This window comes from Morus notabilis, unplaced genomic scaffold, assembly GCF_000414095.1.
Source record: "Morus notabilis unplaced genomic scaffold, ASM41409v2 Scaffold1245, whole genome shotgun sequence".
NCBI classification, from domain to species: domain Eukaryota; kingdom Viridiplantae; phylum Streptophyta; class Magnoliopsida; order Rosales; family Moraceae; genus Morus; species Morus notabilis.
The window spans coordinates 98947-166957 of NW_010362534.1; the positions used below are offsets into that span (position 1 = coordinate 98947).

The window sequence follows — 68011 nt, forward strand, 5'->3', positions numbered from 1 at the left end:
TTTACTGCTGAAAGTTTTACTGCTGGAATGGTTTTTTGAAGTTGAGCTTCTTTTTTATTTCCTTAATTCTTAACTTTGTGTGTTTTTCGTTTATGTGGTGCTTTTATTTACTTACGTTGTCGTAGGAGATTATATTATAAGGAAGATAAGAGTTCTTTCTAGTGTTTAGTTTGTAAGGTGGATATTATCAGTATCCCTTAGTTGAATTTGGCCTCTTGGTATCAAGTATCTATCAACAATTCGAATAGAAGATGGAAAGGGAAAAGAGAGAGAGTTTTTTTTTTAGTTTGCTATATTTTTTAAATTTAATTTGTTAAAATTATAATCACTTAATTAAATAAATAGTTTAAAATTATTTAAAATGTTTAATTTTATAACAAAAATTACATTACATTACTGTGCACAACTAAATACAGTAATGTAATATTCTTGAGAATTTGAGAAAGATTCTTGTATGGAACCAAACACAATAATGTATTATTTCTATGAATTATATTACCCCCATCACTTTCTCAGGAATATAATTTCTACTGATTATTGCAAACCAAACGCCCCCTTAAAGCTTTGCAAGTGATGCGGAGTTGAGCGGAGTTGTTTCTCTCTAGGGCCAAATATCATTTCAGATTAATAATATATTTGTCATAGGCTTTCTTGATGACTAATTAATTTTAAGTTCAATAATTGTCCGCATGCCAATTTATTTTCTTTTCTTTAAGACATATATAGAACTTCGTTCATGCATCTTAGTAAGACTAGTATGGGGCACATGCCTTAGGCACATCTTACCAGAAGGGTACATACATGGCGCCATGGCACCAATGCTCAGTGCCTTAGCGCTACTGAAATTGTACCCGTAATGTCGCGGCACCAAAAATGGCCACCGTGGCATTAGCGAGCACATCATATGCGATTTGAAGTAGCGTTATGATACCGAGAAGGTAGCGCCGCAACACTGGTCACAAGTAGGTGATCTCAAGGCCGATTTTAGGTGATTTTTTAGGGCTTTTTTACTCTTTACTTGTACTCTTTAAATACCTAATGTTATGGAGACTTAGTATGATGAATTTTCAGAGAGAAAAATTAGAGTGTGAGGTTAGGAAACATCTTTTAAGTGTGAGATAAATATAGAGAGAGATTGACTGCTTTTCTCTGTAAAGAATCTATTCAACTGATTAATGAAATCTTCAGCAGCAAAAATAGGACGTAGCCAAATTGGCGAACCTCTATATATTAAATTCTTTGTGTGAATTTTACTTAAATTTCTCGTTCGTTATTTTTCGTTCTCTGTTATTTGCTTAGGTTTTAGGCAAATTTTCCCAACATTCTACAATGCTCAAAACAAAAGTTAAATGCGAGGCACAAAATCTTGGATATCGTTCCATGAAAACAAATACGCAAATACGTTCTTACAATAATATTAATTTAGTTGCAAATAGACATTTTCCCCTTTCTAATAAGAATAATTTTAATATTTGTATAACACTTGTATTCAAGCTTCTCGTTAAGAAAAATACTAAAAGAAAGTAATAAATGGATCTAATCAATATATAGCATGAACTGCATCCTTGATAATACGCAAAAACTTTTACAAGCTGTTGACTATTTTCAAGATGAATATATATCTGATTCTTAGAAAGGTTACTAATACGTTCTTAGCTCCTAAATAAAGACAATGTATAAATTTAGTCCTGAACTTTTTATTTCGTTAAATTAGTTCCTGAACTTTAATTCTTTTACTATTTTCATTTATTGACATAAAACTGACGAAAGATTTTAAAAATTATACAGAGAAAATCAAGTCCTAGCCGTATAGTTTTATTAAATGCAAAATATATACTAGATTGTTTGTTAAAAGCCCTTAAAACTGTAACATTTTGATAGTGGACAATCATGAAAACGCGGCATCAGTGAAGAACAAGGGTCACCTCATGTCGGTCCTACAGCAAGCACCTAATCATTCTTTGAATACGCGATACCGCGGGTACTTTCCTCCATTTGAACTACATCCGCGGCCACTGATACAAGAACCTCTGCCAACAGATTAGGAGCCTTAAGCAGAAAGATTAGTTACCCTTCGCCACTGCTTATTTCATGTATGGATGTTTAAACTAAACACTGAAGTTTTGCAATATACTATTTTTATGTCTTTCTAGTATGAATCAGACGACGCATATATACTATTATTATTTGTTATTACATTGTTGGGTGATAGGAATCAGGAGATACACAGGAAATCCAACTAGATTCGCACCCCTATAACAAACCCTCATCATTTACCCACTTTCCAATTACAAATTAGGCATATATTGCTAATTACGTGATTTAGTTCGGTAAATTTTGGCCTTATTCATTTCATGACTTAAGTCATATTATTACAGTGTTTTCTCTTAGAAAAATTTAAATTTAACTTTTTTGCTACATTGTTGCATTTTTTTCCTCTCATATACACAACTCAAGTCATGACTTGAGTTGTGTAAATGAACATACTCTTAAATTTATTATTTTTTTATGAAAGTTATAAATTTTATTATTGATTTCAAATTAATTGTATTGAAAACAATTGGAAAACAATTAATTAGTTTTTGTTAAAGTAAATTGTTAATTACCAGTTTACCATACTGCTATATGTGGCGGCAAGAATATGCTGATATTTTTATATATGTACATGAACACAATACTAAGAAGTTATAAACTTAATTAAGTAGAAAAGAAAGAAACCCTAAAGGATAAAGGGTGAGGATAAAGTACAATAAATTAAACCAAAAAAAAAGGAAAAACGACAAAGAAATTTTAAGGCTACAGCCTACAAAGGACGAAGGAGGTAGTACTTGTCTTAACGGCCTGTGAAAAATGATGAATCAGTTATGGTGGCCGCACTAGTAGAGGAATGAAGTATTTCAGAGTCAGGTACATGATAGTTGGGAACAGGCATGTTTCTTGGAAGATCTGGCAATGGCGCTTCAAAACTGAGAACTTGTATGACATCCTTTATGGACGGTCTTAGATTATGATCCGGATGAACGCACCACAATCCAACGGTCAGCAAACACTCCATCTGTCGCACGTCAAATTCCAAGCATAGTCTCTCATCAACCACATCAAGAAGCCTTCCACTTCCGTAAAAGTCCCAAACCCAAGAAACAAGAGAAACCCTATCCTCCTCCTCGGAATCATGTTCTATCGATTTTCTTCCGCATGCTATTTCTAACGCCACCACCCCGAAGCTGAACACGTCAGAGGCCTTGCTCGCTTTGCTCGTGTTTATGTACTCCGGTGCCATGTAGCCCAATGTTCCTGCCAACGCTGTTGTCCGCGAACCAGTGGCTTCATCCACTAGCCTTGCTAAGCCGAAATCGCCGAGCTTGGCATTGAAATCTGAATCCAACATTATGTTACTCGATTTGATATCACGGTGAAGAACACATTGTTCCGATTCTTCATGCAAGTAGAGAAGTGCAGACGCAAGACCAAGGACTATTTTATGCCTCACTTTCCATGAAAGAATGCTTCTTTCTCTTCCAAACAAGTGAGAATCAAGGCTACCATTTGAGAGGAACTCATAGATAAGAAGGAACTCTTTGTTATCATGACACCAACCAATTAGTTGCACCAAGTTTTTGTGTCTGAGTCTACTAATTATTTTGACCTCGGACATATACTCTTTTCTTCCTTGTTTGGACCGTTTAGAAACTCTTTTAACTGCCACAGTTAGATTCAAGTGCCTCAAGTAGCCTTTGTAAACTTCCCCAAATCCTCCTCCACCAAGTATACCTTGTTCCGCAAACTTATTTGTGGCCTTAACCAATTCCTTATAAGAGAACTTCTTAGGCCCTATATCATGCTCAAATTCACGATCCATATTCGACACATCATCCAAAGCTGTAGTACTCTCCGTCTCTCCATTTCTCTTCTGAAAGACATTACAGATAAAAGCATTGCCGTCTCTACGACGGAAGGCATAGAACAAAGCAACACCAATAAATACTAGAAAAGTCAGCCCACCTAGTATACAAGCCACCACTTGATTTCTATCGAGTCCAGCACCATCTTCCGCGATTAATGAGAAGCCTGTTGAGTTAAACTCCCACGAAAGGATACGGTGAATCGAGATGGAGTGACCAGTCGACGCTGAGAAGCCGAAACTTCTTTTAGGCAAAACTTTCGATAGATCTAGAGGATGATGAGATAGCTTGTAAGTTTGATTATGGTAATCAACCATAACAGAGAGGGTTTTGGCCCGAGAAGTATACCAAATCCTCGCGAAACCTCTGGAGACAGGAGTCCATTCACGCGTCAACGTCACGGTCTTCACCGATATAATTGAGTTTACGTTTATTCCGATATGGCAGGAGGTTCTATCGAAATCGTTTTGGAAAGAGTCGAACTCCACGGCAACAAGGCCACTTGTCGCTGTATCCTCACAATTGGAAATCAACCCTAAACAGCCACCCCAAGAACTCGGCGGTACACGAGAACCGGTGTTCGCTAGAAAGAAGGCAAACCCGTCTCCACGAAGATAAGAGTCATTTGACAATGTAGTGATGGTGAAAGAGAAGCTAGTGTCGAAGTCTTCCACCGGACCATTTCCGGTTTTAAGGTTCGCGGGGGAACCTGTCTCTTTAGCGAATACCGCTCTGCCGGCGCTCTTGATTTTATCCAAGTTAAGCGTGAGGCCAACTCCATCTGGATTTGCACTGGCATCACCGTCGAACATGATGTCGGGCCAATTTCTGAAGTCGGTGCGTTTAAAGGAAATTGCATCTGCGTGGAGATCAATATCAATTAAGAGGAGGAGAATAATTATTTGGAGTGAAAAGAAATGGTTGTTGTAGTAGATACGGTTATGAAAGTTTTGAATAATAAGATTGCTGGTGTTGTAATCCATATTTTGATGATGAGAAAGTGGTTAATTAGATTGATTAGCCGGGAAACCATTGTCTCCAAGGACTCGTTAAATAAGATTTCTTAGTGCTTGTGTGCGTTCCAATAAATTTCCTGCATATTAATGATGTTTCCTTATTTTATTAATTCGTTAAAGATACTTTCGGTGCCAAGAAGTCTTTCTCCAATTTGGAAATTAATCCATGTTGTGCTAACGATCTAGTTTATGTTCAGATTTGGAGTCTTGTCTAAATTTCTAATCTCCAGTCATGTATATCTGGTGGCATTTTATTGGCAAGCTTGTATTAAAATTATTTTAATTTTTTATTGCCAGATTTTCATATTTGCTGCCATATTATTTAACCCGATCTAGTTTATGTTCAGACTTGGAGTCTCATCCAAATCTATATCTACTTACTAAGAGAGAATAGGTTTTTTCCACATTGTTTAAAAACGCTTCGTTGCAAAAAGTTACGCACCAAATCAAATTGTGCCGGGGAAAGAGGAGATAAATTTAATATGTGATTTTACGTGAGAGCTTTTTACTATAGCAAAAAAGTTAGATGTGACTGTTTCTGAGAACTTTTTACTGTAGCAAAACTCAAATTCTAAACTCAAATCGGTAAAGTGAACGGGGGTACTAGTGTTTTATTCTTCACTGAAATCGCCTGATATCCATTTTCTATTGGGACGATTTTTTTTGGAATCCACGTGGCGTCACGTGATTGGATAGCCTTAATACGTGGATACGTGTCAAAGTCTTACCTCGTCAATTGGTCGCAAGAAGAATAGTCTCCATAAACAAAACTAGCTACCTTTTTATTTTACCGCACCTTGTTTTGTTTCTAATTTCCATTCCACATTTTCCACCCTCTTTCCTTTTGCTCAACAAAATTCAAATCTTTTGTTGTCCTTGGTTGACCTATTTCACAACGAAATTACCTTAATACCCTCATGACAAATGCCATTTTTTCCAATGAAAGGGAAAGAAGTTGGAATTTATGGGCACCAATAAAAACTTAATATTGATTTGAGATATTTAAGGTCCTACAAAGCACGCTGTGAAAGCTCAGATTTAATACATAGGAAAATTGTATTGTATAGCATTTATTTAAGGGATTGTCTCTCAGCGTCGTGGGACCGTGGGTAGGCCGAGTAAGGTAACAATTTTTATTGACCGGTTGGTGTGCGTTGTATGAATAATAATGGACGCAACCACACAAGTTCGTTTGGTTGTAGTGACGGAATGATAATAAGAATGGTAATAAAATAGAATTTAAATGTGCTGAAATCATAAATTGATTCTTTAGTTTAGTTAGAGTTATGGAATTAATACCTGAATGAGAATTATAATGTTTGGTTGACAACAGAATGGAATGAAAGTAAACTATATTTTGACAAAAATACCCTTCTTAATAATCTTAAATAAATCAATATATAATTAATTAAAATAGTAAAAAAAATAAATTAATTATTGAAAAAACTTTTTATTTGAAGGATAAAATTTAAAAACTATATTTCAATGGTAAAAAAATAATATTTTATATTTTTATGTAATAATAAATTATTACTTTTAGCATCTACCATGATATGTATCGAGTAAAATAATCACTTTGACCCTTGTCAATAATAAAAATGACACGATATATCATTCAACTATATATATAATCCCAAAATATAGTCATACACCAAAACTAGTAGATTCACCTATATATAGCATCTATCATCTATCAAGTCAAGTAAGTTCCTAGTTTATACAATTTAACAAAGTGAAACATAATCCTAATTAGTTATTATATCAAAAGGAAAATGCGTGGCACATACTTTATGATATCAAAAGATAATTTGGCTATATTTTTCCGCTGAAACTAAACAAACACTCTTAAATATCACCAATAACAAACACTCCAACTTGGCCTGCATCTTCTGAAGTCTCAGGGCCAAGGCTTTCTCCACAGCAATAGAAATTTCCCTTTCATTTTCTTCTTTGACATCTTCCAGTGAAGATTCAAAATACTGCAATCAATACAGAGGTCATCGTTCCACCTCCATGTTTTTTGGGTTAAAAAAAGATATCATTATATTGGAAGCTTACAAAATGCACTCAATGAATCAACAAAAATTGAACTTCATGTCTATGATCTATCAACTAATCACCATCGACAAGTAATAGAAGTCTCATAACATGTGACGGTGAAATAAGGTCAAGTGACTTCAGACAGAAAATTAAAATTTCTCAATGAAAATTGAAGAAATAACTTACTAGATGTTCGGGAGGCTTATATGTTCACCACAATTTATGGATATATTAGCTCTAGACAAAAATAGCACTTGATACACTCCCACCACGTTACCAAAAAAGAAAATTCCGAAATTCTAAACCAAAAATGGAAAACATACGGAGACAAACTGGACAAGTGGGCTGCTCCGCAGAGCTTGCGGGGGATGCCTGTGTGTGTTCAATTGAACCAGTGTATTTCACATCTACCGTGAAAAGCACACAACACACTTCCGCCTATATTCACATACATGACAGCCAAAACAGATGATAAGTAAGCTGTTCCTGTTAGTGCAGAACACAAAAGGAACGAATTTACCAAACAAAATCTTGGGTTGAGTCGCGGACTAAGTCGCTTTCTTTAAGACGTTTCGCGGCTCTGCCCAAGGTAGTACAAGCAGTATACCAGCCTCGTCGTCCCCAGGATAAAACAGCCCAGAATCACCTCTGTCTCGGACCTCCTCTGCACTGAAGAAAGCCGGAATACAAACACCCAAATATTGCTCGGAAAACAGAAAGCAAGAAGAAAGTTTTTTCTTTTGATTACCAGAGAGAGCATCTAAAAACTTTATATCTCAATCTATCCTCTCTGCCTCTATTTAAAGAAAATTGTATACAATGACGATGAGGAAAGTTAGGAACAAACCATGAGAGAGTGGAGAGGATCGTGGAGGAAATCATGGACCAAGTCATTCTTGTTCAGAGACTAAGTCTTCCCCTTTTTTTTTCGTTCAAAATAGCAACTTTATTTGTTAATAGATAATCTCTTTAGATATAACCACTTTTATTTTTAATTAAAAAAAAAATTCACACTGCTCCAACAATCCCCCACTTGAATTTTTAACATTTCCATCGAGCAATGTTATATAGGATCATGCATAAGCAAAGGTGTCTATCGACTTGAACCCTTACATAGTGAAGATGATTTAGATTATACTAGAGTAACTCGTAGTTTTGAACTCTATCTCTAACAACATCACACACACAACCCTATCAGGGTGAAGTCCAAAAGCCTGTGCTTTACGGCCATGCACGTATATCCCAGTCTAGTGAATGCTCTAGAGAATTTGCCCAAAATTCCATAGGAAGCGGCCACACTTCCACATTCACTTAGGTGAGTCTATCAAGAGTATTCCTATAGCTAAATACTCCACTCCACACAGAGATATAGAACCCATTAAGAGTTTAGAAATAACTCAACCTTCCATCGCTTCAGGATTTCATGCTTCAAAGTAAGATATTCGGAATATAACAAATATTGTTATATTAGCATGATCCAATTCATATCACTTCATGACTTGTTATTACCCATTGAACATATTTCTTAGGATCTCCAGTCCATAGGTTGGGTTTCCATCACAAGTGACTCATCAATCTACGGGCATAAGTCCCATTCCTTTTGAGGTTTTGCAAACCTTTTCTCTAGCTAATCCTTTCGTTAAAGGGTCAGCCATGTTATCATCAGTACGTATATAATCCACTCTCACAGCTCCAGTGGAGAGATATTCTCTCATAGTACTATGCTTACGACGTATTTGTCACCTTTTTCCATTATAATAACGGTTCTGAATTTTCGCAATAGCTGCAGTACTATCGCAATGGATCAAGATAGCTGGAATCGGTCTCTCCCATAACGGAATATCAGATAGCAGACTTCTTAACCATCCTGCTTCCTCACTAGCTGATGCTAGTGCAATCATCTCAGACTCCATGGTAGATTGAGCCAAGATAGTCTGTTTCTTAGACTTCCAAGAAACAGATCCACCAAATGTGCTAATATGTAGCCGCTAGTTGCCTTGGAGTCATCTGAAAGAGTATTCCAATCAGCATCGCTATATCCTTCTAGGACAACGGGAAACTTTTGATAATGTAATCCAAGGTTCATATTTCTTTTTAGGTACCTCATGGCCCTTTCTATAGCATGCCAATGTTCAATGCTAGGTCTACTAGTAAACCTGCATAGCAGTCCCACAGCGTAGGCTATGTCGGGTCTAGTGCAATCAGCAGCATATCGAAGACTACCAATGATGCTCGCATACTCAGATTGTCTAACACCATCACCGGTGTTCTTGAACAACTTTACACTAGGATCATAAGGAGTACATGCTGGTTTACAGTCAAAGTAATTGTATTTCTTTAAGATCTTCTTAATGTAATGAGATTGATCCAAAGAAATTCCCTTTTTAGACCTAGTTATCTTAATTCCAAGGATCACATTTACTTCTCCGAGATCTTTCATATCAAAGTTAGCACATAGCATAGATTTCACATTATTCACAACATGAATATTAGAACCAAAAATCAGCAAGTCATCCACATAAAGACATATAATAGTGCAAACATCATTTTCAGATTTATAATAAATGCACTTGTCACTTTCATTCACTTTGAAACCATGTGAGATAACAAGATTATCAAACTTTTCATGCCATTGCTTAGGTGCCTGTTTTAGACCATAAAGAGATTTATCTAATTTGCACACTTTGTGTTCTTGACCAGGAATAACAAAACCTTCAGGTTGGTCCATATAAATCTCTTCTTCTAATTCACCATTCAAAAAAGCAGTTTTAACATCCATTTGGTGTACAACAAGATCATGAATAGCAGCAAGAGAAAATAACACTCGAATAGATGTAATTCTAGAAACAGGTGAAAAGGTGTCAAAGAAATCTACATTTTCTCTTTGTCTAAACCCTTTGGCTACAAGACGTGCCTTATATTTATCAACAGTACCATCGGGTTTCAATTTCTTTTTAAGTGTCCATTTACATCCTATTGTTTTACAGGCTGGAGGTAAATCTACTAGGTGTCATGTTTTATTAGACTCAAGAGAGTCCATCTCATCATCAACCGCCTTTTGCCACAAATTAGCATCTACAGAAGATAAGGCCTCTTGGAGGGTGTAAGGATCCTCCTCTAAAGTGAACGCATGAAAGTCAGGACCATAATCCTTAATGGTGCGAATTCGTTTACTTTTCCTAGATTCAAACTCTAATTCCTTATTAGACTCATTAGTTCTAGTTATAGGCATATTACTAGATGTGGAGCCCCCACTATTCTTCAATACAAACGGAAATCTATCTTCATAAAAGTCAGCATCATTTGATTCAATAATCACATGAGCATTTAAGTCAAAAAATCTGACTTTTCCTAGATTCAAACTCTAATTCCTTATTAGACTCATTAGTTCTAGTTATAGGCATATTACTAGATGTGGAGCCCCCACTATTCTTCAATACAAACGGAAATCTATCTTCATAAAAGTCAGCATCATTTGATTCAATAATCACATGAGCATTTAAGTCAAAAAATCTGCAGGCTTTACTATTCACGGCATAGCCAACAAACATACATTGATATGCTCTACTAGCAAGTTTTTTCCTTTTTGGATCAGGAATCCGAACATAAGCCAAACAACCCCAAGTCCTAAAGTAAGACAGGTTAGGTTTCTTATTTTTAAGAACTTCATAAGGGGAAATTTTACTTTTTGATTTGGGAACTCTATTAAGCACATAGCAAACAGTCAACAAAATTTCTCCCCACCAATAAGAAGCAGCACCAGAGTTAAGTAAGATAGCAACTACTGATTCAGTAAAAGTTCTATTTTTTCTTTCAGCCTTGCCATTCATTTCAGGAGAGTAAGGTGCTGTTTTCTCATGAATAATCCCGTGGGATTTATAAAAATCAATAAAAATATCAGAATCATATTCAGTGCCTCTATCACTACGCAATCTCTTTATTTTTCTGTTGCACTGATTTTCAATTTCTGTCACAAATAGTTTGAACATATCAAACGCTTCATTTTTATTTTTCATGAGATAAACAAAAGTATAGTCAGAGCAGTCATCAATGAATGTAATAAAATAGCGTTTTCCATTTCTAGTCAAGATACCATCAAATTCACAAATGTCAGAATGGATTAAATCAAGAGGTTCAGATTCTCTAACAACTGATTTATGTGGGGTTTTGGTAATTTTAGCTTGACTACAGTATTCACATTTTTCAAAATCATTCAAAGACAATTTTGGGATTAGTTCTAAGCTACTCATGTTTTTAATAATGCGTTTGTTAACATGACAAAGTCTAGCATGCCAAGTATTAAAAGAACACAACATGTAAGTAGAAGGTGCAACTTTATTAACATCAACATTCAATTTAAACATTCCATCAGTAGCATACCCTTTCCCAACAAAAATATTATTTTTAGTAATGGTATACAAATCAGCCCCAATGATTTGAGTAAACCCAGCCTTGTTGAGAAGGTATCCCGAAACTAAGTTCTTCCTCATCTCTGGAGTATGCAGAACATCCTTTAGGATGACAGTCTTTCCAGAGGTAAACTTCAATTCCACCTCTCCAGTACCAGCAACAACAGTGGAGTGGGAATCACCCAACAACACTTTCTTGTCTTCAGTTTCAGAATAGGACTTGAACACAGCACGATCATAGCAAACATGGCGAGTAGCACCAGTGTCTACCCACCACCCTTCGGATCCTCCAATAATGTTGATTTCATAAATCATAGCAATAAGTTGCTCTTCGGTAAGGTTCGCCTGCGGAGCAGGACGTCGCATATACCGGCAGTTCCGAGCCATATGGCCTGGCTTCCCACAGTTAAAACATGAAAATTGTCCTGAATCATTCCTTGAAGGGGGTTTATGTCCATTCTGATTCTGTTGAGCATTCTTGTTCTGAATTTTTCGATTCTGGTTGTTGTTGTGGTTGCGATTCTGATTCTTCATGTTTTTCCCTTTGGGTTTCAAAACGGCAGAGGTGGTTTTCTTATTAGTATTGTTGTTTGAAACAACAAGAATTTCATCTTTTTGATCTTGTTTGCGGGCTTCCTCCTCAATACGAAGGCGAGTGATCAAACTTTCTAAAGAAAACTCCTTAGTTTTGTGCCGGAGAAGACTCTTAAAATCTTTCCAACCAGCAGGCAATTTGTCAATCAAGACAGCAACTTGAAATTGTTCATCTAGAGACATACCTTCAGAAATGATTTCATGTGCAATCTTTTGTAGCTCGTGAGATTGAGCCTCCACAGATTTGTCATCGGTCATTTGATATTTTAGGTATCGACTGACTGCATATTTCTTCGTTCCAGCCTCCTCAGTGTCATATTTCTTCTGAAGTGCATCCCATATCTCCTTTGCAAATTTGTTAGAACTATAGTAGTCATACAAATCATCAGACAAACCATTCAGAATAAAATTCTTGCACAGAAAATCATCTTCAACCCAGGACTCATATTCCTTAGTTTGTTTATCAGTTGGCTTTTCAGTTAATATGGGTTTTTCTGAAGTACATACATATGCAACTTTTTTCATGGTTAGGAAAAATAACATCTTCTGTTTCCATCTTTTAAAATTAAGCCCCTCAAAGCGAAAGGGCTTGTTTAAATCACCAGTAGCAGAATCGATTGCGGAAGTCATAGCAGAAGAACGTCTTAAAATTGTTAGTGCAGAACACAAAAGGAACGAATTTACCAAACAAAATCTTGGGTTGAGTCGCGGACTAAGTCGCTTTCTTTAAGACGTTTCGCGGCTCTGCCCAAGGTAGTACAAGCAGTATACCAGCCTCGTCGTCCCCAGGATAAAACAGCCCAGAATCACCTCTGTCTCGGACCTCCTCTGCACTGAAGAAAGCCGGAATACAAACACCCAAATATTGCTCGGAAAACAGAAAGCAAGAAGAAAGTTTTTTCTTTTGATTACCAGAGAGAGCATCTAAAAACTTTATATCTCAATCTATCCTCTCTGCCTCTATTTAAAGAAAATTGTATACAATGACGATGAGGAAAGTTAGGAACAAACCATGAGAGAGTGGAGAGGATCGTGGAGGAAATCATGGACCAAGTCATTCTTGTTCAGAGACTAAGTCTTCCCTTTTTTTTCGTTCAAAATAGTAACTTTATTTGTTAATAGATAATCTCTTTAGATATAACCACTTTTATTTTTAATTAAAAAAAAAAATTCACACTGCTCCAACAATCCCCCACTTGAATTTTTAACATTTCCATCGAGCAATATTATATAGGATCATGCATAAGCAAAGGTGTCTATCGACTTGAACCCTTACATAGTGAAGATGATTTAGATTATACTAGAGTAACTCGTAGTTTTGAACTCTATCTCTAACAACATCACACACACAACCCTATCAGGGTGAAGTCCAAAAGCCTGTGCTTTACGGCCATGCACGTATATCCCAGTCTAGTGAATGCTCTAGAGAATTTGCCCAAAATTCCATAGGAAGCGGCCACACTTCCACATTCACTTAGGTGAGTCTATCAAGAGTATTCCTATAGCTAAATACTCCACTCCACACAGAGATATAGAACCCATTAAGAGTTTAGAAATAACTCAACCTTCCATCGCTTCAGGATTTCATGCTTCAAAGTAAGATATTCGGAATATAACAAATATTGTTATATTAGCATGATCCAATTCATATCACTTCATGACTTGTTATTACCCATTGAACCTATTTCTTAGGATCTCCAGTCCATAGGTTGGGTTTCCATCACAAGTGACTCATCAATCTACGGGCATAAGTCCCATTCCTTTTGAGGTTTTGCAAACCTTTTCTCTAGCTAATCCTTTCGTCAAAGGGTCAGCCATGTTATCATCAGTACGTATATAATCCACTCTCACAGCTCCAGTGGAGAGATATTCTCTAATAGTACTATGCTTACGACGTATTTGTCGCCTTTTTCCATTATAATAACGGTTCTGAATTTTCGCAATAGCTGCAGTACTATCGCAATGGATCAAGATAGCTGGAATCGGTCTCTCCCATAACGGAATATCAGATAGCAGACTTCTTAACCATCCTGCTTCCTCACTAGCTGATGCTAGTGCAATCATCTCAGACTCCATGGTAGATTGAGCCAAGATAGTCTGTTTCTTAGACTTCCAAGAAACAGATCCACCAAATGTGCTAATATGTAGCCGCTAGTTGCCTTGGAGTCATCTGAAAGAGTATTCCAATCAATAAATGCACTTGTCACTTTCATTCACTTTGAAACCATGTGAGATAACAAGATTATCAAACTTTTCATGCCATTGCTTAGGTGCCTGTTTTAGACCATAAAGAGATTTATCTAATTTGCACACTTTGTGTTCTTGACCAGGAATAACAAAACCTTCAGGTTGGTCCATATAAATCTCTTCTTCTAATTCACCATTCAAAAAAGCAGTTTTAACATCCATTTGGTGTACAACAAGATCATGAATAGCAGCAAGAGAAAATAACACTCGAATAGATGTAATTCTAGAAACAGGTGAAAAGGTGTCAAAGAAATCTACATTTTCTCTTTGTCTAAACCCTTTGGCTACAAGACGTGCCTTATATTTATCAACAGTACCATCGGGTTTCAATTTCTTTTTAAGTATCCATTTACATCCTATTGTTTTACAGGCTGGAGGGAAATCTACTAGGTGCCATGTTTTATTAGACTCAAGAGAGTCCATCTCATCATCAACTGCCTCTTGCCACAAATTAGCATCTACAGAAGATAAGGCCTCTTGGAGGGTGTAAGGATCCTCCTCTAAAGTGAACGCATGAAAGTCAGGACCATAATCCTTAATGGTGCGAATTCGTTTACTTTTCCTAGATTCAAACTCTAATTCCTTATTAGACTCATTAGTTCTAGTTATAGGCATATTACTAGATGTGGAGCCCCCACTATTCTTCAATACAAACGGAAATCTATCTTCATAAAAGTCAGCATCATTTGATTCAATAATCACATGAGCATTTAAGTCAAAAAATCTGCAGGCTTTACTATTCACGGCATAGCCAACAAACATACATTGATATGCTCTACTAGCAAGTTTTTTCCTTTTTGGATCAGGAATCCGAACATAAGCCAAACAACCCCAAGTCCTAAAGTAAGACAGGTTAGGTTTCTTATTTTTAAGAACTTCATAAGGGGAAATTTTACTTTTTGATTTGGGAACTCTATTAAGCACATAGCAAACAGTCAACAAAATTTCTCCCCACCAATAAGAAGCAGCACCAGAGTTAAGTAAGATAGCAACTACTGATTCAGTAAAAGTTCTATTTTTTCTTTCAGCCTTGCCATTCATTTCAGGAGAGTAAGGTGCTGTTTTCTCATGAATAATCCCGTGGGATTTATAAAAATCAATAAAAATATCAGAATCATATTCAGTGCCTTTATCACTACGCAATCTCTTTATTTTTCTATTGCACTGATTTTCAATTTCTGTCACAAATAGTTTGAACATATCAAACGCTTCATTTTTATTTTTCATGAGATAAACAAAAGTATAGTCAGAGCAGTCATCAATGAATGTAATAAAATAGCGTTTTCCATTTCTAGTCAAGATACCATCAAATTCACAAATGTCAGAATGGATTAAATCAAGAGGTTCAGATTCTCTAACAACTGATTTATGTGGGGTTTTGGTAATTTTAGCTTGACTACAGTATTCACATTTTTCAAAATCATTCAAAGACAATTTTGGGATTAGTTCTAAGCTACTCATGTTTTTAATAATGCGTTTGTTAACATGACAAAGTCTAGCATGCCAAGTATTAAAAGAACACAACATGTAAGTAGAAGGTGCAACTTTATTAACATCAACATTCAATTTAAACATTCCATCAGTAGCATACCCTTTCCCAACAAAAATATTATTTTTAGTAATGGTATACAAATCAGCCCCAATGATTTGAGTAAACCCAGCCTTGTTGAGAAGGTATCCCGAAACTAAGTTCTTCCTCATCTCTGGAGTATGCAGAACATCCTTTAGGATGACAGTCTTTCCAGAGGTAAACTTCAATTCCACCTCTCCAGTACCAGCAACAACAGTGGAGTGGGAATCACCCAACAACACTTTCTTGTCTTCAGTTTCAGAATAGGACTTGAACACAGCACGATCATAGCAAACATGGCGAGTAGCACCAGTGTCTACCCACCACCCTTCGGATCCTCCAATAATGTTGATTTCAGAAATCATAGCAATAAGTTGCTCTTCGGTAAGGTTCGCCTGCGGAGCAGAACGTCGCATATACCGGCAGTTCCGAGCCATATGGCCTGGCTTCCCACAGTTAAAACATGAAAATTGTCCTGAATCATTCCTTGAAGGGGGTTTATGTCCATTCTGATTCTGTTGAGCATTCTTGTTCTGAATTTTTCGATTCTGGTTGTTGTTGTGGTTGCGATTCTGATTCTTCATGTTTTTCCCTTTGGGTTTCAAAACGGCAGAGGTGGTTTTCTTATTAGTATTGTTGTTTGAAACAACAAGAATTTCATCTTTTTGATCTTGTTTGCGGGCTTCCTCCTCAATACGAAGGCGAGTGATCAAACTTTCTAAAGAAAACTCCTTAGTTTTGTGCCGGAGAAGACTCTTAAAATCTTTCCAACCAGCAGGCAATTTGTCAATCAAGACAGCAACTTGAAATTGTTCATCTAGAGACATACCTTCAGAAATGATTTCATGTGCAATCTTTTGTAGCTCGTGAGATTGAGCCTCCACAGATTTGTCATCGGTCATTTGATATTTTAGGTATCGACTGACTGCATATTTCTTCGTTCCAGCCTCCTCAGTGTCATATTTCTTCTGAAGTGCATCCCATATCTCCTTTGCAAATTTGTTAGAACTATAGTAGTCATACAAATCATCAGACAAACCATTCAGAATAAAATTCTTGCACAGAAAATCATCTTCAACCCAGGACTCATATTCCTTAGTTTGTTTATCAGTTGGCTTTTCAGTTAATATGGGTTTTTCTGAAGTACATACATATGCAACTTTTTTCATGGTTAGGAAAAATAACATCTTCTGTTTCCATCTTTTAAAATTAAGCCCCTCAAAGCGAAAGGGCTTGTTTAAATCACCAGTAGCAGAATCGATTGCGGAAGTCATAGCAGAAGAACGTCTTAAAATTGTTAGTGCAGAACACAAAAGGAACGAATTTACCAAACAAAATCTTGGGTTGAGTCGCGGACTAAGTCGCTTTCTTTAAGACGTTTCGCGGCTCTGCCCAAGGTAGTACAAGCAGTATACCAGCCTCGTCGTCCCCAGGATAAAACAGCCCAGAATCACCTCTGTCTCGGACCTCCTCTGCACTGAAGAAAGCCGGAATACAAACACCCAAATATTGCTCGGAAAACAGAAAGCAAGAAGAAAGTTTTTTCTTTTGATTACCAGAGAGAGCATCTAAAAACTTTATATCTCAATCTATCCTCTCTGCCTCTATTTAAAGAAAATTGTATACAATGACGATGAGGAAAGTTAGGAACAAACCATGAGAGAGTGGAGAGGATCGTGGAGGAAATCATGGACCAAGTCATTCTTGTTCAGAGACTAAGTCTTCCCCTTTTTTTTCGTTCAAAATAGCAACTTTATTTGTTAATAGATAATCTCTTTAGATATAACCACTTTTATTTTTAATTAAAAAAAAAATTCACACTGCTCCAACAATCCCCCACTTGAATTTTTAACACGAAACTACAAACATGCTAGTGTGCAAAAATGAGCGTAATGAAACTGAGGAATACCTCTGGCGATGAGAACTGAGTCCCGTTAAAGTGCTTGTAAAAATTATCGGTAGAGTCTTGACTATCAAACCTAATCAAAATGATATAACAATCTTCCATTCCGTCATTTCTAACAAACATGGGGAAAAAATCAATATATATATATATATATATATCTAGATTAATTATAATCAATACTAAAAACCAGGACATGATCCAAAATTCAATCTGACAATCTGCATCTCCAAAATGTGATGAATAAATGAACCGCAAAAATGGCAGAAATCTGCATACGTCATGTGATTTGGAACTCCAAGAACACAGACGAGAGGCTTTCTTTCAACCTAAGTAAAATGGAAATATACTTGAAAGTTGAAACTCTAATTCACAAAAGCATCACGTAATATTTAGAAGGACAGATGCAGCCGCTTGAGGATGGAGCGCGATTCAATTGCTCGAGAACGTCAAGGGGGCTAGGGCTTCCTCTCTCTCAATCGGGGACAATTTGGATAAAACATTAATCAGGCCTGTATAAGTTTTTCAAATGGATTTGTGGCAAAATGGTCTGGGTTTTTCTAGAATTTTAACTTCAAAATTGATGTCTGATTCTACTGATTTTAGTTTTAATCCAAATATGTGTTCTTTTTTTTTAGAATGGTTTGTTGGTTTTTTGGTGATCAGACGGATCACGGGTCGTAGGATGTCGGATGCTCATGCTTATGCTCATTGCTGTAGAATCTTACAATGTCCGATGATCATGCTTTTCAATGGGACCGATGGCAAGAAGTTTGGCAGTGCTTTGAAACTATTGCAATCCCATAATTCCTATTCCAAGGAATGAAGACATGGCATGATATTTAAATTTGTGTCGTCGGTTGCTATTGCGCCTCTTCCCACTGCGGCATCATCCAAAACACATGTTCTTTCAATCTAGGGAACGAAACAAAATTTGTTGCACCATTTTCTTCATCTCTATGTTCTTTAACTCCCAAAAAATCAAGACCCACCATTTTCACTCTTTTCATGCTTCTTATCGAGAGTGACTCGAGAAATGGAAGTCTTCCTAGAGAAGGTAAACTCTCAAAATTGTGGCAATCAGCAAGTTCCAGACGAAACAGATAACCTGAGGACATCATCCATCTAGGAGAAACAGTGATTCTTAAATGTGTCAAATTTTGAGGCAGTTCAAAGGCTTTAAAGTATTTCATTATCATGTTCAATCCCATACTGCTCTTTAGACCACTTACGCAGGTCTCTATCATTTCTGAATTTGAGCCGCAATTCATTGAGGCCTTTGACCAGTATTCCTAACTTTTTAGTCTCATCAGTACCTGTTAAATTTCCACACCCATTTGTACAATCTCCAAAATCCTAATATGCTCCTTTATCTTTGGGTATAATCAACGCGTCTGTCGGCTGAAGACAATCAAGTGACCGAACTGCTTTTGGCGATCCTTCCAACACATGACACCAGGAATAATCCAAATATCTTAACTTGACCAGTTTCCCAATTCCCTTTGGTAATCGTTGAAGTTTCCAGCATGAACGGACATCCAGACTTTGTAGATTATTCAAATCGCACAACGATTCTCGTAGTTCCTTCAACGAATTATTGCACGATAAATCGAGATATCTCAAATACCGCAATTTGCCAACATGCTCTGGTAGTTTTTCCAAGGAAAGTAAACTCACGTTTAGAGATTCCAAATTACATAACTCGCATAATGTGTCCGGCAATCCACTCAACTCCATGTTCAAACTTTAAGTTAAGAGATGTCAAATTTTGAAATTTACCCACATCATCTGGCAACTTTTTCATCCGGCATTGAGACAAATCTAACCTTTGTAGATTAGAAAGATTGCGTATTGTGTCAGGCAGTCCCTCAAGATCTTCATAACCGGATAAATTGAGATATTCCAAATGGACCAACTTCCTAACATCTTCTGGTAATTTCTTAAGCCCGCATCGAAGCAAGTCTAAATGTTGCAGACTACATAAACCTCCTATCGTCACAGGCAACTCCTCCAATTGATTATCCTTTAACTCTTGATTTAGCGGGCAATTTCTTCAATCCATGACAACTAGACAAAAGCAAAGTCCGCAGATCACATAAATTGCAAAGCTCGTTGGGCAGCTCTGACAGATTCGAATTCTCAGACAAATCGAGATGCCTCAAATGTTTCAATTTACCAACATCGTTTTGTAAAAATGTACAAGGCTGCATTCCGACAAAATTAAGGATTGCAGACTAAATAAACCAAACATTGTATTAGGAGGTTCTTTCAAGTCATTTCCGGATAAATCAAGATATCTCAAATGAATCAATCTACCAACATCACGCGAAAGTTCTTGAAGACCACATGCAGACAGACATAATGTTTGAAGATGTGTCAGGTGCAAGAACTGTGAGCTATCAAAACCATGCATTCTTCTGTAATGTGATAGAATGATAAAACTGCGCAGATTCTTTTCAATTATCCGTGTTGACATTAAAGGTAGAAAATTTTCCTACATGTTCGACCACTAGAGTCAAATGTCTGGTTCTGTCATCCAGCAACTTTGTTACCTCACTAACATTGCCAACTTCCAGAATGACATATTCCTTTTTAGTCGAAAATTGAGCAAAGTCATGCACTATGTCATGCATCTTGTAACTAATAATACTGCCTGTTCCTGTATAATCAAATTGATCAATTTTTTAAAATTATTGAGAAAAGGACGGCCTTGCTAGACTGTTAAAACCATCTTGACATTCTTGCTCTGACTTTTTCATGTTATCATCACCAAAATAACCGTGTGCGATCCACAACTTAAATAAAGTGTTTAGTAGAATCACATGATCTTTGGGAAAGACGGAGCAATATAAGAAACAACGCCTTTCCAAGAGAGGCAAATCATAATAACTTAAAAGGAACGGAGCAAAAATCTCATCATTATTTTTCAATTCCCATAGTTTGTCATTCAAAACGCTCTCCCATTCATTCTTGGTCTCCTCAAATTGCATAAAACCTCCCAAGATCTTTGCAATGAGAGGTAAACCTTTGCACTTGCGAGCAATTGTTTTTTTACCAATTTCTTCCAGTTGTTGGCGCTATACTTCATTTCTTTTTGCAAATGCCTGATGTCTAATATCTCCCAACAATCCGTGTCAGACAAATTCTAAGAGTGACCATGCGAATGGTTGCACTCATCATGATTGCAACGTCCTTCTTTCGTGTCGTGACCAGTATTTTACTCCCACTTGCGCAATATTTTAGCGGTGCAATTATTTTTTCCCGCTTGTTCTTCTCTTCAGTCCACACATCATCTAAGACAATAAGAAACTTCTTTCCTGTTATAGATTCATGAATGCATTGTGATAAGGGTTCCAATTGAACAAGATCTTTATCACCACCCAAGACTTCAACAATCGCCCTAGCAAATTTTTCAACTCATCAAAAGGATCAGAGACAAAAACCCAAATTTTCTTCTCAAAATGAGCAGTGATCCTATCATCATTATACGCTAGTTGGCAAAGAGTGGTTTTTCCTAGCCCCCCCATCCCCACAATAGGGATGATATCAAACCCCTTCCCTTCATGACTACTGTTGGACAACAAATTGGTTACTAGATCATCCTTCTCTACATTAATACGGCCTTGAATTTCAGCTTCATCAAAAACGAAGACCCCCCCACTATTGAGATTATTGTACTTATCTTTTTCATTGGCAATCAAATCCAGCCCTTCATTAAGCTCTTTGATCTTAAGCAAAACGTCACGACGAACACTGAGTTGTTTGACTTTGGTAAAACAAAGCAACAAGTGGGCATGGAAAGCATAGCTTCTTCTTTCCATCAGCAGGAGCAATGCTACTTTCTCCTAATTTCTCAATTTCAGATTTGAGATGGAAGGTGTTCCACTCATCTAACACATCATCCACTTTTCTAGCCAGATCCTCAGAGAGAACGAGTTCGTGAAAGTAAAAAATTCTTGAACAGCCGTCCTCCGCTTCGCGATTTGTTGAAGGAAAACTGAGGGTTAGGGAAGAACTCTGACGATTTTTGAGAGGAGACGTAGACTAGAAGCCAAGTAGTGGTTTGCTGTGATTTTTTGAAGGTGGGTCATAGTTCTTAACTTGTTTGAACTTTTAGTTTGATCATTACCTAAGGAAATAAAAATATGGGTGGTTTTCAGTCGTGCATGATGAGCTTTTATTAAATATATATATTTTTTATTTTTTTGGTTTCTTGTACAGATTGCATTTTTATGGACTTTTATGTTTTGTTTGCTTTGTCATCTGTTTCAGAATATGGTAAGAATTGAGGAGATAGATGACAATGAGGGACCTCATGAAAGACCTCAAGTGGTTAGGGAAAATTTGTTGTGTTTAATGAGTTCTGAATATGATGGTGGTGATAATGATGATAGAGATGATGAGGATGATGTGGATCATGGGGCTGAGTTGGATAATAGAGATGTGATGGGGATGATGTGGATCATGGGGTGAGTTGGATAATAGAGATGTGATGGGGATGATGTGGATCATGGGGTGAGTTGGATAATAGAGATGTGATGGGGATGATGTGGATCATGGGGCTGAGTTGGATGATAGAGATGATGGGGATGATGAAGATGATGTGGATCATGGGGCTGAGTTGGATGATCGAGATGATGGGGATGATGAGGATGATGGGGATGATGAGGATGATGTGGATCATGGGGCTGAGTTGGATGATAGAGATGATGGGGGTGATGAGGATGATGTGAATGACGAGGACGATGGGGAATCATCATCACCAACAGATGATGATGATGATCCGGCATGGCAGCAAGATATAGAGAATGAATCTGCCTCCACAGAAATTTACCAATCCTATGTTGACAAAGAAAATGAGGAAGATGATGAGGATCAATACCATTGGGATAGTAGTCACAGAAGTGGTTAAAAAAATTAAAAAACAAACAAACAAACATAATAGGTAACTAAGATTAAGATCACAAATAACGTCTATAGATTTAAATAAAATCCATGCAAGGCCATGGGTCAGTGTGGTCAAGTGAAAGTAGCAACAGAGATCGATGTCATATCTTCTTTCCAGTCATGTCTCCCTATACAATATAAAGCCGAGCACAAAAGAAACAGTAGTGTCATTTTTCCTACTTGACATATACAAGTTCAAAAATGGAATCAAAACGGTTGTTAATTAGTGCGAATTCTCCTTAAAACAAACCTTACACATGACGTAAGTGAAAAAGTTAAAAACTTTTTTTTTTTTTTTTTTGCGTGGATTAACTTTAACGCATTTAAATAGTAAGTATTAGATAGATAAAAAGGCAAACAAGAAAATGTATAAACAAAGTAATTTCCTCTTCAAAGTGCGTTATCACTTATCACTAAAGTTGTTGCTTCTTAAAAGGAAGAAAAGAGACGGTCCTCTGGAGCAAGAACTCGTTCACCATCACCAGTTAGTCTATGAATCCAATTCCAAATATACCCTTACGACATCGGCAATCGGGGCTCGGCACATTGGACATTTCCCACTATTCCATTAAAGTTCATGTGCACATTTTAAGCATGTGCACATGTGACCACATCTGTAAGAAAATATCAAGACAACCTCACTTCTGAAGCACCAAGAGAATCCAACCCGGTGATAGATCCAAGTATGACCGAGACCATCACAAAAGAAGGTATCTCTAATACCCCTGAAATTCCTGATATTGATATTCCTATAGCTCACAGAAAAAAGCCACGATCATGTACACTTCATCCCATCTCCAAGTTTGTGTCACAAGAAAACTTGACTAATGGTTTCCAAGCCTTTGTCTCTAATCTCAACAATATAGAAATTCTAAAGAATGTGCAGAAGGCATTAGCCATTCCGGAGTGGAGAAATGTTGTCATGGAGGAAATGAGAGCTTTGAAGAAAAATGAGACGTGGGATGTAATGGAGCTGCCGAGAGGGAAGAAAACAATGGGTTGCAAGTGGGTATTTACCCTCAAATACAAAGCGGATGGAACGGTAGAATGATACAAAGCTCAACTTGTTGCTAAGGGTTTCACACAAACTTATGGCATCGACTACACCGAGACATTCGCTCATGTGGCAAAACTAAACACAGTTTGGGTTCTTCTATCCTTGGCATCTAATCTGGATTGGCCCTTTTAGCAACTCGACATCAAGAATGCCGTCTAGAATGAAGAATTAGAAGAATAGGTCTATATGGACATGCCACCGGGATTCAGCAAAGGGCAAGAAGACAAGCGAGTGTGTAAACTTAAGAGATCACTTTATGGCCTTAAGCAGACCTCAAGAGCGTGGTTTGACAGATTTGCATAAGTGATAAAGGATCAAGGATATTTACAGGGTCAAACAGATCATACTGTGTTCTTCAAACAAGCCAAAGATGGGAAGAAGGTGATCCTAATAGTCTATGTGGATGATATAATCCTTACTGGTGATAATATAGCAGAAATGGAGAGATTGAAAAGTATTCTTGCTATGGAGTTTGAAGTGAAAGATTTGGGGCAAATGAGGTATTTTTTGGGAATGGAAGTTGCTAGGTCAAAGAAAGGAATCAATGTCTCCCAGAGGAAATATGTCTTTGATCTTCTCACAGAAACAGGTATGCTTGGATGCAAACCAAGTGACACCCCGGTTGAAGCCGGGAAGAAGATTGTAGACGATGGAAAGTTGGTTGATAAAGACAGATATCAAAGACTAGTAGGCAAGCTAATATACTTGTCCCATACTAGACCTGATATTGCATTTGCAGTTAGTGTGGCTAGCCAACATATGCACTTGCCAAAAGAAGCTCACTTGGAGGCAGTATACAAGATACTTAGGTATCTCAAAGGATCACCTGGCAGGATTATTTTTCAAAAGGACTAGCTGCAGAGGGATAGAAGTCTATACAGATGCAGACTGGGCAGGTTCAATTGAAGATAGAAAATCGACTTCTGGATACTGTATGTTTGTATAGGGAATTTAGTAACCTAGAGGAGCAAGAAACAAAATGTGGTGGCTCGGAGCAGTGCTGAGGCAGAATTTAGAGCGGTTACCCAAGGAATATGTGAAGCACTATGGCTGAGAAAACTACTAGAGGAGCTCCAAATTACAGTAGAATTCCCGGTTAAACTCTACTGTGATAACAAGGCGGCAATTAATATATCACTCAATCCAGTCCAACATGACTGAACCAAGCATGTGGAAGTGGATAGACATTTCATTAAAGAAAAGGTGGAGAAGGGAATCATTTGCATGACCTATGTTCCTACTCAAGATCAAGTTGCAGACATATTCACCAAAGGGCTCGCAAGACAAAAATTCGATGACTTCTTAAGCAAGTTAGAAATGATTAATATATATGATCCAACTTAAGGAAGAGTGTTGAAATCCCGAATTTATTGTTAGGGATATTGTTCCCTATTCAGGATAGATTGTTTCCTGATTTGATTTAATTTAAAATAGATCACTTTCCTGATCTCTAGGCCTAAGTTCTAGGAGATTTGATTTTCATAGTTGTATTATAAATTAGGAACCCTAATGTACCGAATTACTCATTCAATATAGAAAATAGAGAGCAATATTTCAGCTTTCAAAACATAATAGGTAGCTAAGATTAAGATCACAAATAACGTCTATAGATATAAATAAAAGGAAAATAGTAGAAAATAGGCCAATATGAAAAGCTTAAGAAAGTATATAGGCCAATTTTTAGTTATAGAAATTAATAGGCCATAACTTGTCAAGTTATGGTTCATAATCAAATAAGTTATGGACAAATTTGTCAAGTTATGGTTCATAACCAAACAAGTTATAGACAATTATGGACAATAACTTGTCAAGCTATGGTTCATAACTAGACAAGTTATGGACGAAAACATTAATTTGGCCTATTTATTAACTTATGTAAACTATTGGCCTATTAATTTTAATTCATCTCAAATCTTGGCTTATTTTCTTCTTTCTCCCTAAATAAAATCCATGCAAGGCCATGGGCCAGTGTGGTCAAGTGAAAGTAGCAACAGAGATCGATGTCATATCTTCTTTCCAGTCATGTCTCCCTATACAATATAAAGCCGAGCACAAACAGTAGTGTCATTTTTCCACTTGACATATACAAGTTCAAAAATGGAATCAAAACGGTTGTTAATTAGTGCGAATTCTCCTTAAAACAAACCTTACACATGACGTTAGTGAAAAAGTGAAAAACTTTTTTTTTTTTTTTTTTGCGTGGATTAACTTTAACGCATTCAAATAGTAAGTATTAGATAGACAAAAAGGCAAACGCAAAAATGTATAAACAAAGTAATTTCCTCTTCAAAGTGTGTTATCACTGATCACTAAAGTTTTGCTTCTTAAAAGGAAGAAAAGAGACGGTCCTCTGGAGCAAGAACTCGTTCGCCATCACCAATTAGTCTATGAATCCAATTCCAAATATACCCTTACGACATCGGCAATCGGGGCTCGGCACATTGGACATTTCCCACTATTCCATTGAAGTTCATGTGCACATTTTAAGCATGTGCACATGTGACCACATCTGTAAGAAAACAATTTCAACATCACCAAAATGGTTTACACATTCAAGAACCTGTGATGAAACGTTTTGGACTCTATTTTTTAAACAAACATTGGTCGAATTTTTTTCTTCACTAGTTTTGGTCCTCGAATAAATAATTTGATAAAAAAAAATGTACATAAATCAAAAGAAACATTTTTTGAAAGCAAAAGTCCAAAATTTGGGAAATGAAAAGCTCAAATCATTTTAAGGGAAATTCTAAGCTTCAAAAGCAAGGATTACCTGTACAACAGAGAGTCGACCTTCATTTCATAGCAGATACAACAGTTTCCTTTCTTTGGTACTGCCCTGCCAAATGATTTCTTTTCCCCTTCTACTGAAACAATTGTTTCATACATAGTTTCAGTTTTAAGTTTACCAAAAAGTGCAGAAACATTCCTTATTTTTTAACTCGTAATATAGCAAAGTAAAGCAAAGGAAAGGTCAAAAAAAAAAAAAAAAAAAAAAAAAAAAAAAAAAAAAAAAAAAAGAAGAAGAAGAAGGTTTTATTTGGTCCATATTCATTTCAGATTGACCAAGTTTTAAAGGAATAGGTAAAAACCTGAATGAAGGTCCTGCTTCATGGATTGTTGCATTAGTATCATATGCATGTCCATGCAACTCTTTAATGATTTTCTAATCTCAGATATCTCTTGATAAAATTGCTCCATTTGCCCTCTTAGCTCGCATATCATTTCCATTTCCTGACAAGTTTATTGCACAGTTATTTCATTGACAGAATCTTCAGAATACAATATATTGAGATGATTATTTGAAAAATGTAGGAGTACTTACAATTGAAGGATAATTTCTGGAGGAAGTGCATTGCCGAGCAGTATGGTAGTAAGGTTGTGATGGGAAATTTTGGCTTGGAGAGGTCGATGTAGCTAGATTGGAGTCATCACCAACTTCGTCATCTCGAAAACTCCATGATCTTAGTAGAGTTGGTGAAGGAAATTGCATTAGTGATGATGTTGATTGATCAAAATAATTACCGGCTTCGTGATATTGACCACTAGTTAAACTCTCTTCTTCTTCTTCTTCTTCTTCTTCTTCTCCTTCACCTTGTTCTTGTTCTTGCTCTTCTCCTTCTATCTCTTCTTCCCCAATTTCATGTCGTTGTTGTTGCTGCTGTCGTTGACGGTTTTGGAGGAAAGACAAGAATTGGTTTTTCCCTTCAACTTCTTCACCTTGGCTGCCACCAACAGGATGCGCTTGCCTAATTTCTAAGCGAGTCGCCATCAATCTGTCCATTTTCTCTCGGAAATCACTCGCAAGAAAACTTGACACTGTCCCTCTGCATGGATGAATTGGGAATTAGAATTCGCCAAATTTAGGTGTGAAATTGTGAATCGTCATACAAAATTAAAGAGAGCATACAGTTTCTGACTATGAGGATGTGAGGTCATACTTTGATAATTATCTGCACATATATACTCATCCACAAACATTTGATATTTTTTTCAACTTGACATTTATTCATGCATAATATTACCACATAATTTATTTTGAAAATAGGAAAATAAGTAAAGTGCTCACGATCCTTGTCTACAAGCTATGATGGAAATACAAACAATTGATGCTCACAGTATCTGATAGATACTATTCGAATCGCATGCATAGTTATTTATCTAAACTGTGACTCTTCAAGCTCAAGACTAGAAATACAATTAAGAAATCAGTATGGTTGGTACATGTACCTTTCAAGTAGTCGACGAATTTCAGCATTGTCCGAGTTGGAGTTAAGCATTTCACGGTACCATTCTTGCCTGCGGTGTTCCCAGTAGCTCCGAGGGCGAGAAATGTCACTGATCCAATCGTAATTGATTTCAGCATGCTCTTGGTAGTTCTCTTCGAGCTCTTCTGCAACATCATTTCCATCCCAGACACCACAAGACGTGCTCACTTCTTCATTGCCTGCTGTTTCTTGTGAAGCGAGATTTCTATCCTCCGAGCATGTTTCTTGCACGTCAAGATTTCTGTAATCAAAGCCCATTTCTCGCCATGTTATGCTCGAACTTGGACAGGGTTCCTCACGAGTATCTTCGATGCTACGTGCACAAAGATCCTGTATTGGAGTTGTTGTATCTTGTTCTGCAGACAAGGGACTGGGTTCTTGGTGAATATCTTCGATGATATGCATTGTAGGATCCTGTGACAGGGATAATGTATCCTGTATTGGGATTAAGGGACCGGATTCCTCGTGAACATATACGATGTTATGCGCAGCAGTGTCCTGTACTTGGGTTATTGTATCTTGTACTGGGGTTGAGGGACCGGTATCTTTGATGTTATGGGCTAGAGGATCTTGTATTGAGATTGTTGTATCCTGTATTGTGGTTAAGGGACCGAGTTCCTCGTGGATGATATAAGCCGGAGGATCCTGTACTTGGGTTGTTCTATCCTGTCGCTCTATGAAATTAACTTCTGGATTCTGAATATTTCTATCTGGCTTATTTGGGATGGACGAATTTTCCAAATTAGTACTGTTGTTAGTTGTTTCCCTCCCGGGGCTTCCAGGATTAGTAGTTGCATCACTCTGAGATGTTGCAGAATGCTCAAATCCAATGCTGAATCTCTCCCTGGATTGAGAACAGTTTTCATATTAATTACACCATCAAAATTTTGTTACGCTACCAAAAATCTACCAGAGATTACGTCTAAAAGTGTGAAAAAGGATTAGATTTGTGTTTTATATTAGCATTATTTTGAAACACCCCACTTAACTTTCTAAATATCCAAGACAGTCGCTGCATGAAATGACAAAAGAGGACAATCACGTGAAAATTATATTAATGATAATAATACTTAAACGAATACTTATGATAGTTTTGAAACCAAAATAAGCATTCTTAAAATAACTAGTCATTGAGTAACGTTCATATATATATATATATATATATATATGCACATGTATAGAGTCACACACATACGAAATTATGCTTTGTTTACTTCCAAAAACCATGTCATCTAATTTCTAAATATGTACAGGACAACAACTTCAAAACTTTATTACTAGGAGAACATTTACAGCCAAAGACATATTACATTTATAATGTAGTTGATCCTAATATGTAATGTTTCCTGTAAGAAAATGCTCAAGGAAGCTTTAAGGTTTCAACTTAACTAATAATTCATTCATTTTCTTTTTGTGATATCAGTTAATTTAGTAGGCACCCCCTATATCTCATATAGCCTCTTGCCTGACATGGATTAAAACTAGAGAATGGTAGTTGAACAAAGATATTTAGTGGAAATGGGTTAGCTGATCATTTACTAATATTAAATACTCTCCATACTCTTTGATACATTGATCAGTGATTAGTTATCTTCAATGGCATTTTCCTTATTACAAAAATAATAATAAAATCTGCCAGGATATTCACCGACTTATTTACAGTCATTTTTATTGTAAAACATCCTAACTCAACAATTAACTGACTGTGAAATTACAACCAAGTTGCCATCATTGAGTTTAAAAAACAAAAAACAAAAAAATCATCTCAGTAACAACTTCAGAAAACATCAACCTTGAAATATAGTAAGAAGCAAAAATGCAAAGAAAATGATACCAAAAAATGTAATACCCTTTTCTACCATAATATCCCCGAAACCATGCGAAAGCAGTTAATCTTTATTTTGGAACAACACTGTTCCATGTGAAAGAATTTTTTTTTTTTTTTTTTTTTTTTGCTTTTAATTACCTGAGATGCGTAATGGAAGACCCTAGTGGCAGCCTCTCCACTTGTGACGCCGCCGCGAACCGCTGCTGCTGCCGGTCTTGAACCGCAGTGCCACGTTGCAGCAATCTAAGCCTAAGCATTGACTGCAAAAGAAAACAAAACAAAAAAAACCATCAAATTTGTGAAACTGGCCAACCCAGGAAGAGGAATTTAAATTTTTCTTTTTTTTTTTCAAGTAAATGGGGTGCTCTAGTAGCTACAGAAGTTCTTTTTGCAAAAAAACAAAAAACCAAAAAAACCAAAAAAAAAAAAAAAAAAAAAAACCCCAAAAAGAAAACAAAAAAAAAAGTTGCAGACTCTAATGGTAATTTTATGATTTAAACCTGGATTCGGCCTTTTTGAGGGAACCTCGAAACTGCTTTGCGCTCAACCAGCGCGTTGAGCTCTCCCTGCCGCTCCCTCTCCATTTGCATAAGCAAATCGGCAAACGCCCGCCGACCTCTGATCCGCGGCGAGAAAATCCTCTGCTCCGTGTGATCGGAGACGGGGGACAAACAATCACGCGGAGAATTAGACTGTTCGCGCCCGTTGTCATTGCCGCCGGAACTAGAACAGGACAGAGTACTCTGCCCCTGATTTGCAGCCGTCAATCTCTTGATTATATCAGCCACTCTGACTCTCTCGTTTTCACCTGCATCCGAATTCTGGCTCCGGCATGGAGAAGGCATCTCGCTTGGTGCAGTTCTATCGGAATGCCAATCCCCCGATGAATCAAATCTCTCTTCGCAAACAGAGTCCTCTGCTTCTGGCTCTGACTCTCTTGGGGAAGAAGAAGGAGAAGAAGAAGAAGAATTATTCTCATTGCCACTCAATCCCCAGTCGGCTGAAACTGCTGAATTGGAATTGTTTCCATTCTTGGATCGGTTTAGCCTCTTCTCCCATATCCGTACCAGAGAAGCCGCCCCGATATTCGGGCTTTCGGGGCCAAGGCTATCCAACCGAGGCAGAGGTGGAGGCAGAGTCTCTGTTTTTGTTGTTGGCATTTCTTTGGATTTTCTTGAAGGAAAACTGTTCTTCTCTTTGAAATTAGAGTTGGTAGATTTTCCGTGATTGTCGGCGCAGAAACGCTGGTGGTTCGGAAGCCAACATGAATTTTCGTTCTCATTGGAGGCAGAGGAGTCTGGAGGGATTGAAATGCAGGTGGTGTGGAGATTGTGATCTTTGACCAGGAATTTTCTCCAATTGCAGCCGCTCTCTCTGTGGCACCCGTCTCTCCTATTTCGATCCCGTAAGACACAGCCGAACGGCGAAGACGGAGCGATTTCGACTTGAGATGATGCCATTTCTTTATCCACTTTCAACACCTCTCCTCCTTGATCATTTTGATAACAATACAAAAGGAAATAATAGCATTTTTGGAGAGGATTGGGTGAGGAAGATTCATAGGAACAAACCAACCTTACAAATTTTGGTTTTTTCCCTCTATGATCACAAAACGATCTGTTTTGGTTTTTTCCACAATTGGAAAAAAAAATCCCCCAACAAAAAAGAGAAGCTGTTTTTAGGCCTTATTCTGCGTCCGCCACAAGAACAATTAATTCCCGTTTTGCCTTTGCCTATTTTTAGAATCCTCGAGTAACTGAAAACCAAGGCGGAAAAAAAAATGTGTTTTGGTTGAAGGAGGGAGGAGAAGAGGACTGTTTTGGAGCTAATACCGAATGGAAGGAAAAATGTGTCTTTTTTTAGAGGACAAAAACAGAGGGAGAGAGATTAGTGCTAATAAAACAGTGAGAGGAAGTTTGGTGAGGAAAAAGGGGAGAGATTAGAGACGTTGGTTTTTTAGCCGTTGGGAATGTGGGGTCATGGAATGAAATCTTTGGTTAGCGCAGTTTCACAGCTTCGGTCATAAAATAAAATAAATACCTGTTGTGGGGTGTAAAAGAAAACTTTATTAGTAAAGTATGAATCGTTGGATCATGCTAGTATTTAAATTATAATGTAATTTGATGAAAATCTAGCCATTTACAAATGACAGTATTGGTGAGTATTCCTTTTTTGGCCCTATTAAATAATTCTTTTATATGTTTTAATCTATAAAAAATAAAAGATGGGAAACATGAACCTGCCATGGAATGTATTTATTACTATGGTCTTGTTTATTTTACGAATTCAAATTTTTAATTTTAATTTTGTTATAATATGTGCCAGACTCTCAATCTTCTTTTTCTTTATTCTTTGACTTCTACTTACTAAAGACTGATGAATTGCCTTACCATATTCACATTCCAGCGTTAGGTTCTCTTCTATAATCTATCTTTTTTTTTATACTAGAAAAAAATATATTTTTAAATATATTATATTATTTTTGTATTTCATTTTCACCATGTGCCAAAAAACAAAAAAAAACAAAAAAGAACACACACACACACATTACTTACATGCCAAGTAGGGAATTCAACACGAAGATATAGCCATCCAAATCTAATCAGTTAACCCCCAGAATTAGTAGTGATTAAGGCTCTTTATTATATTATTATTATTATTTTCATTATTATACATATATATATAGATATATTTTTTTGGGCCATGACATCGCAGTTGACACTATGCTTAAATTGCAGCATTATTGTAGAGTATCTAACGGCTTCGTTTTTCCTTTTCTTTGGATTCAGTTTTCAACTTTCACTATTATTATACACGTAAATTGGCTTCTACTTAACTTTAACTATTAGGTTTAGTGATCCCTTGTATTTTTTGAGTATTCGCATAACGTAGGCTTTATTAATGTTACGGGAAATATATTCACGTTAAGCCTTCAATCTTTCTTTTAGGGAAAAAAAATGATACAGAAATCTACGAAAGTGGTACATCATCGTGACAATGCGATCTATGTAGCATATATATATATATATATATATATATATTTGGCATTTGTACATAAACAATATTGTATAAAAGAATTGCCGCATGAATAAAATAAATTATTTGATTAACTTAATTATCAAAGAGATTTAACCATTAAAACATCATAAAGAGAAACTGATGGCTTAACAAGAGGGGGTTAAGGCTTAACCTCAAATAGGTTATTTGCATGCTTTTGATTATTTCTTGTGTTTTCTTTATGGAAGGTAAATGGGTCATGGCTTTGACCGTGTGACTGGTTCGATAAAAAAGAAACTTGAACTTTTAGGATATTATCCATGATACCAATAAACAAGAGTTTGGGTGAATAATTGACCTAACCCAAATCATTCATTATGACTGGTGTCTCGTGATAGAACTTCCAAGGTATATATTGAAAAAATGAATGGGGTTTGACCGAGTCAAAAAATAAAAAAATTCACTTTCACATTGGACCTAATTCGCCTATCCTTCAAATCATTTGGCATACGACGCGAGCATAAATTTTTTTTTTTTTTTAACTTGAAGTGGGAGATTTGAATCTTTTATTTTACGGTTTTTATGGTGGAGTCGGATGTAAAATTACTATCAAGTTATGCATGCAACCACATATATTTTCTTTTTAGAAAATAAAATAGAATTTTAGATTGTCTAGTAGAGAGAAAATGATAAATAAAGGAAAATAAAAATTTATGGGGCCCACTAATTTTTAATCCTTATAACTTTAGGAAGAAAAGATGAGAGAAAAAGTTTAACAAACAAATGAGGTGTAAAATAATAATTTTAACGTTCATCATTTATCATATTTTTATTTGTATTAGGATATTATTATAAAATATCTTATATTTAATATTTTCTTTTTACTTTTCTTTCTCTTCTACTAAATAACATGAGAAAAAAACTATTTTACTTTTCTTACCTAGATATTTTATTTCTCCTTCCTTTTTCTTTTCTATCCATCATAACATTAAGAAATCCTTTATAGCATTTTGTTTTCTCTAGAGAGTTAAATTTTAGAGGATTATTTTGGCGTGAATTTGCGTACAGGAGAAACTGTTCTTATATTCTTAAAAATTTCTATATTTAAATTTTTTGATAATTAATTTATTTAGCTTGAGTGGAAGAGTGATTTGTATTCTAGATCTTAATATTAGATGTGTGCACATAAATACTACGGTTAGGCTAAACATGCAGCCTTAAAGATTTTGGAAGCACTTTGTTTTTATTTATTTTGATACAGGAAGCACTTTGTTTCAATGGTAGGTATTACCAACTTAATTAACCATTAAAACGTACGACATTTGATTAGAGCATATAAAATATATTTATATATATGTAACTCCTAATATGATGATAATTAAGCCTTTAAGAGGACATTCAAATTCAATGCATTTATATGAAGAATTTACAAGAACGTTATAGTATGGAGAAAAAAAAAAAAAAAAAGTGGCGTCATTTCTTACAATATGCTGCACAAAAATAATTGAGCGATCTACTTTTTGTGCGTTACTGGAATAATTAAATGCTTTAATGGCTCTAATAAGGAAAAACAGTTTGGTCATTACTATTTATTTTGAAATATGGGGTCCTCCTTTTCTGATTAAAAGTGTTTCTATCAAACACACTATTAAAGTTATTTTACGCAAAAATCTTCTGAAAAAGAAAGAAAATAAGAAGACGGCAAAGTCATGCATGTTCTAATTAAGCCAACTAATAAAGATTATACCTCCACAAATAGGTGGATTAATTGTGAGATAGAATAATTGAGTGAAGTAGATGAAGATTACTAGTCACTGTATACATCTTAAAATTAAGTGAAAGATATATGAGTAATATTATAAACATGGATTATCCCCCGTATCTATTTTGAGGATGTTGCAAAGCCGTAACTAATGAAAGTAAAGAATAGATATAAGTTGATTGGGAAGAATTTTGAGCTCAATTGATAGGTTTATTTGAGAGAACTCACAACCTCCTAACAATACAAACATGCCACTCTTTTCAAACTTTATTCGATGAATTAAAAAGATAGATCATTTCAACCCAAAAATTAAGTAATTATTTTACTAATAACACAGCATGTTCAATATAAGGATAATGCATAAAAATATGGGATCACTCTCATGACTCCTAAAACTGGTTAGTAACTATTTCAAATAAATAAAATGATTATTTTCATTAGTGCTTCTGAATTTTAGGATTATTCTCAATTTATCCTTTAAACTTTAAAAATTCTCACTTTACCTCTTGAATTTTGAATTGTTCTCACATAATCTTTTTTGTTGAAATTTATGTTAAAATCATACGGAAAAAGAAGGCGTTAAGTGTAGTCATATGATTTTTAACTGTTTATTTTAACAGAAATCCAAATAGAACGACCACGTGATTGCATTGTTATCTTTTTTCTATATATTTTTAACAGTTAATTGTAACAGAAGGTATTAAATGGACATAATTCAAAGTTTATGAAGTAAAATGAGAATTTTTAAAGTTCAAAAGATAAACTGAGAATGACCTTAAAGCTCAAAAGACATCAATGAAATTTCATAATTTATTTAAAATAAAATATACAAAATCATAACAGAGTACAAGGTGATAATAATAACAACAACAACAACAACAACAACATAGCTAGCTGCAATTTGCATATGGGATGCCCTAATATAAATCGTAGTACCTCTGTCCTAACGCTCAGAAACATTTTTGACAAAACACTACTCTTCTTCTTTGATTCTTGTTATACGAAATGGCATTGACCAAAATCCTCCATCTTTTCCTTTCCGGCTTTCTGTTCGTTTTCTGTACCTCTGTTTTATGATCAGCCTTTGAAAAAACACACAAAAAATAAAATAAAAATAAAAATAAAAACACTTTAACGAGTGCAAATGCATCAGGCTTTTTTCAAAAAATAAAAAATAAAAAGCAAATAATTGGAATGGTTGTCGCACGTGAGTAATTTCATCTAGTCTGGCATTTGCCCTACGGCCCAGATTAGTTTGAAATTCGTATCCTATGTTGTTAATTGTGATAAATTCTCTCAGCCTAAAAAGAGGAGGGAAAAGAAAAATAATATTTTCCAATTTAAATTGAAAACCATTCAAATAATGTAAGCACCATGATGGATGAGATTCAGAATAGTTTTGGCTCGAAAATTTTATCCAGGTAGGCAGGAACCGACACAAACAAATCCGTGCTCTCATTGAATCTTTTTTAGTTTCTAACTTTTATTTCCAATTTTCCCCCTTTTTTTCTTTTTTCTAGTTGTTCCCCACTAAAAGTTTTTTTTTTTTTTTTTTTCATGTTCTTCCACTTTTTTCTTAATTTTCTTCACTAAAAGTCATTTGCTTCCAATAGCCTCGATATATTTCTTTGTGTAATCCAATTTGCCTCTATGAGAATGTTTATGGTAGGGAGTCTTACTTTTTCCTATTGAGAGAGTGCAAATCTTCGACATTAATCTCGAAGGTGCTCTTAGGTCTCTCTTACACTGAATTCTAACTCAAGTCTAACAAAAATAATTACAAAACAACCATATATTACACGCAATCTCACCACGGTACACGTGCCGCCACCCTTCACTATGCGCCGATGTCATCAGCGATACTACCACGACCATTGTACTTGCTAGTCGCGGATCTTCATAATTCTGACACTCCTGCGGCGAAACTCGACTCCAAGCGCTGCCACTTGCCCCCACAAATTCGCGACAAACTTTGACTAGCAACTCGCCAATTCGCCTTACCTCCATCATCCACTGGTGTCGATTGATTGCGTATCAAAAACTATACTTGGCGTGGGTCAACTCTGCCCGAGTCGTGTGAGATCGACGAGCTAGGGGGATCAATGGCGAGGAGCGACGGGTAACCAAGGGGCTCTAAGTGTGGCAGTATTGAGTGCTGCAAAGGTCTTCGATGGAGCATGGAGGTGGTTGTGGCTGTAGCTGATGACACACGACAATACTCAGTTTATGTTATGGTAGATCTAGGTTTTATTTTTTTTTATTTTTATTTTTCAAATGATTGTTGTAAATCTGGCGGTTGTATGTGAGTGATCTTTTTTTAATTTGGTTTTTATTTTTTATTTTTTATGATTATTATGTTGATCAAACGATCTTAATTAACATATCTAGTTGGTAAGAGTTTTTGACTCACCCTACTATAGGCTTACCCTTTTCTTTTAACTTTCATTTTAACTTGAGGGTAGGACTATTCAAACTCAAGAGCTTAACTTTTATTTTTATTTATTTTTAATAAGCAGAAATACAAAGAAACAGGACACAGAAGAGCCCTATGAGCAACGGAGCAAAAACACCTACCTCGATGCAAAGATAAAAAAGAAACATGTTATTAAGAACTTCAACCCACTAAGACCTTAACTTTGAGGTGGGTGTAGAATTCATGCTAGGGCTAAACCTGCAACCTGCAATCTTTATAAAATAAAGAAAACAGATTTAAAAAGCTATACACAGAAGTAGTTTTTTGTTTTTAGAGAATTCACAAACTACAAAATATGTTTTAAATTATTTTAAATTTTTATCACAAAAATATTTGATATTAAATTAATCAATAATTTCTGTTTTTTTTTTTTTTTTCCCTTGAGATGGCTTGGTTTAATAATACTGGAGAGTTCGGGTGGGATGGGGTTTGAAGGTTGCAGGTTTAATTTGGTGTTGTATAAAAAAAAAAAAATTTAGATTACATTAATAATAATTGTTTCTGAACTAATAATTTTTTAGCGTTACTGCCACAATAGTATCATCACAAGCTATTATTGTGATCACTAAAGTAATCATAAAATTCACGTTAATAACTTTCGATAACTATTCTTTTAGCAAAAAAAAAAAAAAAAGAAAAAAACTTAAGAGTAACTACTATAGCTATTAAAATAACGTGATGTTGTAATATTTACTGGGGAAAAAAATCAAGTATTCTAAAATATTTTATAGTTCTATATAGCAAAATAATAATAAAAAAAATATTTGTTTTTTACTGGGGACAATTTTTTTTGTTTGTTATTTTGTTAGCATTTCTTAAAAACCAAAATTTAAAACGAGCTTTTAGTGCTTTCTCTTGAGGGGATTTGAGGGCTATTGAGAGTTGAGAGTAGAGTGAAATTCAGGCCGGCCAGAGTTTAGAGAGAGAAAGAGTGGAAAGAGAGAGAGAGAGAGCAACAATGCCGTTGAGTTCGACGATGATCGGAGCACTTCTGGGATTGGGCACTCAGATGTACTCCAATGCCCTTCGCAAACTCCCTTACATGCGCCGTATGCCTTCTCCTTTTCCCTCTCTTCCATTTCCCAATTTAACCCTAATTCCCCTTTTCCGTTTGTTTCCCGAGAAAAAAGAAAGTTTTTTGTTTCCTTCTTTCCTTGGTGGTAAAATTCATGAATAACGAGTGACCGATTTTGATTTTTGTTGGAATTGTGAGGGCAGATCCTTGGGAGCATGTTGTGGGAATGGGATTGGGAGCGGTGTTCGTGAATCAGTTGGTGAAATGGGACGCTCAGCTTCAGGAAGATCTCGACAAGATGCTCGAGAAAGCCAAGGCTGCTAATGAACGCCGTTATTTTGGTAATCTCTCTTCCTTTTGTCTTTCGATTTCTATTTATTCATTCATGTAATATATTTGAATGCCGATTTCTTTTTTTTTTTTCCTTTCAATTTTGGGGATACGGATGGTAATGTTTGGGATTTGATTGAAATGCATGAGCATACACTCTGAAAATTGAAAAAAAAAAAATTTGATAAAATTGTTGATGACCTAACATATTCCTAATTCGAATTTCAGAATGGGAATGCTTAGGACTTAGGAGATAAGATTTAATAGATTAAATTTGGGCACAAACATCATATTCCAGTCTTTTAGAGAAACACTCACATCTTTAGGCCGGAGTAAGCTACACAAACAGTTATAGAAGCCTCCTTTGAAGAAAAGAAAAGCTTTTTTTTTTTTTTGGTTAGGATATGGGGTGGGTTAAAAAAGCCAGGGGAGTCCCTACGACAATTCCTGTATTAAGCCTTGAATTTCAGGGGATGGGACATATAGATACTGGATAGGATATGATTCGAATCTATATGTGAAACTATCTTTTAGGTTGTGTTTTGCTACTTAGATCACATAATGCGGCAAGATTGAGTTCGTTGAAGCTAGTGGAGGAAAGGGACGAAGGGAAATGAAAGCTGACTTAATTTGATCATCTACCACGGGTGCGATAATAATATTGGCTGCAGAATTTAAGGCTTCTTAGAATTCAATAAAGGATTCTTATAATTCATCCTAGTACCTAGTAGTTCTGGAAAAAGAGTGGCTCTATGACCAACTCTTTTAACTATTCATTCTTTTGTGGAATAGTATTAGTGTAGACTTGTAAATTGTTAAACTTTCTAAGTAAGACTACTCGCTGCATATTTCTTTGTTAGGTTTTTGTGCTGCGATTTTGTTATTAGTTCATTAATTGTGTTTTGTCTATTTCTAGCTTCAAGTGTTTGGTCTTTCCTATAGTAAAGAAAGTTTAGTTTTGCTTCTTTGTTGTTTTTGTTAAATATTTTGAACTTTGAAGTAGTCTAAAGCACTGTTCTTAATGAGTAAACGTGGTGCATGTGTATGTGTGTTATCTGGACCTAAGGTTAGAAAGAAGACATTTAGCACAAATTAAATGTTACAATGTATTAAACCTAAGCCTAAAGCTACCAAGACAAAAATTTAGTACGTATAACAACAACAACAACAACAATAAGTCTTAATCCCAACTTAATTGGGGTCGGCTATATGGATTTCACTTTTCCACGCAGTTCTGTTCGAAATTAGACTTTCTTGAAGGCCTAGATCTAGAATGTCATTCCTAACTACTTCGGTCTACGTAATTCTTGGTCTACCCCTCCCTCTCCTAGTATTAGGTATAAGAATGTCCTCCCAAGCCTGAATTGGTGCTTTTAGCGGTCTACGTTGGACATGCCTGTGCCACCTCAAGTGGCCTTCGTTCACCTTATCTTCTATTGGTGCTACACTTACTTTACTACGAATAACTTCATTCCTTATGCGATCCATTCTCATATGGCCACTCATTCATCCTAACATACGCATTTCTGCCATACTCATCTTACATATATGTTGTCTCTTAATGGCCCAACATTCACTCTTAGCATGAATGAGCCAAAAAAAAAAAAAAAAACAGAGAAGATATTTAGCACAAATTATATATTACAATGGTATTGTTTTACTAGAGTCACTAGAAGATCTATAAAACTTGAGATTAACATGAGAATATATAAAGCGTAAAATATTTCTCCTCGACTTTTGTCATTTTTTTTGGCTTACCTCTGCCATTGTGGCAACTAGAATATTTTTCAGTTTCCATTGAAAAGTATATCAAGGAGATGCCTTAATGACTAAGCTTTACATTGGATGATTCATGTCTTCCTTGTTCAGAATTTTCCTAGTTACTGAGGAAACATATTCATAAATGTGTGTGTGTGTGCACGCGCGCGCTTGTATTTTAATGTATATCCATGTGTAATTGTACTTGATATACTGGACATATGCTCTCTGGCAGTGAGAGTTTTACCTGAACTGCATGAATTTCTTTGTCTTTCTTTCTTTCTTTCTTTCTTTTTTTCCATATTAATTTTCTCGCGGAATAGTCTCTTTACTTATGAGCCAAGAATTTGACATAAATTTTTATTAAGAAGTCGGTGTTTAAAGATTTATCCTACTAGAGCCTATTGCTCACGTTTTAGTATTTTAAACTTTCCCTAAGTTAAAAATGACAAACACAATTGAAGCGTTTTTCCTAGAATCCCAAACTTCATTTCAGTAGTCGGTAGGAAAAATGATTTCGCCTAAATTCAATCAGTTTGACCAAGAATTTAAGTTTTGAAACAGGTGGGGGAATTATTAGGTTGGAAGAGAGTAAATTTAATGGCAAGTTCTTTTTGTCATGCTCGATTGATGCAACATTCTGATTGAGTGAGACGTTGGATTTCATCTGTAAATCTGATGTGAGACATGGTTTTAAGCATAAGTTCAGCAACAGTTCAATGACTCATAGTAGAATGACTAAGAAATAAGGGGGAGAATTCACGAAGATATGAGAGTGAGTGTTTGGGGTGGGGTGGGGGGAAGATTTTGTTGAATAGGCTGTACATAGTATTGGGAAGAGGAGGAAGATTTCCTTCCTTGTCAGGCGTAAAAGATTCTGGGGAACGAAGAGGAGGATTCAAAGTAAGGAGGTGTTAAGAATTGAAAGAATAAAAGCCATTTCAGGCATTATTATTTTCCAGTTATTCATTCTAGTCCTTTATTTTTATGCACTTTACTTTTATTAGTTTAATACCCTTAATGCTTTTTGCTTATCATTTTTATTAGTGTCAAAACGAGTAGTTCTAATTTTACCACAAACAAAGGGCTTGTTCTTTTGAGTGAAAAATTCAAAAAAAGGCAACTCGAGTTATAACTCTATTCGAGTTCATGTTCTTTTAAGTTTAAACTCGAGTTTAGGACTAAAACTCGAGTTCAAGTTTCTCCTTCAACTCGAGTTCAGAAACCCGAACTCAAATTAATGAACAATATTTTTTCTATTCTTAAAAATACTATAACTTTTTCGTTTTAATTCTAATTGAGATGATTTTTTTTTCTATGCGTTGACAACGAAAAGACGAATAAAACCCGACTCATATACCTTATTAAAATTTTTCATCAGCATTGAGTTTTTATTAAAATACTATCTAAATACAAATTCAAGTTTTGACTCACTCAAACACAAATTAAAAATGATTATTATCTCAAACCATAACTCAAATGTACACAACCAAACACAAATTCAAGTTACAAGTTTAACTCAAATTATAACTCAAATTCAATTCAAGAATTATACTCAAGTTAAACTCTAAAAGAACAAGCCTAAAATGTTCCAATGTTATTGAACCTAGACCGAAAGGTACCAAGAAGACATTCAACACAAATTAAATAGTTCAATAGGATTGGTATCTAGTCACTTGGACATCTATAAAACTTGAGATTAACATGAGAATCTATAAAGCGTAAAATATTTTCCGCTTAACTTTTGCTCCCCCCGCCCGCTTCTTTTTGCTTATCCTCTTCCTCTGCCATTGGGGCTACTATAATTAATGGCTAAGCTTTACATTGGATAATTCTTGTCTTCCGTGTTCATAATTTTTCTATTTGCATGCCAATGCCAAACTTTTGCTCTTTAATAATTTGATGTTACTAAGTAAACATATTCATAAGTTTGTGTTTCTGTGTGTCCATACTAACGTTTGTTTGACATACTAGACTCATGCTCTGTGGCAGTGAGAGTTCAATCCCAAATGCTCTGTGCGTGTGCTTACTAACGTTTTCTTTCTTTTTTTTTTTCCATTTAAAATTTATTTTGGTTTTGTCTCTTGAGATGATTATGGGCCAAGTAATTGGCATGATTTTTACTAATAAGTGCATAGGAAGTGGAAGTCATGGTTGTATATAAAGTTTTAACTTTTTTATGAGAAGATTATGTGTTGAAAACTTCTAGAATCCAAGTTAACATTTAGAGTTCTTTATTGTCTTTTATTTTCTTCTTAAGTTAGGCTTACATAGAGGATCCGTAACTCCGACACTCTGCTATATCATCCTTGCTCTTTTGACCTGTACAGTGTACTCACTTTGTTTAATGATGAAAAAATGCAGATGAAGATGATGATTAGCTTGTGACCCAATGGATTTTGACGTTCGAACAAGGCATTCGTGTTCTGAGAGAATGCTGAATCTTGAAATTGTCTGCACTTGTTTGCCCTTGTGATAATGTTCACCTGTTTGTAAAAGACTACAAGTATTTTCATTTTTGTTTGCTAGTTGCTACACATGTGAGTTCGATAACTTGAACTGGTGAATGTAGTTCCTAGTACATGCACCTAATAAATGAAATGGATCAAATTTCTCTTGTAGCCGCAAAAACATTTGATGGTGATTTGGGACAGTCATGGATTTTGTAAGCAAGATCTAGTGCTGGATTTCCTCAGCTTTTTATGTCAACTTAAATGTGAGGTGCCACTTTATACTCAGAACTAAGCCGAAAGTTTGCTCATAGGTCAAAAAACCTTTGAAACGGAGAATTTCAACTCTAAATCTTAGCAATACAAGTTGATATGAAATTATCGTTAGATTAAGTTTGCCACCATAACTCATTGAAGTATTTTGAAATGACTACAAGATATAATAATCTTCCATGCATTCATTATTAACAACAAAGCCTTGGTTATGGGTTTAATTACCCCGAAATCCTAACTAATGGTACATTTGAAAGCGGAAATAGTTGGTTTCTATTCCTCATATTCTTTTGTAATGGCTGATTTTGAAAATAAAAGACCATTGAGATTTCTGAACTGAACCCCTGTGGATGAATTATTTTTAAATGATGGCGCAGATTTGAATAATGTGAGTAGATAAAGCATATCAAGATCACTTCTGACAGAAAAGTGGATTTATGTTCTGCGTGTAGTGGTTTTTGAAAAGTGCCTACTTTGAAGAATTGGTTACCGACTCTTTTCCAGTTAGAAGAAAGGGAGGTTGCTTCGGGTGAACCCAATCCATCTTTTTCATGTTTCAGAAGTGGTTAGTAATCTCTGCCTTCCTTGTGAGATTTGTCCCAAAAAGGCCACAAGGGAGCTGGTAATGTAAAAAGGGAAAAAATTATAATGAAAACTTATTTGTTTTAAATGATTAGGAATTGATATTGTAATGATGATTCCAATACTTGAGGACAAAATGATGACTCAAAACTTCTGGCATAACCTGCTAATTTATCTTGTATTTTTCTAATTATTTTCTTTTGTCACGTCAATAACGAAAGTTTTTCCTACCTCTTTTGATAGAGCAATATCCCATGTATTGGTGCTATATAAATGGGAAGTTAATACTTAAAAGGTTTCATAACACTTGTTAGATGTGATAATATAGCAGAAAAAATGGAAATTAATACTTAAAAAAAAGTTTCATAAACTTGTAGATGCAATATATATTATGCTCATACACTTCTAATGGTGATGATGCTTGAATTAGATTTCATAAATCAAATCAAAAAAAAAAAAAAAAAACCTGATTTACTAATTTTCACAAATTTTTTGCCCTAAAGAGAAAAAAAAAAGAAAAAAAGTCCTCCTCGCATTGGTAGCAGCAGACCCTTTGAAACAGAAGAAATGAAAGTGCTCATGCAAGATCTTGTGCCTTCAATCTCCTTTCCTTGGGACAGATTTTGAGCCAATTTAAGCATAGCAGCTATCTGACTTCAACTTGTCAAAATCCACCATCCTATGATTAAGTACATGTATAAGCTGATCACAAACTTGTCTAGAAGATGGCCTTTCTTGTGGGCTTGTTTTGGTGCACTCCATTGCTATCTCAAGCACTTGGAATGCTGCAAATTCCTCTGCTGGCAACATTGGCTTCAGTGCCGGGTCTATCAGCTCCTCTTTTCTTGAGCCTTCCATTTCCATGTGGCTCTCAATCCATCTCACCATGTCCATATCCACTCCAAATGCTGCATCAGTTGGCATTTTCCCACTCACAAACTCCATTAACACAATCCCCATGCTGTAAACATCACTCTTCTCTGTTGGCTTCAACGAATAAGCGTACTCTGAAAAATACAATGTCTAATGTTAAGAATCACATAAAAATATTATGCAATATCATGGAAAAAAAAAATACTAGAGACCTTTTTTAGTACCTGGAGCAACATAGCCAAATGAGCCGGCAAACCATGTGCTTGAATCTGTGTGTGACTCATGCTCAAGGAGTGGCTTTGCCAGCCCGAAATCCCCCAAATGTGCCTCCATGTTGGAATCTAGCAACACATTGCTGGATTTGATGTCCCGGTGAATGATCTTTGGCATGCAATCATGGTGGAGATATTCCACTCCTTGAGCTAATCCCACTGCGATTCGCAACCTCTCTTCCCAATCAAGGGTTCTCTTCCTCTTGCCGTTAACTGGTTGTTTGTGCAGCCAATCCCAAACGCTTCCGTTCTCCATGTACTCGTATATCAGCAGATTCGCACCAGAGGCTCCTTTGTTACTGCAATACCCCATCAGCTTCACCAGATGTCTGTGCCTTATCCTCCCAAGCGTCTTGACCTCCCTCACGAAACTTTTGTTTGCTAGGAGGCTGTCTTTCGACGAAATCTTTTTGACCGCTACAGTTTCTCCGTTGGGCAATTCCGCTTTGAAAATTACGCCTGACCCTCCGGTGCCAATAATGAACTTGTTGCTTAGATTGTTGGTCGCTTCCATGATGTCTTCCCATCTGAATTCTTGCCTCGTGGAGCCATTTTGAAAGAGAAGTAGCCTTCGTTGAGTGGCAGTCGAGCTGGACGAGTAAATGTAGCTCACATCACTTGTTCTTCCGAAAGACTCTCGCCTGTGCTTCAAGAAAGTTGCAGCCACGATTAACAACAGAGCAATTGCAGCTAATGTACATACTGCAGAAATGATCACCACTGATATTTGGCTTAGGCCCGACTTCTGTTTTCCAGATGCGTCGGCATTGCATTCACCAAGAGGGTTTCCACAAAGCTGCAGATTTCCTTGGAACGCTTTGGCTGGCCAGTGCGAAAACTGCTTGCCTAATTTCCCTTCCAGAGTGTTGTAAGAGAGATTAAGCTTTACAAGGCTGCTCATCTCACCAACTTGTGGGGGGACTTCTCCAACAAGTTGATTGTCAGAAAGATCAAGCTCTTCGAGCTTCGACAGTTCTCCAATAGCCAGCGGGATTTGGCCACTCAGATTGTTGTGGCTGAGGTCCAGAATGCTCTGTAGATTCCGAAGCTGTCCGAGCTCCTCAGGTATCTCGCCATCAAAGTTGTTCCGCGAGAGGCGAAGCTCATACAGCTTTTCTAGCTTGCCAATGGCAGGAGGAATTGGCCCCGACAGTTGGTTACGTTCGAGGTTGAGTACATTAAGCGACGGCGCCAGCTTACAAATTTCATCAGGGAGAGTTCCATTCAGCGAATTGTCATTGAGAGAAAGGACAAGCAGCTTTGAACAATTGAAGATCTCTCGAGGAATTGGCCCTGAGAACCGATTCGTGGAGAGCCTCAACTCTCCCAGCTGGCTGAAGCTTCCAAGCCAGGGCGGTATTGCGCCCGAGAGAAGGTTATTGTTCAAAACAACATGGCTAAGTTTCTTGCAAAAAGAAAGCTCATCTGGAACTGATCCAGTCAGCAAATTACCGGAGAGGTCCAACATCGAAAGCTCACGGAGTTCTCGTAATGTCGTAGGGATATTTTCAGTGAAATGGTTTCCCCCTAATCTCAACCTCTCAAGGGAATGAGAATTACCCAATGCGCTTGGAATCTCATGGCCAAAATCATTGTCAGTTACATCAAATGAAAGAAGCGAATTCGAGCCACACAACACAGCAACACTACCATTCAATCTATTTCCAGACAAATTCACTCTTGTCAAGTTAGTCAAATGAGACAGTGAATCAGGAAGAGTACCTTCGAGAGAATTGTTGTAAAGCAATAACTGCTCAAGAGATTTGATGAAACCAATCGTCAAAGGAATCCCACCAGAGAGATTATTATCAGCCAAGTCCAAGATATTCAGTTTATGACAGTTACCCAAAGTGGCGGGAATTGAACCCACAAGCTCATTCTGCCTCAAGTGAAGCAACTTCAACTCTTTAAGCCTCCCAATAGTGATTGGAATTTGCCCACTAAACCGGTTCCCAAAAAAGTCAACCATTTGCAAGCTTGAACAGTTTCCAATCTCCAGTGGTATTTCCCCGTGCAACTGATTCTCATAGAGGTAGAGAATCTCAAGCTTCCCAAGCATTCCAATCTCCTTTGGGAGATCCCCCTTCAGATTGTTGTGGTACATCGTGACCGTCTGGAGATTCGTGAGGTTTCCAATTAAGGGAGCAATGGGACCCACCAAACTGTTGTTGTTCAACAACAAGTCAGTTAACGCAACCAACTTATAAATCTCAACAGGAATTGATCCACTGAGAGTGTTGTTGGACAAATCAAGTTGTTTCAAAGATTTGCACTGACTAAGTTCCACAGGAATCTCTCCATGAATTTGAGTCTCCGATAGAAACAAATGCTCCAAACTTGTGGCGTTGGAACATATTTTCTTTGGTATAACGCCTGAGAGATTGTTCTTTGACAAAACCAAGAATTGCAACTGATCCATATCACCAAACTCCTCCGGAATCCCTCTCGTGAGCTTGTTTCTTGATAAATCGAGATTATAAAGATTGCCCAGTTGAGATAACGACTTTGGGATAGGCCCCACGAGTTGATTCCCGGCAAGGTTCAAGTAGGCGAGTCGACTCAGTGAGCTGAGTTGACTCGGAAGCTCGCCTGAGAGGCTGTTGTTCACCAGGTTGAGGTTTTGGAGATTCTGGAGACGACCCATTTCCGGGGGTATGGTGCCGTTGATGTCGTTGTTGGCTGCGGTAAAGATTTCGAGGCTGGAGCAGTTTCCCAACTCGGACGGAATCGGTCCCGATAGCTGATTCTCTTGCACGATCAAGTTCCTGAGCTGGCTGAGTCGGCCGAGCGCACTCGGTATTGACCCGGTGAGTTGACAGGATGCAAGGCCCAAGACTTCCAAATTCATGAGGCCGCCGAACGACTCGGGAATCGTTCCGGTGAGTCCGTTGTCACCGATTCGCAAGACTCGGAGACTCGTGAGCTGGCCGAGTTGACTCGGAATGGGGCCGGTGAGTTGGTTGGTGAAGAGGATCAGAGATTCCAAGTGAGAGAAGTTGGAGAGAGTCAGTGGGATGGACCCACTGAGACGGTTAGAGGAGAGGTCGAGGTGAGTCAGGCTTTGCAAACGACCGAATGAGGGAGATATGGCCCCGGCGAGTGACGAGTCGGATAGGTTGAGCCCCACCACTTGGCCCGAGTCAGCGACAGAGTCGTTTAGCCCACATGAAACTCCTCTCCAATTGCAGAAGTTTTTGTTGGTTTTAGACCAAGTATGCAAAACACCTTCAGGGTCTTCCACAAAAGCTTTCTTCACCTCCAAAAGAGTCGTCAAAGTGGTAAGTTTGTCTTGGCACAAGACAAGCCTAGTAGATGTAGATGAGAGAATCATGAAAACAACATAAACAAGTGACAAAAAACATGTTCTCCGTAATTCACCCATATTGTCTAGTATCTACCGGATCAATCTCTCTTAAAAATTATATAAAGGACATGGAAAAGTGATCAAAATTGCTTAAACAAGTGCATGAAATAGTAGGGAAATGATAAGGTGTCGAATTGGGCATGCATTAATTAGGACAAAGTAGTGTGTAAGAAATTGTTGTGGCGGGGGGGGGTGGGCTTGGGGTGGGGGGAGAGAACGCCCCTCCGTGTACCGCTCTTCTGTGCTTCTTGAAGTGTACGCAGATTTGCATGCATTGGAAACTTGGTATTATTTCACCAGAGAGAGAGGCTTTAGAGAGAGAAAGAGAGAGGCTTTAGAGAGAGAGAGAGGAGGGGGAAGGGGATAAGAGAGTTGAATGAGACCACAAGATTTGTCAGTCAACTGCTGCAAATCGCCATTAATGACCACTCGTGCTTTATATTTCTACTGTGCTATTAAGAGGGAAGGAGAGAAAGACAACAGTGGTCTTGAATAGCGGGACGTGTTTATATTATTATATATTTGTATATGGTAGTATGTGAAGGTCAAACGGGGTCAGAAAAACAAGAAGAAAATATTAGAGCAAGTAAGCCCGCCTCCAAGACAACAGTTAATGTGAATTGCATATTAATTATTAAAATTATGATATTCTATGTTATTTTTATTTATACGTATAATATTATTTAAAATGTTAAATTTATTTTTTATAATTATTAAGTTTTAAAAGTTATAAAGTTAAAATTTTTAATTAAAAATAATTAATAATTTAAAAATTATTATGATTATATGAAAAAATAAATATTTTAACGAATATGAATTAAATGTTAAATTTATCATATGTTATATTTAGTAGGACAATTATCACAAAGTATAGCATATAATAAATTTAAAAAAACAAATAGTTTATATAATAGAGTGTTTTTGTACTCAATGTTAAATTTACAGTTACCACATAATCAATTATAACATTAAATTAAAGATGTTATAAGATGAATACAAGAAAGGTCGACAGCTAGGGCACACTAGTTTAGAGAAAAAGCGTATTCATATAAGCAACACAATTATTGGTAAAACCATCGTCACATATATGGTCTACTTATGTATCAATTGTTTTAAGTGTCAAAGTTTTATCATGACTCTTAATATGTTTTTTTTTCTTTTCACAAACTTGATTAATCGATAAAATAGTTCAATTTAACTGTATGTTGTCAGTAATAATCGTGGAAATGAAGAGAAGTTTTCAGAGAAAAATAAAAAGGAAAAAAAGGAGAAAATGATTATATATATGTATATATATTTATATATTGTGATAGAGAGGATGAAGTTATTAAAGAAGATATGGGGTTACATAGGGAAGATGCAGTAGTTGGGTGAGCGACAAGGACAATCTTTGTGGTTTTGCCAATAGTGTGTTAGCTCCAAAGTTAAATTAGTCCCTACTCAAGAAAGCGAGCGGTTGAATTCCCTAATTAAAACTTTTTTCTATTATTAATTCCTCCTTTTAAAAAAAGGACATTGAATTATTGCAAAGTCAATAGAGTACCCTCAAACCCTTGTCATCCCACACGTAAGCAACAAAACTTCCAAATTCCATCCAACTTATTCTCTTTGATTAAAATATACATATTTCGTACGTACATTTCAAATGGTTATGTACTTATATATCTTTCAACTTAAAGGATTAAGTGATTATAATTATTTATGTTTACGTAATAATATTAATGCTTAATGGGTTGAGCTGCCAAATCTTAACGTCTTTTTGTGGCCTTCATTGTGTGATTGGTTGCATGTGAATACTACTCTTTGTTGCCCTACTCCAAGTTGCCTTCCCTAATTTGTTAATCCTTTAGTATCAATTTCCTTTGACCACCCAATAGTAATCTAATATTGTATGATATATATATATATATATATAATTGTGCTAATATTAATTACTCCACTATGGCAGCTTAATTACATGGTTATTTCTTACACTCTTCCTCTGTTGCCAGTACTCTTTGCAAGAAAAGCTAAGTCCTAATCAAACCTACTTCAGTAAATTTTACATGCATGCTTAAGTAAACAAACTACTTGTGTTGTTATTTACGTACCTTGGGTGGCAACTTTTTTCTCCTTATTTTCTTGTATTGGAGATATATATGATCAAATGAACAGCTTCTAGAATATTAAACCTTGTTATTATATTCTAAGGTGATTAGTAATTAATGGTCAGAAAAGTATTTTGCGTAGACGTACGAGTAGCAGGTTAGAGAATAATTCGTCATCCCCTTCGTTTATATAATCCTTGGTATTCATTATACCTTATCCTAATGTAATAGTCCCTTTTAATTATTTATCACATAATTTTACAAATGTTCAGTAGCTAGTCCCAGCTGTAAAAATTACGCAAATAGTTAAATGTTAATATGTAAAAATCTCTGTTTAAAAAAAAAAAAATTGAAAAAAAACCGAATGATCCTACCTAACCTCTGTCTTTTTTAGCGGAAGGTTTAACAAAGGGGATTAATTGGGACGTCTAATTCAAAGTCTAAGAGGTACTAAAGTGAGAATTTTTAAATTTGGGGGACAGAGTCTTACATTCTTCATTTATTTTATTTTATTTTATTTTTTATCAAACTCTTACGTTCTTCTCATCTGAGAGCAAGATCCTAGAGGAATTGAGTTGTTTTCTTTTTTAATTTCTTATCATTTATTTTATAATTTTTATACTAAAAATAAAGATATGGTTATAATTAAATCTAGATTTATGTTGGCAATAAATTTTATCCACTCTGATCTCGATGCAATTGTGGTTTCATATTTTGTTTCATCGTTTTTGGATGTTACATGGAAATTTTCTTCCCTTTTGTTTATATCAAGTAAAAATGGTCTTCATAAATATTGAACGCCTAGGTACATATATGTTTTACAGAGATGTACCTATATATTATTTTACATACTCTTTCTAGACTGGAGTAATTAAAATATAATAACGTTACTTAATTTTCATAATTAATCTTACAAACGGTCCCTAAACTTTATTCTAAATTCCACGTTAATTTCTAACTTTTAAACATCCCAAATTTAATCCTCTATTTATCCCTTTTTCTTTTAAGTTTTAATCATTTTCATTAATTGTGTGTGAAAAAAATAATGAAATATGCATTTTACGTTGGAAGAAAATAGTAATATTTTACTAATTGAACAAGGAATATGCTCGGACATTAAAATATAAAATAATATTATGCTAATTGAGTATTATTCATATTTTGCTCCGCTTTTTAACACCCTGAAACAGACAAATAGTCTAGGATCAAATTTAGGATATTTTCAAAATAAAAAATTAAAGTGGAATTGATAGTAAAATTTAGAGATTATTTATGAAATTAACCCAAATTTTTTGCTTCCCAACAATACCTAGTTTGGTAAACAACTCTTCAGTTCGTCTTCCAAACTACAAATATTCCACATCTTAGAAAATGCTTTTGTCAATTTTCTCTTTTGGATACGTGGGATTGTTATTGTTTCAAAGGAAAAATTAAACTGAAAGAAATCATGAAGCTTTGTATCCCTTATCATTATCTTATTCTTCACTTTTGTATCTTGATTAAAAAGCTAAAGAACTTCATTTGGTCTGCTTAATAATTATTTGTTGGCATCAATGATTGACCCTAGTCTTGATTATAATTGATCCTGCTTAATCATAGTATAATTCTATTTGTTAAACTAAAGCCTACACGTTTCATTCATCTTAATCCTTTTCCTTCGGGTAATGTGAACAACTATGCTATGCTCCAATATGATCTCTCTCTCTCTCTCTCTCTCTCTCTATATATATATATATATATATAATATACACACACACACACATATATATATATATATATAGACATAGCTAGATACAATAGACAGGCATTTCATACTTTTTTGATGTTCTATCACTTCGAAAAGACAACATCAGCTTGGGCTAAAAGGTCTTGTGAACATATCTCTTTGTTTTATTTACCCACCCACCCTTTCAATGGTCCATGTGTTTCAAGATAAGACATTTGTTGCAAGAAGATTTGAGTTCTCCTTATATTTTAAACCAATGCTTAATCAGAGGTTTGACGAAAAGGATTAATTAGTACCTTATATATGTACATTCTTAAATCATACTTTGACATTCATATGTATTAAGGGAGATGATTAATGGCATCCTATTTATCTTAGGATATATATATATATATATATATGTACATGGTGATAATAAAATAAAAACAAATAATTATTATTGAAAAAAAGGAGCCGCATAGTTATCCTTAGTGTGTGCGTGTGTGTATATATATATAAATGTATGTGTGTATATATATATATATATATATATTTAAGGATTTGCTTTTGTTTTTGTTTTTGCATTTTCTTCTTTCTTACAAATGTGAAATATTGGATACTATTACTCATAAAGGTTAGTCAAAATTTAATTAATAATGACTTAATAGATCTTCTAACGAAGAATTGCAGAATCATAATATATTTGTAAAATAAGCAGTAGGGGACCTGCAGGAAAATATTCCCCATAACCAAATAGATTAAAAACTAAATTAATAATTATTTAATTTAACGTATAGGCCATTATCGTTTAGCTATTAATGAGTGGTTAGACAGATACAAAACAATGAAATATATTTAAATTTGAAGGATGCTTGTCCAAAAGAATACGACGGAAACGACCCCAATAATTTTTTTTTTATAAAAAAAAAATCAGCAATAATGAACTAAACCATCATCGTTTTCACTAACATATATGGATTGACACATAGACTACATTTATCTATTTATTAGACAGTATACATAAATAAATACTTATTTAACATCTAGATATATAACCTGGAGAATATATGAGCATTGCAAAGACTACTTGGAGCTAATTGTTTGATAGAAAACTGATATGTCAAGGCACAATTTTTTCATTTAAACTCTCTTTTTTTAAGGTGAAAGTCAGGTCTTGCACTTAATTCTTTGGAAGATAGAGGAGAAAAAAAAAAAAAAGAGTAGTTTTTTCTTTTTTTCCATTTTTTTAACACAGAGTCTTTAGCTCCTACATTACTAAAAAAATGAAACCAATAGAATTTAAAAACTTAAGTAGATGTACGTATAGACTCACGCACCCAACCAATTGAGCTAGCCTCAAGTAACCGTATAATTATAAATTCACACTTAACTTCAATTAAACTTGATATTCTACTCCAACTCGTGTTAAGGGAGAATATTTTGAGAAAATGTAAATCTTATTAGTTTTTTTTTCCTCCCAAAAGTGAAATAAACAGTGAAATAAGTGTATATATATATAGACAATTTTTTAATGGTTACATTTTCATCGATGGTTGCCATCAGATATAGAAATTTGATGACGCGACATGTAAACAATTTAATTTCATTAGTTGTAATAATTTGTTTTAATTAACTATCTAATTTATTATAACTTTCGAATTAATATTTTAGGGTTAAAATAACAATAACAATTAATTAATAAATAATAGAGTACTAATAATTAAAACCGCACCCAAACTTTTAACAACAAACACAAAATAAATAGTACATAATGAACATGGAAAACTGAACAGCATGTCATTATTCAGTATCAATTTATCATCTATATTTTGAGAGCACGAGAGACAATGTGGCACATACCAAGAGTTATCACTCATGCGTGTATGAATTAGTGTATGTGATTAAAGTTGGTAAAAAGAAGAAGAGAAATATGCGTACTCAACATTCTTTAAAAAAAAAGATAAAATAGGGATCGTGAGAAGTAGATTTTAAGTTTTTGTGTAAAAAAGATCATGAGAAATTGGGCTCATACATGCCCGTTTGGTTTATGGATTAGAACCATGTGATTAGAATTATTTTTGATTTACGTGTATTTTTTGTGAGAAAAAATACTGTAGCGAACCACGAATCATTATTCGAATCAAGGAATGAATCTCTTTACCAAACGGGCTAGAGGTTAGCCAGTCGATTGGACGTAAACGAAACTAACCATCCACCAACTCTATGAAAAATACATAATTGATCTTTATTCTTAAAAATAATAATAATAATAATAATAATAATAAATAATACATCATTGAACTTTTTTCAAGAAATAGTTGTGGGCCTGGTTTTGGATATGCAAGGCTCACAAGACTTCCGAGAGGGCTAGCTTCGATCGTGATATAATTATATATATAATAATATTTTGACAAATTCATAATCTAAATGGTGTTTTCAATTGCTTTATATAACATGCATATGACTTTTGGAATGGTTTGCAGGAATTAGCTAGTTTTTCCGTTTTTGTACTTGCACAAAAATCTTAGGCTCTTTTTGACATTATTTTAATTTGGTAGGTGATTTTCTTGATTCAACTATATATATAATCTATTATACACTGTCCAAGTCTAGAGCTAGATGAAGTCCTGGGAATGCTATGTGCTCGCTGAGTTTTTAAGTGGCTGAATTTTTGACAATACATGGATCAATTAGACACAACAACTTAAGCATATTTTGAGGCTAATTTGGTATTAATCAACCAAGTAAATAATTAGTACCCTTTCGATTGAAAAGAACTAAACCAAATGGTGAGTTAAGAGAAATACAAAATTCTAAATCTTTACTTAACAAGGTTCAAATTCCGAGAGAAACACAAAACTAAAGAAGTGAATTAAGAATTTTGCAAACCTTATGGGCATGTTTGTTTATGTTTTTATTTTCATTTTTCACGGTTTTTGAGAATAAAAAATGAAAACACGTTTGGTGTAAAATTTTCTAAAAATTAAAAACAAAAACGTTTTTTTCCTTTTCTAAAAATCTAAAAACGATTTATTCTTGTTTTCATTTTCTCCTCCGTTTTCCTTTTCTCTCTTCAGCCCAGACCAGAGAGACCTCGTTTTCATTTTTTTTCTGCCCTTGACCAGTGTGAACTTGCGCCATATGCCTCTCCGTTTTTCTCTCGCCTGACTTGCGTCATTTACTTCTCAGCCGAGCTCCCCTTGCTCTGAATTGCCTTTTCTATATAGCACCTTGCTTAACATGATCAAACCACAATTATAAATTAAACTTGGGTTAGAGGTCGAGTTTGGGCCTTGATTTGCGCCCACCAAAGACTGAAGCTCATAGGGTAGTTTTGATAAACATCTTTTAAAATGGTACCAGTAAAGATTTTTAAGTCCTAATATTGGCCTATTAAATTTTGTCCTTTTAGAGTAAGTAATTTGATATATTATTATCGATAATTTGACAGATTTTGCCGACGGCGGGTCTCCGGTCGCCAGTGGCGGACGTAATTTAACAGATTATTATCTAAAATTTGACAAATCATTATTTAAAATTTGACAAATCATTATCTATAATTTGACATATTATTATCAAAATGATAGCTTATCACATTAAAAGGGTAAAACTCCCCAAGAATGTGTTGGGTCAATTTTTGCAACCTTCTCAAGCTCAGATGATTACTAACGTGGTATTGGGCTGGCCTTTGATGCTTAGACCAATAACCAAATATGTCCACTTTGGAAGATTCGGGGCAAAAAAAAAAAAAAAAAGGAGAAAGAGAGAAATAGCCCAAAACTTGAGATGAATTAAAATTCATAAACCAATAGTTTATATAAGTTAATAAATATGCCAAATTACTGTTTTCGTCCATAACTTGTCTGGTTATGAACCATAACTTGACAAATTATTGTCCATAATTGTCCATAACTTGTCTGGCTATGACCCGTAACTTGACAAGTTTGTCCATAACTTATCTGGTTATGAACCATAACTTGACAAGTTATGACCTATTAATTTCTATAACTAAAAATTGGCCTATATACTTTCTTAAGCTTTTCATATTGGCCTATTTTCTACTATTTCCCTAAAAAAAAACACGTATTAAAATTATCCCCCTGGGCCCGTTTAGTTCGTTGATTCAAGTTTTTAATTTGAGTTGAGATGTGACTTTATGTGAGAGTTTTTTACTGTAACAAAAAAGTTAGATGTGACTGTTTCTAAAAACTTTTTACTGTAACAAAACTCAAATTTTAAACTCAAATCAGTGAAATGAACGGGATCAATTCAAACTCAGCTATTTTGCTCATCAAGCCCTGAGCTATGGTAGGAGCTGGATAGGAAGATTCCTCAAATTCTCCTTTTACTCTATATATTACGATATTTATGTGACACCTTCAGCACTAACCAAAAGAGATATACAAATGATGCGAATGTGAAAAGTCAAATGTTTTTTTTTTTTTTTTCATATTACCTATAATGATTATGGAATGAATATTCTCTTCTACTTATACGTGTTGGCATGTCTCCGGCATTTAGCATGGAGGTGCTTCCCACGTAGTCCCGATCATTATACAAATTAATAATATAACTCCTTGATTAGTAATTAACAAAGTTACATATATATATATATCATCCACCAATAGTACTGCTTTTGTTCCATTGGAATTAGGGAAACAAAAAATTAGCCCAAAACATTGTCCAATTTTGCGATTGTTTTTTCAGCCATGAATCCTTCAGCCAGTATTAGTTTTCTTTTTCTAGTTGTTATTCTCGGAACATCCCACTTAGTTTCAGCCTCATCATCATCCTCCTATTATGAACCCGCCAAATATCGCTCAGAAGAAGATCAACAAGTTCAATCCTCATCATATTCCTATTCCTATGACAATTATGATCCCAAAGAACAAAAAGTCCCGGCAGCCTCAAAGTACAAGAATTATGAAGATCATCCCAAGGATAATCATGATGATCAATACCATGATCACAAGGATCGTGGAGATCATGATGATCAATATCATGACAAGGATCATGGAGATCATGATGATCAACATGAGCCTTGGAAGAGTACTGTCTTTTCTCTAACGGTTCCAAATGTATTCCCTGATAATAGTCAAGACAAGAAGAAGCCCTACAACGGCGAGGATTCGCTTTCGGCTTACTACTATTACCGGAGCTGCCCGGAATTTGAATCCATTGTGAGTAAAAAAGTTCGGGAATGGGTTGGCAAGGATGTCACTCTTGCTGCTAGTCTCCTCAGGTTGCACTTCCATGACTGTGCTGTCCGAGTAAGATACATATATACATCTTTATTATCACTTGTTATATATCTAGTTGTATCATATTATTCACATATGTTGTGATTTTGAAAAGTGTTACATTATTATGATGTAGCAATCTAGTGAGTTTTCTACCTAGAAATTTGCTACCTAGTGAGTTTTCTCTATCATAAAGGTTCCCTAGTTACTATAGTAGGTTTATTAATTTTTTTAAGAAGTATTTTGTGTCAATATCACGAAGCTTTTCACAAACATCAGCTATCGCCGTGTCCAATGTTTTTTTTTTTTTTTTTTTTTTTTTTTTTAAATTTTTTTTTTTTTTTTTTTTTTTTTTTTTGCATTACTTATTGTAAATTCTTTTTGTTTTCCTGTGCATTAATCAAATTCATTTTTAATATATGCTACAAAATATGTACATTAATGCAACATTAGGGATGTGATGCCTCCATTCTACTCAACCACGAGGGAAGCGAGAGGAAAGCCACAACAAGCAAGACACTCAGAGGGTTTGAAGTGATGGACGAGATTAAGGCAGAAGTTGAGAAGAAGTGTCCAAGAACAGTGTCGTGTGCCGATATTCTGACTGCGGCGGCTAGAGATGCGGCGGTTGCAACCGGTGGTAGATACCGGACAGTCGACTATGGCAGGAAAGATGGTTTCATTTCCAATGCCGAGGAGGCTGAATCGCTGGTGCCGATGGGCCGGGAAAGCATTACAGATTTGATTGAGTTTTTCCAGTCCTTAGGGTTGGACATCGATGATTTGGTTGCTCTCTCAGGTGAGCATCAACTTCAAAAATTTTATTGCCTATAACTTTATTTCAGTAATTTTCTAGTACTGGAATTTCATAAGGGAATACGGATCCAATAACTATATATATCGTTCTAAATATCTGCCATGAACTAATTAGTTATACCTGCAACCATATAGAATATTGATTCAGCTTGATTCTCATGAATTTTTGGTAAAAGGAGGAGCAATCGTAAATTAGCATTAATCAAGCGGCACAAAATATTGAAATTAGTTCCATACTACCTTTAATTTGTTACAGTTAGGAAAGCCAATTTTAATTAGAGTGATTTGACAACAACCCTGAATCCTTTAGATTTCATCAGTTTCAATTACATTAGAATAATTTCGTAGTTATGATTTTTAAGGTTTTTTTTTTTTTTTACCCCGCCACAAAACCCTCTTTTAATTTAAGACTTTTTCCATACAAATTAATGGTCGAAAATTTTCAGGGGCACACACCATTGGGAAGTCTTCTTGCGGTGCAATACATCATTGGCTCTACAATAAAACTGCTTTGCCATATCAGTCCAATATTGACCAAAAATATCTTGATTACTTGCAAAGAAAATGCAGATGGGCCTCAGACTACGTTGAGCTTGACCCAACAACTCCCAATGAGTTCGACAACGAATACTTCATAAATCTAATTTACAAGAAAAATGGACTTTTATCAACAGATCGAATGCTCTATTCTGATCCAAGGACCTCTTATATTGTTAAGACATTGGCTTACGACCAGTCAACTTTCTTCTTACAGTTTAAGAAGTCAATGAAAAAGCTTGGGAATGTTCAAGTCCTAACTGGTCCAAATGAAGGCGAAATTCGTACCAATTGCAATTTTTTAAACTCTCGTTATTGATTTTATTCACTAATAATTGTTCAGCATGATCAAAGGCTCTATATAGATCATGTAACATTTCGATTTCTTGTGATACTCTATTGTTTTCTTGATCTTATAATATGTGGTTTTACTACGAGATAAATATTCTGAAATTGTTGTTTTATATAATTAATACTCATGAGATATTAATGCGAAAAAATCTTTAAAATTAAACAGAGAAACTTGTTGCTTCCTCGCTGTTTGCACAAATAATGCTAAGCGGATTCACAATTAACTCCACGGCCTTTTTCACATCAAGTCCCCCCAAAAATAGAGATGCAGCTATGGGCAGGGTTTGTGGGACAACCTAAATCCATCCTGTAAGTGTTAGGCCGGTATGGCACAGTGTGACACTGTTTAGGACACAGTTTAGCCCATTAATATTAGTAGATTGAGCTACCCAGACACGATACGGCCTATGAAAATTCACAAATTAAGCCGGCCCTTCTAGCTCAGAATGGGTTGACCCATTTAAGGTCTATTTTGACCCAACTTCTAATATATATATAATACATATAGTATTATTTTTTAAAAAAATTAGTATTTGCTATATACATTTGTTATATCTAATCTAATATATATAGCAATGTTCTCCTATGACCTTTGATATTTGTGATACAGCTAGTACGTTGTAATTATGGATAATGTTTATTTTTTATTATTTATGTGCAATAATCTGACTGTACTCTTTTATCCTTAACCAAATTTTGTTACACTGGGTAAACATCTTTAAAATGTTTTAAATGAGACAAATATAAATAAAAATATTTCTTTTTATATTTGTATTGACTATTTAGATTTTTATATTTATTAACTTGTTTAGAAATTCAAAAGTAAATATTAAAAAAAAATAACAAAAAATTGGTAAAACACATGCCAAGATGGGTTGGCCGATCCAAACTTATGATGGGCCAAGATCAACCTTAACTCATAAATCAGCTCATATGGGTTGGTCTGAAAAAGGCTCGTGGTTGGACTTAGCTTGACTTATGGCACGACCCAACCTGACACACGAAAAATTAGTCCATGGACGGGCAGAGCTGTAAGTTGGTCTTTGATATACCGGCCTGGCCCATCAAAAGAGTAAGTTGAGCTAGCCCAGCCTAGGGCTCGTGTGGGCCTAAGGAAAATGGGCTATGCCAGGCCGAATTAGCCCACTCTTAGATCTCTATCCGAAAAATCTAGAGGCAACGCAAAAGGCGAGACAAACCAAAGTACTAAAGCAAAGAAGCATTAAAAAAAATCGGCAGACTCCTCGGCCCCATGACGCAATGGACAAAAAGGGTCACTAACCCAAAAATAAACACTTCGGGCACATCAGTCCCTCGTGGCCTCACCTGTGACATAACTACATAAAACATTAATTTACTTAAAATAAATCGTAGATGATATTTAAATTTCACATTCAAACATTACGTTTTCTAAAATATCCGTGAAAGGAAGCGACAGATGTTACATATGTAGATAAAATGTGATTCCTTAACGAACTTTCCGTTTCAAGTTTGAGTGAATTGATGAATTAACTTCGTTGGCTTCTTGGACTTTTGGTTAATATTTATTACTCTAATATACAACAGTTTTCAGATTTTGGATTATGTTGACGCTTTGATCCAACCTCATTAATGTCATTTCATGGTACTTTGTGCTTCCTTATTTATCCTTTTCTGATGCTTAATTGATTATCAATTTATAATGAGTGATTTTCTGTTAAATTTTTGTAGTTAGCTATAAACAGAATTAGTATTCATATATTTGGCTTAAGACCTTGATGATTATTGGTCAATACTTTCTCTTTATTGCTCTGGCACAAAACCAACCAAAAACAATATGTGGAATTCCTTACTCTAGAAACACGTACTCTTGCATAACACCAACCAAAAACAAAAAGTTAGGAAATCACAACAATATTAACTAGGCAAACAACATATGGTTTAAACGGAACGTAAACATATAAAAAAAATCATTTAAGATATAAGGGAGGCTAACAAAGAAGCATAAGCTTAGAGGCATGATCCTATCTATAGAAGTAATTATTATTTTATAACCGGAATATATAGGTAAAAAGATGGAACTATAATAAGCTGAGTATTTCTTTATCAATATCAGCCGGAGAACTATATTAATATAGCAAGTCTCGACATAACAATGAGAAGAAAAGTTGTCTTCAATGTATTGAGTTCTGAGTTGATCACAAAACCTTACTCACAAAGAGACAAGGGTGATTGGACTCTTCCCACCATTTTGGAGGCTTATGTTGTTTCTGATGAATGTAAAGAGAAGCAGCGACTGCACGAGCGGCTGCCATTTTAATTGCTTAATTTCTGCCTTAATTTCACGAGAGTAGCGTGCAGTCGGTCTGCATGCCCTAAATATAAGTAGTCCCGTTTGAGAAGAACCACTTTTTTTCTTTTCTTTAAATTTTCTTACTGGTTTTTTTTTTTTTTTTTTTTTTTTTTTTTTGAGAGAACTAAACCTTTTTATTTATTTTTTTGTTTTGTCCAAAAACCATATTTTATTTCTATCTTTCATTTCCCACTCTTTGTCGTTTTCTCTAGTATTGTGACCAGTAAATTAGAGCAAAAGTATGAAGGTAAACGGTTTCCTTAGTTTTTGGTGAAATATTTAAGGAAAACAAAATTATTATTATTATAACCTGCGCACCCTAACAGACGAACAGATTACAGAATTGGATCCCTGAAAAAATAAATGCGTATATTCAATAATAAGCAAAGAAAAGGAAAAATTACGTAATTATTTAGTGCTCTCTCTTTTATATCCATAAATAAATATTCTGCCTCCTTTAAAAATTTTGATTGATACAACATCAATAACGTGTACGATGTTATCATAAAATTGAATCGAAAGTATCTCAGCAAAAAACTAATTAGGGAAAAAAGAAAGAAGAATGGCAAGTTGCTTTTATTTGGACAGAAAGTGCTTTAGCAAAACACCAAAACCAAAGATATTATTATTATTATTTTTTTTTTATTTTTTTTTATTTTTTTTAAGAACGGCAAGTTATACTGATCAGTTAGCAAAACGTGGGATGTGGCCGCTGGGGTGGATATTTGGGGAATCATAAGAGATTTTTTTAAAGGGAATCGTAAGAGATTTTAACATAACATGTAAATAATTTTAAATATTAATTGTAATATCTTTACTTAGGGTTACGTGAATAAAAATAAGGGTTTCAATTACAATGTCCCATTTATTAAAAATTTTGCTATTTACTTCCAACCTTTGTTTTTTTTTAATCAACTGTTATTGGTTAGGCACTAATTGACATACGAAATTGGACACTGGTGATTTGAATTCCTTGACCTATTTATAGCAATTCTCTAAAAAAGATTTACTGCCATTTCTGATGAGTGAGAAAATATTATGTAATGTCGTTTTAATCTCATTTAAGAAACTCTTTGGCCGTGTTTGGAATTGATCATGTTTTTATTTTTCACGATTTTCAAGAAAGAAAAAATGAAAACGTTTCTAAAACGGCGTTTAGCGCAATAAAGACAAAAAACGGAAATGAAATCGATTTTTTAGTTTAGTGTAAAATGAGAGAGAAATGAAAAACGACTTTTAGTTGTTTTTCATTTTTTATTTTCGTTTTCTCCTCTCTCGAGTATGGAGAAAGAGAGAGACATTAATGTGTTTTTTTATACTGAAAATAATCTCTTGATAAAATTATTAAATGCATTTTTAAAAATGATTTCTGTCTGAGATTGAAAATGTTTTCATTTTCATTTTTATATAAAAAATAAAATAATTTTGAAACAACGGAACTTTTTAACTTAAAGCTTTTTTGGGAACTTTTTAACTTAAAGCTTTTTTGAGAAAAAATATTGTTTAAACTTAAATCAGAGTTTCGAACGCGTCCCTTGTTTTGACTTTTATGGTTTCAAAAAGCAACAAAAGATTTCTGTTTTTTTCTAAAGGTAAGATTTCATTTTTAATGACCCGCAGTTAATTTGTTTTTCGTTCTTTCCTTTGTTTTCTAATGAACGTCTAATTAGGGTTTTTCATTGTGCAATATCCACCACCACATTGTTCGTGTAAATTAACATCATGAGCAGCCAAAAATCCTTTCTCCAGATTCCCAATTCAACGCAGGAATCGTCCGTGAAAGCTTCAAATCTGAACAATAAAACCCAGAAAGAAAATGACCATGGAGTTGACCCCTTGTTTGTTCTTGAGTAGGGTTTTATGGAAAGAATTAGGGTTTGATGGTGGGGAGTTTAAACAACTGGCGGCTATAGTTCATGGAGTTCTTTTAGAATCGGGTTCGACCCCTCGTCGCGAAAGCGAGTCGATCGATTGGATATCCGAGACGGTTGGCCATGGACGGAATCCGCAGAGTTTAGGTATACCTACACTCTTTCTGAGATTCTGCAAGCGAATCAAGATGATCATGGTCCGAAAATACCCACTAATCAGACAAGGTGCTTAAGTATTTTAGGGAGTGGAAGCTCCTCAACGTCTAGGCTCTCTGGAGTTCAAGAAATGACTATAAAATGCCCCACACTTGTTTTTTCTTTTCTGTTTCTGCAACATATATATTTATGAAGGATTTTGGTTTGTGTAATTTCTGCATTTGGATCGCACAATTATTGTACATATCATTCCTCATGGGAAGGTTTTGAAGAATTATTCAGTTGCAAATCCATACGGGAAACAAGAACGGACCCAAATATTTCAATCACATGTATGTAATATGTACTGTGATGTTATTATAGGATTAGCTTTTTTTTCTTTTAAAAAATTCGTTATAGATTAACTTTTGTAGGTTTAAAACGAAAAAGAAAAACCATGATTTTAGAAATATAATCTACATGGCTCTTACGTATAAATTTCTTGTTATCATTATTTCATTTCACTCCTTTTGCCTTTCTCCAATTTTAGTAGAATGTTCTTACCTTTTTTTTTTCTTTTTTTTTTTTTTTTCATTTATATCAACTTCAATCTTTATGTGTGGTGAGGCCTACCCCATATATCTGACGAGCTACTGCTCCGCGGAACCATGCCCTAACTTTACTCCTATTTTGAAATAACTTTTATCTAATGAGTGACTGCTTAAATATTTTTTCTTATAGCCAATCTTTTTTTCCCTAAAGGCGTCTCTTATAAATTTGCTTTTTCGTAATTAGCCCATTGAAATAATTTTTATCATATTTGTTCATACTTAAAATCATTTCCGTAACCTTCTTAAATATTATTTTCTCATATGTACTCCCCATTTTTTTCCCTTCAAATGTATCCTTATTAAATATGTTTTTAATAAACTAAGCCCTTAATATAATAACAAATCAAGGAAAAAAAAAAACTAGGCTTCAGGGAAGCTTTAAATAGATCCCGTATCAAACACATGTGCATAGCATGTGCTCTCATTTTTCATTTAAATAAAAATCATCACTCCTTGTTCGTTCAACATGTCACTACTATTACTTTTTTGTCTCAAATTTTTTTCTTTTTTACTCCAACTGAAACAAATATTGTCTCTACTATATTAATTAGTAGGGAGTTGAGTCAGCAGAGACATTACTTGTGAACTCTTTTACTAGTAAGATTGAAAGTGAAAAATGAGTGACCCCATGCGTGTTTAAAATTATTAGCAAATTGTCGTTTTAATCATAAAGATGTAAAAGTTGCAACTTCTGATAATTTGGTGGCCAATTTAATACCATTTTTAACTGTTGGAGCAAAGTATGACTACCACTATTTCTCGCGATCTAAATTTAAAATTAATCTTTTATTTTTGTATTTATTTATTTTTAAACTTAGGGGTGGGAGGATTCGAACTCTTTACTTTTATGGTGGAGTTAGGTGTAATATATTACCACTAGACTATACCTGTAACTACAATTAATCCTTTAATTTTGCCAATTGAATCATTTTACAAGTAAAGTTAAGGATTGCTACAGGAATGTGGCATTTTCTTAATTTTACTAATCCAGTGAGAGGGTTTCGATTTTTACCTCACCAGATTATCCGTGTCAACAAAATATGGTTTACAAAATTGCCTTGTCAAGTAGTTCAATGCTTAAGAGTAATCTACTAGATTATCCCCAGTAATATATCAAAATATTTGCCTTTAATTTCAAAATAGATTACTGATTGTCTCTGACAACGGTTGCCGACACCAGTTGTTGGAGAGTGTAATAAGACGGTAGGCTAACACCAATAATTTTCCATATTAATTCCAAACTAGCATAGATTAGCGGTTTCTCCGACCTCAGTCACTACGGAAAAATGGAAAGAAAAAAAAAAAGAAACAAAAGTTAGATTACAAAATAAAAGACACATATTTTCAAGTGCATACCAAAACATGACAATCAGATAACGAACACTTTGTGTTTAAGGTTTTTTTTTTTTTTTTTGGAGATAGAAAAAAACACGATAATCAGATAGTTCTACTGCAGTTGTGTTTTCCTTCGAATTACCAGAAAGTTGACGAAATTGTGTAGCTGTTTATATGCGGTGTATCCGGTTGATGAAGTGCATACAAGAGACCCTCTTGTGGCTTACACATACGTGACGTGGACAATGTGAGGTTGTGGATGTGCTTTTGACAATATTATTATTAGGTGCACTTGGAGGAATACTGTTTCTAAAATATTTTTTTACTTAAAATTAAATTTGTATTTAATCAGACTAATTGAATTCGGATTTCAATATTCTGAAAAGATATTCATGAAACAATGTAAAATTCAAAATTTAAAAGCTAAAAGTTCATAGTAACCTCAGTAGCTTTATAAAGTACTGTAAAGACACACTATAAGATTTTTGTGTAAATTGACAAGTTAAACTTGGGTTGGCAATTACAGCTCTTCTTTCATTATACTTAGCTCACTTAGTAAAAGGGTCAATCCCCACAAATATACGTACGTAGATGCTAGATGTATTCTCATGATATATATATATATATATGAATATATTGAATAATGATAATATATAATCTTTCCTTTAATAATTAAGTGATATATTGCAGGCTTAGTTCCGATATATAAAAAGTTCTTGGAGGCTTAATAATAATTGTATGCAGACATACACAGATATACTCCATGTGTGCATGTATTCATTTCATTAATATTAAAGTTTCATAATATAATATATATTAAAAAATAAAAAATAAAAGAAAAGTCTCATGATATAAAGAATGGGACCACGTACGTTGAATATGTGCGATTAGAGATTCCCCAAGTTTCAAAATTTTGTCAATTACGCACCTTTTGCAAGACTTTGAAGGGTCCTATATATGATCTGCATGCTTTTAAAGGAGCCAAACAAATTAAAAGAAGAGCCAAATGTGGCAAGTAATTCCAGCGGGGAAACAAACAAAAGGGAAGCTTGAAAACAAGAGGATAAAACCAATGAAGCCTGAATGGTGGGCAGATGAGGACCAAGGCCTACCTTTTATGGCTTTGGCGTTTCAGCTTTTCAAAGGGTAAAAACGTCAGAAGAGTTCAAATGTGGTTTCAAATATAAAAGGAACAAACAAAGTAGGGTTGTTTAAGGAAATAATAAGGATATCTATAAGGGAGTTTATCTAGGAGAATAAAAAAAAAATGAACTATATATTGACAACTCTCTATTTTTATCTATTAGATTTATATAAAAAATTATCTATTTTACATTTTTTTAACTAATATAATTTTGACATAATTTAACTCTTAAAATCTGACGTTACCGATAGGATTAACACATGAGAAGAACTCCATGTAAAGTAAAAAATATGACACTTGCTTCATCACCATATGCAGCTTTGGATGCCAGGTCTTGTGCATGACTACTTTACACGAAAAACAATGGGGGGTTTTGTGTTAGTCTTTAATATCCTTTTTTTTTTTCGGTTTTTGCTTTCATGATTGCCTGCAGTCTCGTCTGAAACAAAATTAAAAAGCAACCCCAAATCCGCAATCACATTTTGTTGAATGCATCATTATTATGTCCGCACTAACCATCTACATTTTTATTCACCAAGTACAGATTAATGGTTTTGCTAGGGGATTTTTATTGAAAATGAAAAACTGACAAATTGTTTCAGATTTCTTTTAATTAATAGACTATTTAGTATATATATAACGTTGAGGAACTCCGATCGATACAAATTCATAGATGTACCTTCCTCGTATTGATATACAATTACTTTTGTTATATGTATCTTTTTTATATGCATCGTCAAGAAATTAACTAAGATTAATCGCCATTAAAATAAAATAACGATTTCTAAAGAGTTTTATCTTTAATTTTTTTATGCTTGGTTGAGTAAAAAAAATTTAAGAATAACTACTTCGTATGATATAAATATTGTTGTTCCATCAAAGTGCTTGCTTATATACTCTTGAAGTGAACGAGGATCATTTCACTCCAAGTTAAAAACTAATACTGGTCATAATTCTCTTCATAAAATGACCACTCCCAGTGTCCTAATATTTACTTTAATTGTGATTCCATTTCCATTATAGTAACCAAACATAATAATCGTGATGCTTAGATTAATGTTGAACTTATAAATAATGAAATTAAAATAAACCACTAAATTATCTATTCCTAATTTCTATTAATTCCATTTTATTCTTATTCTTGTTTCATTTTATTAAATAAAGAACCACTGGATTCTAGCATTCTTAATGGTAGAAGTACGTATTAAAGAGATCTAATTGAATTCCACTTAAAAAGAACCAAAAAAAAAAAAAAAAAAACAGCTTCAAATTCATAATAGTTGTATAACCAAGATCATGAAAACGTACGTTTTGGTACGCTATATTTTTCCAACTTAGCGGTAACAAAAATTCTAATCAGATTTTCATAAATAACTATACAAAGAAGCATTCTTAATCAAAAAGAGGAAGGGAGAGGGGGATTTTTAAATTCCTATTTAAAAACGAACACGAAATTAATAAAAATAAAAAAAAAAACTTGGAAGTCGTCAAAAGGAAAAAGAGAGGGAGAGAGACGAAAATGCATGGCAAGACTAAATTATAATGATGACAACTATCAATAATGAAGCAAACCCGAAATTATTACTAGAATCTGCATATATATCATACTCATGGCCAAATAATTGTTTGAAAGGTTCAGTGATGGAAAACAATAACTTAAGAATCTATAATTGTAGTAATATAATTAGAGTTAAATAAGTTTTTAGAAGAGCAAAAAGATACAACTGTATACAAATCCACAACACAATAAGCACAACAAACCCAAGCTAAAGATATCAAAAAGAGAAAATACATATATATCAAGTAATCTTTGAGTTATATGATTTGCAGGTTTCTAGGTCATATGCTCACCTATTGGAAATGGGATTTGGACCACTTGGAACTTCATGTACACTGGCATTGAAGACACTCTCTTGCCAC

The 68011-nt window shown here is 35.0% G+C and overlaps 8 protein-coding genes across 8 annotated transcripts; 4 read left to right on the forward strand and 4 right to left on the reverse strand.

The window, feature by feature from the left end:
- Nucleotides 1–2737: 2737 nt before the first annotated feature.
- Nucleotides 2738–4836, reverse strand: LOC112092344 (L-type lectin-domain containing receptor kinase IX.1-like). Its single transcript, XM_024168316.1, has one exon. It carries the CDS (start codon nucleotides 4712–4714, stop codon nucleotides 2834–2836), a length of 1881 nt encoding a protein of 626 aa, XP_024024084.1. The 5' UTR covers nucleotides 4715–4836; the 3' UTR covers nucleotides 2738–2833.
- Nucleotides 4837–18544: 13708 nt separating this feature from the next.
- Nucleotides 18545–21502, reverse strand: LOC21394784 (putative disease resistance protein RGA3). The gene is made up of 7 exons (XM_024168328.1): nucleotides 21234–21502; nucleotides 20909–21081; nucleotides 20234–20340; nucleotides 19931–20133; nucleotides 19461–19732; nucleotides 18914–18997; nucleotides 18545–18789 (listed from the first exon to the last, which is right to left on the reverse strand). The coding sequence occupies exons 1-7, from the start codon at nucleotides 21500–21502 to the stop codon at nucleotides 18545–18547; spliced, it is 1353 nt and encodes a 450-aa protein (XP_024024096.1).
- Nucleotides 21503–21956: 454 nt separating this feature from the next.
- Nucleotides 21957–22593, forward strand: LOC112092355 (prostatic spermine-binding protein-like). The gene is made up of 2 exons (XM_024168329.1): nucleotides 21957–22150; nucleotides 22215–22593. The coding sequence occupies exons 1-2, from the start codon at nucleotides 21957–21959 to the stop codon at nucleotides 22591–22593; spliced, it is 573 nt and encodes a 190-aa protein (XP_024024097.1).
- Nucleotides 22594–23313: 720 nt separating this feature from the next.
- On the forward strand, nucleotides 23314–24540 carry LOC112092356 (uncharacterized mitochondrial protein AtMg00810-like). Its single transcript, XM_024168330.1, has 2 exons — nucleotides 23314–23637; nucleotides 24016–24540. Exons 1-2 carry the CDS (start codon nucleotides 23314–23316, stop codon nucleotides 24538–24540), a joined length of 849 nt encoding a protein of 282 aa, XP_024024098.1.
- Nucleotides 24541–25909: 1369 nt separating this feature from the next.
- Nucleotides 25910–31243, reverse strand: LOC21394785. Its single transcript, XM_010102300.2, has 7 exons — nucleotides 30279–31243; nucleotides 29917–30038; nucleotides 27913–28794; nucleotides 27008–27509; nucleotides 26775–26916; nucleotides 26456–26549; nucleotides 25910–26194 (listed from the first exon to the last, which is right to left on the reverse strand). The coding sequence occupies exons 1-7, from the start codon at nucleotides 31236–31238 to the stop codon at nucleotides 26071–26073; spliced, it is 2826 nt and encodes a 941-aa protein (XP_010100602.1). The 5' UTR covers nucleotides 31239–31243; the 3' UTR covers nucleotides 25910–26070.
- Nucleotides 31244–37827: 6584 nt separating this feature from the next.
- Nucleotides 37828–42744, forward strand: LOC21394786. Its single transcript, XM_024168320.1, has 3 exons — nucleotides 37828–38059; nucleotides 38229–38366; nucleotides 42478–42744. The coding sequence occupies exons 1-3, from the start codon at nucleotides 37969–37971 to the stop codon at nucleotides 42492–42494; spliced, it is 246 nt and encodes an 81-aa protein (XP_024024088.1). The 5' UTR covers nucleotides 37828–37968; the 3' UTR covers nucleotides 42495–42744.
- Nucleotides 42745–43894: 1150 nt separating this feature from the next.
- On the reverse strand, nucleotides 43895–47962 carry LOC21394787 (LRR receptor-like serine/threonine-protein kinase GSO1). Its single transcript, XM_010102302.2, has 2 exons — nucleotides 44516–47962; nucleotides 43895–44425 (listed from the first exon to the last, which is right to left on the reverse strand). Exons 1-2 carry the CDS (start codon nucleotides 47943–47945, stop codon nucleotides 44052–44054), a joined length of 3804 nt encoding a protein of 1267 aa, XP_010100604.1. The 5' UTR covers nucleotides 47946–47962; the 3' UTR covers nucleotides 43895–44051.
- Nucleotides 47963–56428: 8466 nt separating this feature from the next.
- Nucleotides 56429–58631, forward strand: LOC21394788 (peroxidase 7). The gene is made up of 3 exons (XM_010102303.1): nucleotides 56429–56989; nucleotides 57413–57758; nucleotides 58222–58631. Exons 1-3 carry the CDS (start codon nucleotides 56429–56431, stop codon nucleotides 58629–58631), a joined length of 1317 nt encoding a protein of 438 aa, XP_010100605.1.
- Nucleotides 58632–68011: the final 9380 nt, after the last annotated feature.

Excerpts from the sequence above, each read along its gene's own strand:
- LOC112092344 (XM_024168316.1), bottom strand. The coding sequence starts at position 4,714 with ATGTTCGACGGTGATGCCAGTGCAAATCCAGATGGAGTTGGCCTCACG.
- LOC21394784 (XM_024168328.1), bottom strand. The coding sequence starts at position 21,502 with ATGGAAAGAAGAAGCTATGCTTTCCATGCCCACTTGTTGCTTTGTTTT. Across the intron at positions 21,082-21,233 it reads AGTAGTCATGAAGGGAAGGG|GGCGATTGTTGAAGTCTTGG; the intron begins GTTTGATATCAT and ends AAAATTTGCTAG. Across the intron at positions 18,790-18,913 it reads CAGAAATGATAGAGACCTGC|GTTATCTGTTTCGTCTGGAA; the intron begins GTAAGTGGTCTA and ends TGATGTCCTCAG.
- LOC112092355 (XM_024168329.1), top strand. The coding sequence starts at position 21,957 with ATGGTAAGAATTGAGGAGATAGATGACAATGAGGGACCTCATGAAAGA. Across the intron at positions 22,151-22,214 it reads GGGATGATGTGGATCATGGG|ATGTGATGGGGATGATGTGG; the intron begins GTGAGTTGGATA and ends TGGATAATAGAG.
- LOC112092356 (XM_024168330.1), top strand. The coding sequence starts at position 23,314 with ATGACCGAGACCATCACAAAAGAAGGTATCTCTAATACCCCTGAAATT. Across the intron at positions 23,638-24,015 it reads AAACAATGGGTTGCAAGTGG|GGTCAAACAGATCATACTGT; the intron begins GTATTTACCCTC and ends GGATATTTACAG.
- LOC21394785 (XM_010102300.2), bottom strand. The coding sequence starts at position 31,238 with ATGGCATCATCTCAAGTCGAAATCGCTCCGTCTTCGCCGTTCGGCTGT. Across the intron at positions 28,795-29,916 it reads TCTTCCATTACGCATCTCAG|GGAGAGATTCAGCATTGGAT; the intron begins GTAATTAAAAGC and ends TTCTCAATCCAG. Across the intron at positions 26,917-27,007 it reads CCAGAAATTATCCTTCAATT|GAAATGGAAATGATATGCGA; the intron begins GTAAGTACTCCT and ends TAAACTTGTCAG.
- LOC21394786 (XM_024168320.1), top strand. The coding sequence starts at position 37,969 with ATGCCGTTGAGTTCGACGATGATCGGAGCACTTCTGGGATTGGGCACT. Across the intron at positions 38,060-38,228 it reads CAAACTCCCTTACATGCGCC|ATCCTTGGGAGCATGTTGTG; the intron begins GTATGCCTTCTC and ends TTGTGAGGGCAG.
- LOC21394787 (XM_010102302.2), bottom strand. The coding sequence starts at position 47,945 with ATGGGTGAATTACGGAGAACATGTTTTTTGTCACTTGTTTATGTTGTT. Across the intron at positions 44,426-44,515 it reads ATTTGGCTATGTTGCTCCAG|AGTACGCTTATTCGTTGAAG; the intron begins GTACTAAAAAAG and ends TGTATTTTTCAG.
- LOC21394788 (XM_010102303.1), top strand. The coding sequence starts at position 56,429 with ATGAATCCTTCAGCCAGTATTAGTTTTCTTTTTCTAGTTGTTATTCTC. Across the intron at positions 56,990-57,412 it reads TCCATGACTGTGCTGTCCGA|GGATGTGATGCCTCCATTCT; the intron begins GTAAGATACATA and ends ATGCAACATTAG. Across the intron at positions 57,759-58,221 it reads TGATTTGGTTGCTCTCTCAG|GGGCACACACCATTGGGAAG; the intron begins GTGAGCATCAAC and ends GAAAATTTTCAG.